At 44.0% G+C, this 68,431-nt stretch overlaps 3 protein-coding genes across 12 annotated transcripts; 2 read left to right on the top strand and 1 right to left on the bottom strand.

The window, feature by feature from the left end:
- Positions 1 to 16,878: 16,878 nt before the first annotated feature.
- Positions 16,879 to 29,950, top strand: LOC109867557 (BTB/POZ domain-containing protein kctd15-like). Its single transcript, XM_020456775.2, has 5 exons — positions 16,879 to 17,504; positions 19,075 to 19,250; positions 20,944 to 21,088; positions 24,311 to 24,613; positions 26,784 to 29,950. Exons 1-5 carry the CDS (start codon positions 17,478 to 17,480, stop codon positions 26,946 to 26,948), a joined length of 816 nt encoding a protein of 271 aa, XP_020312364.1. The 5' UTR covers positions 16,879 to 17,477; the 3' UTR covers positions 26,949 to 29,950.
- On the bottom strand, positions 27,954 to 49,417 carry LOC109867285 (transcription initiation factor TFIID subunit 4). 2 transcript variants are annotated; one of them, XM_020456362.2, is made up of 15 exons: positions 48,183 to 49,417; positions 47,780 to 47,949; positions 47,143 to 47,232; positions 46,673 to 46,855; positions 46,331 to 46,453; positions 46,009 to 46,098; positions 45,570 to 45,737; positions 45,204 to 45,279; positions 44,749 to 44,860; positions 43,416 to 43,585; positions 43,059 to 43,189; positions 38,884 to 39,009; positions 35,653 to 35,709; positions 33,951 to 34,073; positions 27,954 to 31,387 (listed from the first exon to the last, which is right to left on the bottom strand). In XM_020456362.2, the coding sequence occupies exons 1-15, from the start codon at positions 49,393 to 49,395 to the stop codon at positions 31,226 to 31,228; spliced, it is 2,994 nt and encodes a 997-aa protein (XP_020311951.1). In that variant the 5' UTR covers positions 49,396 to 49,417; the 3' UTR covers positions 27,954 to 31,225. The 2 variants fall into 2 exon arrangements, with proteins under 2 accessions (XP_020311951.1, XP_020311952.1); XM_020456363.2 differs by having other exon boundaries at positions 46,673 to 46,852.
- Positions 49,418 to 49,698: 281 nt separating this feature from the next.
- Positions 49,699 to 67,969, top strand: lsm14aa (LSM14A mRNA processing body assembly factor a). 9 transcript variants are annotated; one of them, XM_020455666.2, is made up of 11 exons: positions 49,699 to 50,006; positions 59,779 to 59,942; positions 60,143 to 60,302; positions 60,948 to 61,076; positions 62,179 to 62,532; positions 62,763 to 62,846; positions 63,462 to 63,641; positions 63,885 to 64,053; positions 64,212 to 64,253; positions 64,430 to 64,673; positions 65,099 to 67,969. In XM_020455666.2, exons 1-11 carry the CDS (start codon positions 49,886 to 49,888, stop codon positions 65,120 to 65,122), a joined length of 1,671 nt encoding a protein of 556 aa, XP_020311255.1. In that variant the 5' UTR covers positions 49,699 to 49,885; the 3' UTR covers positions 65,123 to 67,969. The 9 variants fall into 9 exon arrangements, with proteins under 9 accessions (XP_020311255.1, XP_020311257.1, XP_020311254.1 ...); XM_020455668.2 differs by having other exon boundaries at positions 60,143 to 60,335; positions 62,179 to 62,394; XM_020455665.2 differs by having other exon boundaries at positions 60,143 to 60,335; positions 65,102 to 67,969.
- The last annotated feature ends 462 nt before the right edge of the window (positions 67,970 to 68,431 follow it).

Raw genomic sequence — 68,431 nt, 5'->3', positions numbered from 1 at the left:
TGGTAAATGAGTGGGATTTAAGATGGTGGAAGTGGATTGCCGGGGGTTGAATCGAGCAGTGCATTGAGCAAAGTTGGTGAAGATGAATGGACAACAGTAGTGTCAGAGAATGGAACAGAAAGGAAACTATCTCAAATTGGCGTGGAGGAATTTGGAACTTCTTGGAATTTGTTTGTTGATTAAGGATGCATATCTGGGAGACGCGTTTGAGGTGTTGAAGGTGGTGAAGCAGGCGCTTCAAGGAGTAGAGTCTGTCGGTTCATTTTTTTTTTATAAAGATCTAACTACGCTGTGAAACTTGGTTATGTAAGATTCACTGGAAGAGCTTTAGTTCCCAAACCATTGCCGTGTAAAAATGGTAAAGTATTTGGCCATGTTTCAAGTGTGTGCAGACGGACGGAGTATACTGAAGAACGGTGTGAAGAAGGATGACTTACAATTGTGGTGGGGATCATGAGGTCTTAGAGTGCCCTGTAAGGGACAAGGAGATTGAGGTGGCAAAAGTTAGAGCGGTCGATCGAATCTCCTATGCGGAAGCGATTTAAATGGTTGAGAAAACAAGTAACGCCAGTGAACATATGGTAGTTGATGCTCCACAGCCTATAGTAAATGTTTGCTGCTAGTCAAAAGACACCCTGTGTGTTAACAAAGTTGATTTTGTGGGTGTTCATTGCCACAGTTATAAACTGTATGGCTGAAGTGCCAAAGAAGTCAAAGAAACTGGACATTATTGTGGCTGCGGCAGAAAAGGGTTTGGGACATCAGGAGTTTACATTGGAAGACTTGCAAGGGGTACTGGCGCCGGGAGATGGCCCACCTTCCCAGGCTCCTCTTGAGGCTGTGTCGGGATCAGATCTGTTGTTTTTAACAGAAAATTAGTTTGGTTTAGTTTATTTATTTATTTTGGTCATTTGCAGTGGTGGAAAAAGTACCCAATTGTCATACTTGAGTAAAAGTAAAGACACCTTATCAGAAAATGAAAGTGAAATTCGCCCAGTACAATCCTACTTGAGTAAAAGTTTTAAAGTATTTGGTTTTACATATACTTAGTATCAAAAGGAACTGTAATTACTAAAATATACTTAAGTATCAAAAGTAAAAGTATAAATTCAAATTCCTTATCTTAAGCAAACCATATGTATCCAGTGTAACCGGTGTGAAATGGCTAGCTAGTTAGCGGGGTGTGCGCTAGCTAGCGTATCAATTGGTGACATCACTCGCTCTGAGACCTTGAAGTAGTTGTTTCCCTTGCTTTACAAGGGCCATGGCTTTTGTGGAGCGATAAATCAAATCAAATCAAATCAAATGTTATTTGTCACATACACATGGTTAGCAGATGTTAATGCGAGTGTAGCGAAATGCTTGTGCTTCTAGTTCCGACAATGCAGTAATAATCCAACAAGTAATCTAACTAACAATTCAAAAAAAAAAATACTGTCATACACAGTGTAAGGGGATAAAGAATATGTACATAAAGATATATGAATGAGTGATGGTACAGAGCAGCTTAGGCAAGATACAGTAGATGGTATCGAGTACAGTATATACATATGAGATGAGTATGTAAACAAAGTGGCATAGTTAAAGTGGCTAGTGATACATGTATTACATAAGGATGCAGTAGATGATATAGAGTACAGTATATACGTATACATATGAGATGAATAATGTAGGGTATGTAAACATTATATTAGCTAGCATTGTTTAAAGTGGCTAGTGATATATTTTAAATCATTTCCCATCAATTCCCATTATTAAAGTGGCTGGAGTTGAGTCAGTGTGTTGGCAGCAGCCACTCAATGTTAGTGGTGGCTGTTTAACAGTCTGATGGCCTTGAGATAGAAGCTGTTTTTCAGTCTCTCGGTCCCAGCTTTGATGTACCTGCACTGACCTCGCCTTCTGGATGATAGCGGGGTGAACAGGCAGTGGCTCGGGTGGTTGTTGTCCTTGATGATCTTTATGGCCTTCCTGTAACATCGGGTGGTGTAGGTGTCCTGGAGGGCAGGTAGTTTGCCCCCGGTGATGCGTTGTGCAGACCTCACTACCCTCTGGAGAGCCTTACGGTTGTGTGCGGAGCAGTTGCCGTACCAGGCGGTGATACAGCACGCCAGGATGCTCTCGATTGTGCATCTGTAGAAGTTTGTGAGTGCTTTTGGTGACAAGCCGAATTTCTTCAGCCTCCTGAGGTTGAAGAGGCGTGAGTGGACCAATTCAGTTTGTCTGTGATGTGTATGCCGAGGAACTTAAAACTTACTACCCTCTCCACTACTGTTCCATCGATGTGGATAGGGGGGTGTTGATGTGTGTACAGAGGGTCCCTGGTTCAAACCCAGGTTGGGACGAGGAGAGGTTGGGACGTAAGCAATACTGTTACATTGGTGCTGTGACCTGGATCACTAGTTGCTGTGGAAGAGTGGGTCAAATTGTGTCGGTGAGTGTAACCTGTGTGAAATGGTTAGCGGGGTGCGCTAGTAGTGTATCATTCGGTGACGTCACTTGCTCTGAGACCTTGAAGTACTTGTTTTTCTTGCTCTGCAAGGGTTGTGGCTTTTGTGGAGCGATAGATAACGATGCTTCGAGGGTGTCAGTTGTTGATGTGTCCAGATGGTCCCTGGTTCGAGCCCAGGTTGGGGCGAGGAGAGAGGAGAGGGACGGAAGGTATACTGTTACACATACAGTACCATTTTATTTTTAATTTTTTATCTAAGGATAACCAGGGGCAAGCTCCAACACTAAGACAATATTTACAAACGAAGCATATGTTTAGTGAGTTCGCCATTCACACAATTATCAAGAGAACATCCCTGGTCCTCCCGACTGCCTCTGAAATTGAGAGGAATTTAGGCTTTCAAGGAAATGTATGGAGTAAAAAGCACATCATTTATTTTGGAATGTAGTGAAGTAAAAGTTTTTAAAAAGTAAAAATATAAATAGTAAAGTTTAGATACCCTCCCAAAAATACAGTTATTTGGAATCCAGTAGGTGGCGGCATGCACACCAAATTGTGCAAATGCAATATACCAAAGAAGAAAATGATCAGCGGGATTTTGGTCTGCATATGAAAAGGATAGGAGTGCGTGCACTCTCCCATGTGTTTTTGGTTAATAGAGCTAGAGTTGTACGGCGCTCTTCTATATGACGTAATAAATAAGGCTAAACCCGATCATGGGGTGTGGCAGTTGCCTACCCTATTGTGGTTTTCTGCATTCACAGTAATTAACATGAGTCTGAGTGTAGCCTACAGTTGTTTAGTCCATTATATACAGCTAATTCAGTACACCGTGGGTATGTATCCATTGTTGGTTTGCAGCTTGTGTTTTTAAATGTTCAGTGTTATGTCTGTGTGACATTTTGTCTGTAGTATTTGAAAATACAAATCAAAGTTTCAACGTGGGTTATGAGGGGCAGGCAGATTGGTGATTACAGACTGTAGTTTAAATTGGGCTGGGTTCTATTGTATATGGCTTTTATCTCATGTGGGTCTTTTAACCGTGTTTATTAAGCCCTTGTTTGCAGTGAATGTACTGCTACTTTGCAAGTACTTAGCACATTAGGTAACATTTACCCTAATCATTTAACCTAACCCTATCCCCATTGTTTCTGGAATAGAGAAGGTTCTACCTCAACAACAAACGTGTGTCTACCAATCATTTAAAACCCACCATAGCAGATAGGACTATTAAAGGTGTCTTCACACAATAAAGTTAGGACACTTGACTCGAGAGGATGTCAGTCCATTTCTGAAACCTCTCAAAAATAACTTGGGTGGCATTAGTAGTTGAGGAGGAGCAACTGAAATGGAAGATTCTGCCTCAGCATAGGACACCTTCTGTACAACTCCAACTTTGTTGGGTAAAGACTCCGCATCAAAACTCAGCAAGACAGGCAGTGTCTTCTCTGTTTCATCACGCTCTCAATTGGGTCTGCGTCGAACCAAACGGTGGGCATCACATACACCGGGAATCTTCCATTTCAGTTGCTCCTCTTCAACACTTAATACTAGTGATGCACCGATATGACATTTTTGGCCGATATCTGATATTTCCTTGCCCCCCCCCCAAAAAAAACGATACCAATATTGAACTTTTTAGTAGCCTTTTAAGCATTCTAGTACAGTTAAATAGTTAACACACACACACACATGGATGCAGCGGTCTAAGGCACTGCATCTCAGTGCAAGAGGCGTCACTACAGTCCTTGGTTCGAATCCTGGCTGTATCACATCCGGCCGTGGTTGGGAGTCCCATAGGGCGGAGCACAATTGGCCCAGCGTCATCTGGGTTTGGCCTGGGTAGGTTGTCATTGTAAATAATAATTTATTCTTAACTGACTTGCCTAGTTAAATAAAGGTTATACACACACACACACCACACTGACCAAAAAGTTATATTGTTGGTATTTACGTATGTCCCCATTACCAGTAAAACATAATCAAAACCTATTTCGTCGACTTACCTGCTGTGCTGTTTCGTTGTTCATTTGTTCAGACGTTTCATTCTCAACCAGGATTTCATCATACATGTCAAGCAGTGCAGTTTCAGCTCCGTCTGTCCATGGCCTTCCTTGGTGTGCACTGTCACTGTGTCCGTTTCCATCTTGTCCAGCTGTGTATGTAACATTTCATGTAAACCCTGTTTCTTGTCTTGTTTCAATGCCATGACAGAGGGTATCACGTCTGCTGCAGGCGCAGTTGATGAGCTTATTTCTCCAGTCAGTTGTTCGAATGGAGCTCGCTAGTGTGTTCATGTTTCCAAGTTTCAAACATGTTGAAATAGCAGCAGCAGTATGACAACCAGCACATTCATGAGCATGAAATACGACATTCTTCAGTACGAAATCCTCAAAGACCCACTGTGCTGTCAGACTCAGCCTGTATATGGAGCTGATATCGCTGGTCCAAATGTCAGTCGTGAATCTAATAGCAGTGACGCTAGTACTGTGTAACTCTGGTAGGGCAACCTCTGAAAAATAATGCACTTGGTAGTGTGTACTGGTGCTCGACCAGTCGGCAAAAGCCAACATCGCCAATGACAGAGAATGGTTGATTGTCAAGGGCAATGAATTCCTTTATCTTGGCGTTAATGGATTTCGCCTTTGAGTTGTCTCGCTGAAATGTTCTTACTCTTTCAATTGACTGCTCGACTTGTTGACTGCTCGATCCACACAGCAGACATTGTGGGCTAGGTTAGGAATGCTGTGTTGCACGTGTAAGCGCAACATTTTACATGGCATCATTACGTCATGTACCTTCGTTATATAGGTATGCACATCAGCTTTGACATCGGTTTTTCACATCAGCGTTTATCTAGACATAAGGCGATGTTGGCATTTTTAGCTAATATCGTCCGATTCTGATATCTTCATTGATTTATATCGTGCATCTCTACTTAATACCACCCGAGTTATCATTCCTTTCAATGGTGCCCTGCTCCAAAGAGCAAAGCAAGACTCAGTTCTTGTCCCTAGGCGTGTGGTTCGGAGTGCCTGTTCCCTCTGGACGGAAGAGTTCACTTCGAGTTACTTTCAACATTTCAACAGTCCCCAACCTCTTCTCCACCCAACCTGACACCACATATGGATACACCAGAAGCCAAGGATCTGTTCTCTGCAAAATCTCACATCAAGTGAGACAGAATAAACGTTATTATCATTGGGATAAGGCTCAACCTCTGCCAACTTCACCACACCTGCCACAGCAGGTAATTTATCCTTAATCTTGTCAGATACATTTTTGTCCGACCCTTTGAAACTTCGGCTGCCATCTTGTCTCCAGTACTGACCTCCCCAAATTGGCCATTTTAAACAAATTTAGCATTTGTACATTCAGTGTAAGTTTCATATGTGCTGAGAATGTTCCAAAACCAAGCAACCTGCACCATTCCCAGAAAGTTGTGGGAAGGTTGTATGCAAAATAACCATAGGACAACCACGTTCTCCCCAAACTCTAAGAAACATCTTAGAACATTTTGTGCTAGCTGGGTGTGCTCTATAAAAGAGTAGGCAAGGCTGGCATTGTTATGTGGAGCAATGGAACAGCCCTGCATTTATTTAGATTTGTTTTCTTGTATCTGTCTGTAGTGCTATCGAGCGATAACCCATAGAATATTGTATAACTATGACTGAAATGCACTATATATACAAAAGTATGTGGACAACCCTTCAAATTAGTGGATTCGGCTATTTCAGCCACACCCGTTGCTGACAGGTGTATAAAATGCAGCACACAGCGATGCAATCTCCACAGACAAACATTGTCAATAGAATGGCCTTACTGTCACAACTTCCACCGAAGTCGACTCCTCTCCTTGTTCGGGAGGCGTTCGGCGATCGACGTCACCGGCTTTCTAGCCACCGCCGTTCCATTTTTCATCTTTCCATTTGTTTTGTCTTGTTCCATACACACCTGGTTTTCATTCCCTAATCATACTGAATGTATTTAGTTTTCTGTTCCCCTACTTGTCTTTGTGTGCAATTGTTTATTGTTTGATGGTGTTTTGTCTGGCGCTATACTTTATTATTGTTTCCGTGTTATTTTGGCACGTTGATTTTTCATTATGTCATTTGTGGAACGGAATTAAAGTGCGCCTACTTATTTCACTCTGATCTCCTGCACCGGACTTCGCCTCCCTTATACACACCTAACACATACGGAAGAGCTCAGTGACTTTCAACGTGGCACCGACATAGGATGCCACCTTTCCAACAAGTCAGTTTGTCTTCTAGATCTGCCCCGGTCAACTGTAAGTGCTGTTATTGTAAAGTGGAAAGATCTAGGAGCAACAACGGCTCAGCCGCAAAGTGGTAGGCCACACAAGCTCACAGAACGGAAGCCTCGATTGCTGAAGCATGAGCGTAAAAATCATCTGTTCTCGGTTGCAACACTCACTACCGAGTTCCAAACTGCCTCTGGAAGCAGTGTCAGCACAATAACTAGTTGTCGGGATCTGCAAACAAGCCTAAGATCACCATGTGCAATGCCAAGCGTCGGCTGGAGTGGTGTAAAGCTTGCCGCCATTGGACTCTGGAGCAATGGAAACGCATTCTCTGGAGTGATGAATCATGCTTCACCATCTGTCAGTCCGATCAACAAATCATGGTTTGGCGGATGCCAGGAGAACGCTACCTGCCCCAATGCATAGTGCCAAGTGTAAAACTTTGGTGGAGGAGGAATAATGGTTTGGGCTAGACCCCTTAGTTTAAACATTATGGACACCTGCTCTTTCCATGACAGACTGACCAAGTGAATCCAGTTAAAAGTTATGATCCCATATTGATGTCACTTGCTAAATCCAGTTCAATCAGTGTAGATGAAGGGGAAGAGACAGGTTAAATAAGGATTTTTAAGCTTTGAGACAATTGAGACATGGATTGTTTGTGTGCCATTCATAGCGTGAGTGGCCAAGACACAAATTTAAGTGCCTTTTGAATGGTGTGTGGTAGTAGGTGCCAGGTGCCAGGTGCACCGGTTGGTGTCAAGAACTGCAACACGGTTTCCTGTGTGTATGAAGAATGGTCCACTGCCCAAAGGACATCTAGCCAACTTGACCCAACTGTGGGAAGCTTTGGAGTCAACATGAGCCAGCATCCATGTGGAATGCTTTCAATACCATGCCCCGACTAATTGAACCTGTTCTGAGGGCAAAAAGAGGGGACTCAATATTAGGAAGGTCTCCTTAATGTTTTGTACACTGTGTGTTTCTCACAAGCAATATTTTTAATATCCATGTAATGTCTTGAACATCTATTATGCTGACTAATGATGTTTTCCTCTCTCTCTTGGCTGTCTCTTCCGCAAAGAATGTATTAGTTATTCTATGACAGATTTATCATCACAATGTGAAAGACATTTCAAACTGTTCTGTGCATCCTATAACTGTTGTCAAACTGTGTAGTGACTCTTGTATTCCCCTGTAATGAATCTTGCTTTGTTTGAGGCTGATTTTCAGTTCTGCTCAAATAAATATGATTTGTTATGACAAAGGCACTTTTGACATCCCCACTCCTGTAATGATTTCTTTCCTATTATGCATTGTCACATTTCCCAGTCGGAAGAATATCACTTGGCAAGGCTGCATTGGAAAAAATATAATTTGTTCTTCGTAACTCAACAGTAGAACAGGACAGTAAGTGAAAGTGTTGATGAACCGTGATAGGTGGATGGTCATTTAAGTGTTGTTTAGGGGCGGTGTTGTGCTTTGTGGTTGACAGTAACCTCACTTCATCTTTCTGTTACTCTCACACTACTCTTGGTAACTATTTCAGCTCAGCTAGAGATTACCAGCAAAGGACTTTTGGTAATACGTAATGTAGGATTCTATCAAACTCTCTAACTCTTAACTTTTTTTCTCTCTGTCAAGGTGTGAAGTGCATGGTTCCTACAAGGTGGACAATTCAAAAGGTACGATTACTGGATCAGATCTGATGCCTGGTTACATTCAGCTCACTGAGTTTCTGATAGCACAGTTCACTGAAAATAATGTAATGACTCCATCTATTGGTTTCTTGAGGCACAACCACTATATCCACCCTCTGTAAAGATCAAATCCAAGTGTGTTGGTGGATTACAGTGAAATGCTTATTACTAGCTCCTAACAATGCAGTGAAATGCTTATTACTAGCTCCTAACAATGCAGTGAAATGCTTATTACTAGCTCCTAACAATGCAGTGAAATGCTTATTACTAGCTCCTAACAGCAGTGAAATGCTTATTACTAGCTCCTAACAGCAGTGAAATGCTTATTACTAGCTCCTAACAATGCAGTGAAATGCTTATTACTAGCTCCTAACAGCAGTGAAATGCTTATTACTAGCTCCTAACAGCAGTGAAATGCTTATTACTAGCTCCTAACAGCAGTGAAATGCTTATTACTAGCTCCTAACAGCAGTGAAATGCTTATTACTAGCTCCTAACAATGCAGTGAAATGCTTATTACTAGCTCCTAACAATGCAGTGAAATGCTTATTACTAGCTCCTAACAGCAGTGAAATGCTTATTACTAGCTCCTAACAGCAGTGAAATGCTTATTACTAGCTCCTAACAGCAGTGAAATGCTTATTACTAGCTCCTAACAGTAAAATGTTAATCAAGTATACAAATAATCAGAATGGAAAAAAAACAAGAAGAAATCAAGAAATGTCGGCACAAATGAAATGAGCCAACGCCCCAAATAGCACTATAACAGTATAATCCAAATGCAATCTTTGTATTTACACACAATATACTAAGAATATACAGCAGTAGATATATTAGACTGACAGAAGAATCCAGTATATCCATAAATATGTGGTGAGTATAAGCAGTGTAACTAAAATGCAATGTACAGTCATAGAAAAGTGCAGGCTACTCTACCAGGTGATAGTCGGAGAGGGACAGTGTCTAAGGTTCAGGTCAGGGTACTGGGCGGAGGCTGGCTATTGGTGAGTGTTTAACGGTCTGATGGCCTGGAGATGGAAGCTGTTTACAGTATCTCAGTCCCAGCTTTGATGCACCTGTTCTGAACTCACCTTTTTAGATGGTAGCAGGATGAACAAGCTGTGGCTCGGGTGGCTAAAGTCCTTGACTATCTTCTTGGCCTTCTTGTGATACCAGGTGCTGTAGATGTCCTGGAGGACAGGCAGTGTGCCCCTGATGATGCATTGGGTTAACCCCACTACCCTCTGGAGAGCCCTGCAATTGTCATGCGGAAATACAGCCCAACAGGATTCTCTCGATAGTGCATCAGTCTGTTATATCTGGAGTATTTCTCCTGTCTTATCCGGTGTACTGTGTGAATTGAAGAATGCTCTCTCTTCCTCTCTTTTTCGCTTTCTTTCTTTCGCTCTCTCTCTCTCGGAGGACCTGAGCCCTAGGACCATGCCTCAGGACTACCTGGCCTGATGACTCCTTGCTGTCCCCAGTCCACCTGGCCGTGCTGCTGCTCCATGGAACCCTGACCTGTTCACCGGACGTGCTACCTGCTATCTGGTTTTTCCTAGCCACTGTGCTTAAACACATGCATTGCTTGCTGTTTAGGGTTTTAGGCTGGGTTTCTGTACAGCACTTTGTGACATCAGCTGATGTAAGAAGGGCTTTATAAATACATTTGATTGATTGATTGGTTTGCGCTTTGATTGATTGATTGGTTTGCGGTTTTCAACAGGACAATGTCCCAACACACCTCCAGGCTGTGTAAAGGGCTGTTTGACCAAAAAGGAGAGTAATGGAGTGTTGCATCAGATGGCCTTGCCCCTCCAATCACCTGACCTAATTGAGATGATTTGGGATGAGTTGGACCGCAGAGTGAAGGAAAAGCATCCAACAAGTGCTCAGCATATGTGGGAACTCCTTCAAGACTGTTGGAGAAAAGGGGGGTTGCAAATCAATATTAGGAAGGTGTCCTTAATGTTATGTACACTTAGTGTACACGTCCATGTTCCCAGTCACCTTGCCGTGGTTAAATGTGGTGGTTCAAATTTTCAGTTTTGCTCGAATGCTGCCATCTATCCATGTTTTAATTTTTTTATTTTCTGGCATTATTACTTGCAGACAAATAACTTTGGGAAATTAGATTGGCGGTCACTTACCTGACTTGGATCTTTTGTTTGAACTTACCGAGAAAACCCCATTAATCCAGGGTGCTCTACCAAAACATTGGTGCCAGAGAAGAGGGAGGAGAAGTAGGGTTCTTGTCTTCAGAGGATATTACTCACTAACGTTCAGTCCCTGGACAATAAAGTAGACAAGCTCAGGATGAGGATCTCCTTCCAGGGAGACATAAGGGACTGTAACATACTCTCTTTTACGGAATCATGGCTTTCTAGGGATATAATGTCCCCGTCCATACAGCTAGCATGGTTCTTCGTTCATCGCACGGACAGGAAGAAGGAACTCTCTGGGAAACACAGAGGTGGAGGGGTATATCTCATGATTAACTACTCATGGTGTGATTTTGGTAACGTAAAGGAACTCAAGTTCAGTCTCCCGATCAGGAATACCTCATCAAATGTTGAGGGGAAGAGATGTACTCTAACCCCAGCTTCCTTATTCCTAGCCCCAGGCATCCCCCATTATTACAGTGGCCGCCCCACCCAGTCACTCCAACCTCCGGAGACCCAGCTGAGAGCCCCAGGTCACTGGTCACCAAACGCCACAGGAAGCTGCTGCTAAAGAGCGGTTCTCTAACCCCTAGTGGCGCCCCCACTGGTGAGGAGTACCATCGGTTACAGGGCATGGCCCAAACCCAGGTGTCGAGCCACCACCTGCTGAGGGAAGTCTGCTCCAAATACCAGCCTGGTGTCACAGAACACCCTGTGTCCTGCCTTCAGGTGTTCCGTGTCTTCGTGGAGGACAGGCATTGTAACTATAGTGGTTAATTTCATTTACAGTACATGTCACTACAGTACGTGATTTACACGTATAACTGTATTTCATTGCAATTCATGTTCAGGGCTGATCTAGAGGTCCCCCTGTCCATGTAATTTGATTCATTGTGATCTAAAAGGCAGAACACGTCTGAAGTCAGAACTCCTACTCTGAGGTGCTAGATGCATACAGCCCCAGATAACTATTAATATATATTTTTATTAATAATAGGTCAGGCCTGCAATACTGTGAGGTGCACCGCCCACAACGATGCCCACTTCGCCAACCAGCTCCGCCAACTGGACTCCTATGACCATGCGGGCGTGGCAGAGCGCCTCTGCTCCTACACCAAGGTCCTCTTCGTATGGGAGCCCTTAGAGGGGCTGGTTTCGGCCTTCCACGATAAGTTTGAGAGCTCCAACTGGTACTACCACTCAGCGTTCGGCCGGCCCATCATCTCCCGGTACCGGGTCAATGCCTCACTCTCCGCCCTGAGGACTGACGATGGAGTCACCTTCAGGGAGTTTGTCCAGTACCTGTTGGATGTGAGGCAACCCATGGACATCCACTGGACGCCGGTCAGCCAGCTCTGCAGCCCCTGCCTGCTGCACTACGACTTCATCGGGAAGTTTGAGAACATGACGGAGGAGGCCAACTTCCCGCTACTTAGCATTGGGTGCCTGCCAACGTCAAGGCAGAAAGGACTTCTTCCACCATTGCTCAGATGTACTTTGAACAGCATGGACAGACAGGGTCTATGACCTTTACTACATGGATTATCTGATGTTTAACTACCCCAAGCCCTTTCTGTACCGAGGTACTGGCTGGAGTGCCAGGTTGAGATGATTCATTGGAGATGTATTAATATGAACACTACGGAAGAGATTGTACTCTTGCGGGACTTGAATAAGCACTACAGACACTGATGTATTTCTTATTTATGTCTGGTTACAATTATGATTTGATGTGATTACTTTGAGCATAGGTTGTACAGATTTTTTTTTTCTCAAATTCATCATATCTAACTCGTAGTTAGTCTTGTCCCATTGCTGCAACTTCCCTACGGACTCAGGGGAGGCGAAGGTAGAGAGCCATGCGTCCTCCAAAACACGACCCTGCCAAGCCGCACTGCTCGCTTAACTCGGAAGCCAGCCGCACCAATGTGCCAGAGGAAACACCGTCAAGCTGGCGACCAATTGTGCGCCGCCTCATGGTTCCCTTGTCACGGCCGACTGTGACACAGCCTAGGATCGAACCTGTTTCTATAGTAACACCTCAAGCACTGCGATGCAGTGCCTTAGACCGCTGCGCCACTCATGAGGCCCCGTGGTTATACAGCTTTTAGTCGTAACGCTTTTTATAGTGTTAAAACTGATGTACTTTTTTGTCAAATGCACTTTTATTTACTGGCATACAGCCTACATACAACATCCTCTCAACAATCAACAAGATATCTCTTTCTACTTGTTTTGTATTTTGCATGCAATAGACTTGTTACAATATATTTCTAAAATACAGAAACACAGGGAAAATATATAGAGTTGAGTGGCATAACTGTATAATATCTCGGTTCATCACATATGGCCTTCTAGATGTATCTGACGGTTCATGATATTTGAATCTGTTGGTAATGTACATTGAAACATATGTTTGAGGTTTTCTGGGTAATTGTATGGGCCTCGTTACAGTACAGATGATGACACAAAGTGTAAAGAGTTAATGTACAATTGTTCTACATGTCTGTGCAGAAGTGTTGTATGACAAATTATTTAAATCCCCTAGCCTTAACACTGCCAATATACATGTATATTTTTGTTTGGGTTTTCAAGCACCATTACCTTGATTAACAAGCCACTTCAACAAAACATTTATTTGTTGTTTTTCCACATCTGGTTTAAGGAAGTGACAGAAATATGACAGTTTTAATTCATTTCAAAATGTTCCGTGTACAATAGAGCCGTGTCTCACTCCCTTAGTCCTGGGGGGCTGCAGGCCCCCTCCCCCCAGTGTCTGGAGGGGGGCACTCTGCTGCCTTGTATTGGCGCATAGGAAATGAGAAGATATATTTCATTTGAGCTATCAGCTCTTAGGACATAAAGACAACTGATCTGTTTCTTCTCTTTCCACATCCTTCTCACATCAGACATTCAGCATAAAATTCATAAATTAAGAAAATGAACTGCCAGTGCCTGGGGTGACTTTGCCAGCTATTTAAATCTGTAAATTCACAACATCTTTCTCATACGTCATCTAATTGAACTAACTGCAGGGTTTCTTTTAAGTAGTAAAAAGAGAATTGTATGTCCCAAATGACACCCTATTCCCTATCTAGTGCACTACATTTGATCAAAGCCCTATGGGATCTGGTCAGAAGTAGTGCATTATATAGAGAATAGGGTGGCATTTGGAACAGAGACAGAATCAAGACCTTCTGTTGGTTTGCACTAATACAGAGTAAGACACATGCACAGCATCACCCTGGGGCAAAAACAAATGGAATAGCAGGATTTAACACTGGAGTCTTGGTGTCGAACAGACGTTGTGTGTATGGATTGCTCTATTTCCTAGTTTGATTAAACCGATGAAGAGAACACATGACTTTCATGTTAAAAAAAAATACATTGGAAATTAATAAAGCAATGTATTTTATGTCCATTCCATCCTTCTCACCCATAGCTTCACAAGAGAGGAAATGCATTGGGCAATGCTTGAAATGGTTCAGTTAGGCTAGCCTATGATTATTTTTCAGGTTCATTTTTATGCCAGATATTATTTTGTTGTGTGCTCTCAAAATGTTTTGTCATGCATCCTTAGAATATTAATACAATTGAGAAGAACTAGTTGACAATAAATCTAAAAATATGGGAAATGTATATCTGTGCTGTATACAGTACCAGTCAAAAGTTTGGACACATCTACTCATTCAAGAGTTTTTCTTTATTTTTACAATTTTCTACATTGTAGAAAAATAGTGAAGACATCAACACTATGAAATAAGACATATGGAATCATGTTGTAACTAAAACACTTGTTAAACAAATCAAAATATATTTTATATTTGAGATTCTTCAAAGTAGCCACCCTTTGCCATTGTGACAGCTTTGCACACTCTTGGCATTCTCTCAACCAGCTTCATGAGGAATGCTTTTCAAACAGTCTTGAAGGAGTTCACACATATGTTGAGCACTTGTTGGCTGCTTTTCCTTCACTCTGCGGTCCAACTCATCCCAAACCATCTCAATTGGGTTGAGGTCGGGTGATTGTGGAGACCAGGTCATCTGATGCAGCACTCCATCACTTTTCTTCTTGATCAAATAGCCCCTTACACAGCCTGAAAGTGTGTTGGGTTATTGTCCTTTTGAAAAACAAATTATAGCCACACTAAGCGCAAACCAGATGGGATGACGTATCACTGCAGAATGCTGTGGTAGACATGCTGGTTAAGTGTGCCTTGAATTCTAAATAAATCACTGACAGTGTCACCAGCAAAGCACCATCACACCTCCTCATCCATGCTTTACGGTGGGAACCACACATGCGGAGATCATCTGTTCACTTGCTCTGCGTCTCACAAAGACACGGCGGTTGGAACCAAAAACATTTGGACTGTTTCTGTGTTTCTTGGCCCAAGCAAGTATTCTTCTAATTATTGGTGTCTTTTAGTCGTGGTTTCTTTGCAGCAATTCGACCATGAAGGGCTGATTCACGCAGTCTCCTCTGAACAGTGGATGTTGAGATGTGTCTGTTACTTGAACTCTGTGAAGCATTTATTTGGGCTGCAATTTCTGAGGCTGGTAACTCTAATGAACTTAGGGTCATCCTTTCCTGTGGAGGTCCTCATAAAGCCAGTTTCTTCATAGTGCTTGATGGTTTTTGTAACTGCACTTGAAGAAACTTTCAAAGTTCTGGAAATTTTCCAGATTGAGGGACCTTCATGTCTTAAAGTAATGGACTGTTGTTTATCTTTGCTTATTTGAGCTGTTCTTGCCATAATATGGACTTAGGGCTATCTTCTGTATACCACCCCTATATTGTCACAACAGAACTGATTGGCTTAAACACATTAAGAAAGAAAGAAATTACACAAATGAACTTTTAGCAAGGCACCCGTTAATTGAAATGCATTCCAGGTGACTACCTCATGAAGCTGGTTGAGAAATTGCCAAGAGTGTGAAAAGCTGTCATCAATGCAAAGGGTGACTACCCTTTTTGGTTACTACATGATTCCATATGTATTATTTCATAGTTCAGATGTCTTCACTATTATTCTACAATGTTGAAAATAATAGAAAAACCCTGGAATGAGTAGGGGTGTCCAAACTTTTTACTGGTACTGTTTAGCAATTTCCCATTCGTTTAGATATTTGTTCTCAATTGTATTAATATTCTAAGCATGCAAAAAGGGACATCACAGCTGTTCAAATCAAAATCAAATCAGTTTATTGGTTGTGTACACAGTTTAGCAGATGTTATAGTGGGTGCAGCGAAACGCTTATGTCATTAGCTCATAGCAATGCAGTGAAATGTCAAACAAGTACACAAATAATCAAACATTTGGAATTTCTCTGTGCAATGTTGTGTGCAATGGAACACAAAGTGGTGACCATATGGATCGATCATGCTGTGACCAATTTTGATGGATTACAACAGATTTGAAATTGGCCTATATTTTGTTACCAATAGCGTACCAAACTGAGCTTGTGTTTGAGGAGTAAAACGGATCTGCCTGCAAGTGCTGGGGGCAAACATCTCCATCTAACAGTGCACAATAATTGAAATAGTGCATTTGACCGGAGGCACCTGAAAGGGGGCCTTTTGCAATGGCATAATGCATGACGATAGATGTAATTTGGCTTCAATGCCAGGGGGATGTTTGATGTTAGAATATTAGCTATTGGGGACAGGGGCGTCATGCACTCAAAAAATCGAATGGGGCACAAAGTACGTGAGAATGACCGGGTGGTGGTTCATTTTTCAAACACCTGAAACAGCTTTTCCTGCAATCTAGAGCCATAATGAGTGTGGTTAATTCTAAGTTTAAAAAAATACATTTTTTCTGCCTATCTAAGCATACCTATTGAACTGTGAATCCTCCTCACTGGTGGTTCTTTTTAAGAAGAAAATAAATATGCTTCTCTGAGCAAATCTGATTGAAAGAAATCTTATTCAGTACATTTAGTTATTGCTTGCTTTTCTAAAGTCTACCATGTCAGCAGGCATGTCAGCTAAGATAGTTAGACAAGCTAGTTACTCTAATTTGATTGAGAGCCTGAAATGGCTTCTTGGTAAATAGTAATTAAGTTGGGAACCTATGTGGGCTAAAGCCAACTTCCTAAAATTGATAGGTGACTAGTAGTATTACAGAGAAACAAACACATCTTATATATTTATTTGTGTGTGTATATATATGTGTATATGTATATATGTGTTTTCATATGTATGTGTGTGTGTGTGTGTGTATATATATATATATTTTTTTAACAGTACAAATCTGAGGGGGCACGTGCCCCATTACCCCCTATGGGCATGACACCTCTGATTGGGGCCAGAGAAGAGAATACTACAGGACAGAGAAGATCTGCGCGACAGTTCTGAGCGGAACCTATCATTTTATAGTTTAATTGATATTGACCGTAGCCTCCTTTAGTAGACATTGTATCAACAAGTTACATTTATGTTTTTTTTAATACACACTGCCAGTTATTAACACTGGTAAATCCGTTGAGTGAATTATGACACTAATCTGATACGGAGCAAGATTGAACCGAACACCGTTACCCGTGCAGCAGACCAGACCGTTGGAAATAAACCACGATATATTTGGTAAAATCTTAAAATCAAATAGACTTGTGAAATAAGAAACGGGGGATCTCATTTTCATCTTGAAACGAGTTGAGGCGAGAGATAAAAAGCTGCTCTATTGTAAACTAATCCTTGCCCTTCGGGCGTTTGAATAGCCCAGGGCAAGAATTCTACTAGCCCTCCTTTTATTTAGAGACGGACTGGCTTTCTTCTCATGAAACTCGACGGATTCATCATATCAGAAAAAGCAAGGCTCGGACAAAGACAGATATAAAGCAAACGACGACACAACTGACATAAACAGAGATAAAATCGGAAGGGAGAAGAGATTCCTATGTCTTCTGTATCCGTGTCCTCCCAGGTAAGGACGCAATATGTTTCATTTGTAGTTTTATTTGGTGGAGAACATGTAGTCTGTCTGACACTACAGTAGAATCTTAAAGACACAGCTACTCTATAAAATCATTGCGTTGGTGAATATTTTCCGTGATTAAACCACAACGTTTTTAAACGTTTGGACTCCATTACACCAAGAAAAGTGAACCGGCGGTAGCCCTATTTGGATACCAGTGGATTGTGACATATTTGTTATATTTTACCGAAACGCAGGAGAACGCAAACTTCAGTGACTGATAGAATCCCCAATTACATCCTAAAATTGTTATTCCCAGTTTATTGCCGTGCTGTCAGAAGAGAGAGCGTTTGGGGGAATAGGCTAGAGTATATCAAGTCCAAACTTGCTTTTAAAACGTTATTATAGGCTATTCGTTTCTCTTTCTATTCAATACATGTGTTCTTGATTGAATTCATGTGTGAAATAAAATGGATACAGTAAGGAATATTACATCTCAGAATATGGGGAAAATATGGGTGAAATGTATGTAGTTTCCTTTTGGTTTTATAACATGAAATGTTTTTATTTTAAAATCGATTTCTTATAATACTGGTTTCTGGCTAAGCAGAGGAGATAACACCCTGGAAATGAGGACTCAGTATGTTCTGCTCAGCAGCCCCAGGCATCTTGCCCCTGGCAAAACACTGAATGAAGTTCACCTCCTGTTCACCTTTATGGTTCAAAGAACCTCTGTACAATGGAGAGACTTGGTGGGGGGATGGTTGTTTCAATTTGTCCAGAAGCTGCACTTTGCCCAGTGCCCTGGGGTCATGAATGTCCTCTGTTCCCTCAATGTGGGAAACTTCAACTACTGTCTGCAGCCCATGAATATTGTATTCATGTTAATTGGGGAACATTCATGCTTATTGTATCTCTGAAACAGTTTGATTGGCTGCTAGCCCTACTATAGTCTAAACTACTGTACAGTCTTGCACCTCATTTGCTACTACTTCTTGTCATTACTTCATCAGTCGCCTAACTTTAAAGGTCTAATGCAGCCGTTTTTATCTCAATATCAAAGCATTTCTAGGTAGCAATTAAGTACCTTACTGCGATTGTTTTAAATTAAAATGGTAAAGATAGAAACAAAAATAGCTTCTTAGCAAAGAGCAATTTCTCAAGCAAGAATTTTACAAGTACTGTCTGGGAGTGGGGAGGGGAAAACTGAAAACTAGCTGTTATTGGCAGAGAGGTTTGGAACGGTCTTTCTTATTGGTCTATTAACTAATTTACTCCATGGTGTTGTCACCAGCCTGGACAAAACTCCATCCCACTAAAACAGGCTGGAATTTTAAGCAGTATTTTCAAGCAGCTCTTACACTAAAAGGGCATTAGCATCATTTTCACAATTGAACAGTATTATTTCAACCTCATAAGGTGGAAATGTATATATAAAACACAGTCAATTCACGTTTTTGACTGCACTGGGCCTTTAATGAAAATTAGACATCTCACTATTTTTCACTTTACTACTCTCAGGGCAGATACAGTACACACTTCTAATACAAAGACTATCTGTTTCCATGTGTTGCTATAGGAGGGAAGGTGTATGTCCAGGATGTCTATGAGTCGTTCTCCAGTTTCTCCAATGAATGCCCAGGGCATCCCATCACCGGCCCAGCTGACTAAAGCCAATGCCCCAGTCCACATTGATGTGGGAGGACACATGTACACCAGCAGCCTGGGGACTCTCACTAAATACCCAGAGTCTAGGTAAGGCCATTACAGGATGCATCTGGCACCGCCAGGCTCTCACTAAATACCCAGAGTCTAGGTAAGGCCATTACAGGATGCATCTGGCACCGCCAGGCTCTCACTAAAAACCCAGAGTCTTGGTAAGGCCATTAAAGGATACATCTGACACCGCCAGGCTCTCACTAAATACCCAGAGTCTAGGTAAGGCCATTACAGGATGCATCTGGCACCGCCAGGCTCTCACTCAATACCCAGAGTCTAGGTAAGGCAATTAAACTGCCTTAATTTTGCTGGACCCCAGGAAGAGTAGCTGGCTAATGGGGATCCATAATAAATACAAATACAAATACGGGATGCATATGACACCATATTTTTTCATGAGAAATAACATATTATTGAACGATACAACAAGTTCATAGACAGCTTCATACTGACACTGCATTATGACTGATACATTACTAGAATACTTATAGAAATCCACACAACATCATGTTGAAACAATAACTTTGGTATCCATGATAATTTTTGAGAGATCTAGCAAAAAAAGAGAGAGAAAAGGCTGGAGAGAAAAGAAAGGGTAGATTTTAATTGCTTTTTGGAGGACAAAGAAAGAGTGGAGAAGGCAGAGAGAGAGAAGGCTGAGCAGCCTGGAGCTGTGAGGTGACACTCCTGCTGGAACAGTAGAGGACCACCTCAGGCAGAGAGGAGAAAAGTAGAAAGATGAGTAACTGGGCTTATAGAAATCAGTTGGCATGGATTTCTGGAGTGGGAGAGGGAGAGAGAGAGGGAGAGGGAGAGGGAGTGGGAGAGAGAGAGAGAGAGGGAGAGGGAGTGGGAGAGGGAGTGGGAGAGAGAGAGAGAGAGGGAGAGGGAGAGGGAGTGGGAGAGGGAGAGGGAGAGGGAGAGGGAGAGGGAGAGGGAGTGGGAGAGAGAGAGGGAGAGGGAGAGGGAGTGGGAGAGAGAGAGGGAGAGGGAGAGGGAGAGGGAGTGGGAGAGGGAGTGGGAGAGAGAGAGGGAGTGGGAGAGGGAGAGGGAGAGGGAGTGGGAGAGGGAGAGGGAGTGGGAGAGAGAGAGGGAGAGGGAGAGGGAGAGGGAGAGGGAGAGGGAGAGAGAGAGGGAGAGAGAGAGGGAGAGAGAGAGAGAGAGGGAGAGGGAGAGGGAGAGGGAGTGGGAGAGAGAGAGAGAGGGAGAGGGAGAGGGAGAGGGAGAGGGAGAGGGAGAGAGAGAGAGAGAGAGGGAGAGGGAGAGGGAGAGGGAGAGAGAGAGGGAGAGAGAGAGGGAGAGGGAGAGGGAGAGAGGGAGAGGGAGAGGGAGAGGGAGTGGGAGAGAGAGAGAGAGAGAGAGGGAGAGAGAGAGGGAGAGGGAGAGGGAGAGGGAGAGGGAGAGGGAGAGGGAGTGGGAGAGAGAGAGAGAGAGGGAGAGGGAGAGGGAGAGGGAGAGGGAGTGGGAGAGAGAGAGGGAGAGGGAGAGGGAGTGGGAGAGGAATGTAAATAACCTATTATGAGCATGTGATTCAGAAGGTGTAGTAAACCCTTAGTATTTTCTATACTAGAATAAACAACATGCAGTTGTAGACCACTTCCTGCCTACAGTGTAAGTAATGATCAAACACTAGAAACAAGTTTTACAGTTCTCTAAACATACTTCAAGTACTACTTGATTCAAAGTATGAATTTAGAGCTCTCAACCATTGACTTTTTCTGTTCTCCAGAATCAGTCGTCTGTTTAATGGAACAGAGCCGATTGTACTGGACAGTTTGAAGCAGCACTACTTCATCGACAGGGATGGAGACATATTCAGATACATTCTCAGCTTCCTCAGGACCTGCAAACTACTGCTCCCAGAGGACTTCAAGGTACAGTACACACTACAGGACAGCTCTCTTCCAGCTCAAATACATGACATTATGTACTGTATGACTAACAAAGGTGGTTTGGTTGAACTATGCTCGCGTAATAAGGTAACTTGCAATAGCCATGAAGACTTGTTATTTCTTTGAGCTAATGACTAGGCTGTTGTTCAGCGGGCTAACACAGTCTCTGAACCAGAGGCACCTCATTTCCACATATACAAACAATTACAATCATAGTATCCCTCACAGAGATTTCAGGATGGTCAGGCAAATGCAAACATGACTGTAAAGTCATACAATTATCCTGCTGTGCCCAGAAACACATCTTTATCTTCATTCTATCACTGTGTACCTCTATAAGCTCTCAGTGTGTGTAAACTCTGTAGCTTTCTGACACTTTAATCAGGTCTCCATTTCGCCCTGGGCTCCTACAGGGGTCGATTCTGCATGGCTGGAAGCAGGGACACTGTGTATTTTGCTAAATTGATGTGTGTGTGTGTGTGTGTGTGTGTGTGCGCGCGCAAGAGTGCTTACATATGTGTGTGTGGTTGTGTATCTGGCATCTCACTCATCTCTCTCTCTCTGTAGTTAGTGTAGCTGTGTTATTCTGTGCTTTGCCCAGGATGACTAAAGTGCCCTGCAGATAGAGCCTTCTTTTATAAAACACATCTATCCCTCGCTTCAAGCCTACGAACGGAGGGGAGCTAAGGAGGCAGGCTTTGATACAGAGAGGAGCCTGAGGGGGTAGCAGCTCTGTGTATGGCTGATGTCAGAAGCAGTTTGGAGCAAATGTAGAGGGAAAAATAAGCAGCTCTCTCTTTATCTCTCACGCAGTAGTTATGAACAGAAGTGTCTGCTGTGTGTGTGTGTTTGTGTGTGTGTGTGTCAAATCAAATGTGATGAGTCAAAAGAGATTAGTGCAAAAAGGGTCAATGCAGATAGTCCGGGTAGCTATTGGTTAACAATTTAACTAACTTTTAGCAGTCTTATGGCTGGCGGGGGTAGAAGCTGTTCAGGGTCCTGTTGGTTCCAGACTTGGTGCATCGGTACCACTTGCCGTGCGTGTGTGCTGCAATAGTATCATAATATTGAGCATGCAAGGGGAAAAGACAGGGGGGGTGAGATGTACAGATATGTTTTCTGTGTGGAGATAAACATTTGGTATAAATGAATCCATCACATACATTCAACAGAAGGAAATATATTTGTACTTTAAATCAAATCAAATTTTATTTGTCACATACACATGGTTAGCAGATGTTAATGCGAGTGTAGCGAAATGCTGGTGCTTCTAGTTCCGACCATGCAGTAATATCTAACAAGTAATCTTACCTAACAATTTCACAAAAACTACCTTATACACACAAGTGTAAAGGAATGAATAAGAATATGTACATAAAAATATATGAATGAGTGATGGCCGAACGGCATAGGTAAGATGCAGTAGATGGTATAGAGTACAGTATACACATATGAGATGAGTAATGTATGGTATGTAAACATTATATAAAGTGGCATTGTTTAAAGTGGCTAGAGTTGAGTCAGTATGTTGGCAGCAGCCACTCAATGTTAGTGGTGGCTGTTTAACAGTTTGATGGCCTTGAGATAGAAGCTGTTTTTAAGTCACTCGGTCCCTTCTTTGATGCACCTGTACTGACCTCGCCTTCTGGATGATAGTGGGGTGAACAGGCAGTGGCTCGGGTGGTTGTTGTCCTTGATGATCTTTTTGGCCTTCCTGTGACATCGGGTGGTGTAGGTGTCCTTTAGGGCAGGTAGTTTGCCCCGGTGATGCGTTGTGCAGACCTCACTACCCTCTGGAGAGCCTTACGGTTGTGGGTGGAGTTTGTGAGTGTTTTTGGTGACAAGCCGAATTTCTAAAGCCTCCTGAGGTTGAAGAGGCGTTGCTGCGCCGCCTTCACCATGCTGTCTGTGTGGGTGGACCATTTCAGTTTGTCTGTGATGTGTACGCCGAGGAACTTAAAACTTTCCACCCGCTCCACCACTGTCCCGTCGATGTGGATAGGGGGCTGCTCCCTCTGCTGTTTCCTGAAGTCCACGATCATCTCCTTTGTTTTGTTGACATTGAGTGTGAGGTTATTTTCCTGACACCACACTCCGATGGCCCTCACCTCCTCCCTGTAGGCCGTCTCGTCGTTGTTGGTAATCAAGCCTACCACTGTAGTGTCGTCTGCCAACTTGATGATTGAGTTGGAGGCGTGCATGGCCACGCAGTCGTGGGTGAACAGGGAGTACAGGAGAGGGCTGAGAACGCACCCTTGTGGGGCCCCAGTGTTGAGGATCAGCAGGTTGGGGATGTTGTTACCTACCCTCACCGCCTGGGGGCGGCCCGTCAGGAAGTCCAGGGTCCAGTTGCACAGGGCGGGTCTAGAACCAGGGTCTTGAGCTTAATGACGAGTTTGGAGGGTACTATGGTGTTAAATGCTGAGCTGTAATCGATGAACAGCATTCTTACATAGGTATTCCTCTTGTCCAGATGGGTTAGGGCAGTGTGCAGTGTGATTGCGATTGCGTCGTCTGTGGACCGATTGGGCAAATTGGAGTGGGTCTGGGGTATCAGGTAGGGTGGAGGTGATTGACTAGTCTCTCAAAGCACTTCATGATGATGGAAGTGAGTGCTACGGGGCGGTAGTCATTTAGCTTTCTTGGGAACAGGAACAATGGTGGCTTTCTTGAAGCATGTGGGAACAGCAGACTGGGATAAGGATGGATTGAATATGTCCGTAAACACACCAGCCAGCAGGTCTGCGCATGCTCTGAGGACGCGGCTGGGGATGCCGTCTGTGTGAGTTGAAATTGTGTTTTGCCGTCTTTAGGTTCTCTTCAAGTAAAGTGTTACTGATATGTTTAATACTTTGAATGCACTATATATTACAATAGTGCCCAACACCTCTGGGTATCCTGAAATTCAAACCCTGTGTGTGTATTATCGTTAAATTAGCTTTGATTCCAGGCAGTCTATTAGTTAAATCCTTTGTTCTTATCAAGTTAAACACGTTTATCTATCCGGACTATGACAAAGCAGTTGGCTGACAAATAACCACATCTAGCAGACATCCAGGCTGTGCCCATACCAGTTTGTTTATGAATATTAGTGTGTGTGTTTGTCGGTGCATCTATGCTTTCTTGCGTTTGTGTGCACGTGTGTGTTGTGTGTACAGTATGTATCCTTGCTTCAACATTATGTGTTTGTTTCTACTATGGCAGGACTTCCCCCAGCTATACGAGGAGGCTCGCTACTACCAGCTGACACCCATGGTCCGCGAGCTGGAGCGCTGGCTGACAGAGCGGGAGGGCCAGAAGAGCCGGCCCTGCGAGTGCCTGGTGGTCCGAGTGACCCCTGACCTGGGTGAGAGAATTGCCCTCAGCGGGGAGAAGGTGCTCATTGAGGAGATCTTCCCCGAGACCGGAGACGTCATGTGTAACTCGGTGAACGCCGGCTGGAACCAGGACCCCACACATGTTATCCGTTTTCCGCTCAACGGCTACTGCAGGCTCAACTCAGTTCAGGTATGGACGGTAATGTAGTTCCATAGGTCAGCGCTGTTATGTGGTTCCTTCCAGGTGAACTCGGTTATGTGGTTCCTTCCAGGTCAACTCTGTTATGATGTGGTTACTTCCAGGTCAACTCTGTTATGTGGTTCCTTCCAGGTCAACTCTGTTATGTGGTGTCTTCCAGGTCAACTCTGTTATGATGTGGTTACTTCCAGGTCAACTCTGTTATGTGGTTCCTTCCAGGTCAACTCTGTTATGTGGTGTCTTTCAGGTCAACTCTGTTAGGATGTGGTTCCTTCCAGGTCAACTCTGTTATTTTTAAATCCCTGTTCAAGACACACTTTTATAAAGATACTTGTAATGTATGATTGCAATGATTTTAATTGTCCTTCCTCCTGTATTTGTTTCTTGGTTTGTACTTTTATTTTATGAAGTGAACCCTCTTGTTACCTGTATTGAAAGTGCTATACAAATACAGTGCCTTGCGAAAGTATTCGGCCCCCTTGAACTTTGCAACCTTTTGCCACATTTCAGGCTTCAAACATAAAGATATAAAACTGTATTTTTTTGTGAAGAATCAACAACAAGTGGGACACAATCATGAAGTGGAACGACATTTATTGGATATTTCAAACTTTTTTAACAAATCAAAAACTGAAAAATTGGGCGTGCAAAATTATTCAGCCCCCTTAAGTTAATACTTTGTAGCGCCACCTTTTGCTGCGATTACAGCTGTAAGTCGTTTGGGGTATGTCTCTATCAGTTTTGCACATCGAGAGACCGAATTTTTTTCCCATTCCTCCTTGCAAAACAGCTCGAGCTCAGTGAGGTTGGATGGAGAGCATTTGTGAACAGCAGTTTTCAGTTCTTTCCACAGATTCTCGATTGGATTCAGGTCTGGACTTTGACTTGGCCATTCTAACACCTGGATATGTTTATTTTTGAACCATTCCATTGTAGATTTTGCTTTATGTTTTGGATCATTGTCTTGTTGGAAGACAAATCTCCAGCCCAGTCTCAGGTCTTTTGCAGACTCCATCAGGTTTTCTTCCAGAATGGTCCTGTATTTGGCTCCATCCATCTTCCCATCAATTTTAACCTTCTTCCCTGTCCCTGCTGAAGAAAAGCAGGCCCAAACCATGATGCTGCCACCACCATGTTTGACAGTGGGGATGGTGTGTTCAGGGTGATGAGCTGTGTTGCTTTTACGCCAAACATAACGTTTTGCATTGTTGCCAAAAAGTTCAATTTTGGTTTCATCTGACCAGAGCACCTTCTTCCACATGTTTGGTGTGTCTCCCAGGTGGCTTGTGGCAAACTTTAAACAACACTTTTTTATGGATATCTTTAAGAAATGGCTTTCTTCTTACCACTCTTCCATAAATGCCAGATTTGTGCAATATACGACTGATTGTTGTCCTATGGACAGAGTCTCCCACCTCAGCTGTAGATCTCTGCAGTTCATCCAGAGTGATCATGGGCCTCTTGGCTGCATCTCTGATCAGTCTTCTCCTTGTATGAGCTGAAAGTTTAGAGGGACGGCCAGGTCTTGGTAGATTTGCAGTGAGTGGTCTGATACTCCTTCCATTTCAATATTATCGCTTGCACAGTGCTCCTTGGGATGTTTCAAGCTTGGGAAATCTTTTTGTATCCAAGTCCGGCTTTAAACTTCTTCACAACAGTATCTCAGACCTGCCTGGTGTGTTCCTTGTTCTTCATGATGCTCTCTGCGCTTTTAACGGACCTCTGAGACTATCACAGTGCAGGTGCATTTATACGGAGACTTGATTACACACAGGTGGATTGTATTTATCATCATTAGTCATTTAGGTCAACATTCAGAGATCCTCACTGAACTTCTGGAGAGAGTTTGCTGCACTGAAAGTAAAGGGGCTGAATAATTTTACACGCCCAATTTTTCAGTTTTTGATTTGTTAAAAAAGTTTGAAATATCCAATAAATGTCGTTCCACTTCATGATTGTGTCCCACTTGTTGTTGATTCTTCACAAAAAAATACAGTTTTATATCTTTATGTTTGAAGCCTGAAATGTGGCAAAAGGTCGCAAAGTTCAAGGGGGCCGAATACTTTCGCAAGGCACTGTAGTTTCGATTAACTAATATCTAAAGCTCCTGTCTGTCTGTCTGTCTGTCTCTCTCTGTCTGTCTGTCCTGTGCTCCCTGTAGGTTCTGGAGAGGTTGTTCCAGAAGGGCTTCAGCATGAGGGCATCGTGTGGTGGCGGAGTTGACTCCTCCCAGTTCAGCGAGTACGTCTTGTGTCGCGAGCTCCACAGGGGTCAGTCCATCGGCACCACCACCACTATCCGGATCAAACAGGAGCCTCTGGACTAAGTCAGGAGGAACAGAGGGACCCCTGAGATAAGATGTTCAACAACCCCAGTGCTCATCTCCAGGTCCTATCTACACAAAACACTGAAGGAGGACTCTTTATGCTTGGGAATATCATGTGCCAATGGCAATGTTTATTGGGCAAGCGAGATGTGACAAGGTTGTGATTCTATTGAGACTCAAATAGTCTATGGAACTCTTTCTGCTGCCGTTTCCAAGGGAAACGGTCAGTCACCTCTGGACTATTGACAACTAGCAGGAACAAGGAAATAGCTCCAGTAATATGGTGCTCAGGTCCAGCTTAGGTTTCAATGGGGACTCCTATTCAAGCCTAAGGATGGGTCTACTGGTATGCCAGATGACCTCCAGTTCAGAGACATTGTCTGCGTTTATACTGGCAGCCCAATTCTGATATTTGCCCAATTATTGAAAAAGATTCGATCTGATTGGTCAAAAGACCAATAAATGTCAAAAGATCAGAATTGAGCTGCCTGTGTAAGCACAGCCAAAAATGGCCATGTCCTGCTCTGCCACAGGAAGAACATGGCTCTGTGTGTTTGCTGCATTTCTTGACAACTTCCTACACTGTTCAATCTGAATAGGTCATATACTGTATGTGTAGGTATTTGTACAATTAAATGTTAAATGGACAATATGGGGTCTTTTTAAAAATATATATAACTTTCATGATAAATATATGAGTGAAAAATGTAGATTTTGTATGTGACAATATAGCAATGAACTGCACATAATTAAGATTTTTTTATAACTGCAATTTCAATTAATATTTAGGATGTGTTTGCTTACGGTAAGTCAACATTTTCCAGTTGTAACGTCGTATTGACAAAAAGACAACGGTCTCTGACTGCTGTTCGTTTTGTATAAGACCGTAATCTCTAGTGGACAGACAAATAGCTGGGACATTTTGGTTCTCTGTTGCGGGATCAATAAAACCACAATAAGCCAAACTCAACCTGGCACACACCATCAAAGAAATTAGGATATTTGTGCTTTTCAATCACTTTCTTTATTATAGTTTTTTTTGCAAAGGTACAAACAATACTAAAATTGCATCACCTGAAATGCGTCAGGTTTGAATGCACAGACAGTAGGAAATATAAATAGTCACAAAAATGTGTCCTTCAACACATAATACAGTAGCTGGGTTCTTAAGACCCAGACTCTAAACTTGAATATACATACACCACAGCTTTATTTCATTTATCAATTAGAACTATGCACTATATAAACAAATGCATGTTACAGTAAAAAATACAGTTAAAGCATTAAAAACCTTTAATGGACAGTCATTTCAAAGTCAAACTGAAAAAGGGCTTTTGACCCCCCCAAAAATAAGGAAGCAGTAGTATCCCATTAGCATTATAAAAAATACTTGACAGATCGCCGCGACAGATTGACATTTTGATGTTGATCATCAGCATTAAAAGTCAATCACTCAATAGATATTGTTAAGCAGTGCTGAAACTTCTGCAAGTGATGGACTTTTCAGTTGATTAAAAAGTCCCGGATGGAATTTCAGGTCTTGAGAAAACTATATAGGAATGGTGCTCAATATTATGACCGCATTGTTAATTGTCATCTTCATTAAAATGGTTGATTAGCCTGAGTGAGTGTATAAGAGAGCCAGCTCCCTGTGTTCTGTGATGAGGTTGAATCTGAATAATGATACTTATATCTTTAATTGGATCCTGGTAATTAATCTAGATTCACGTCTACAATAGGAGAGATTAGTTTATGTTATGAACCATTGAATAGAATATTAGAATTGGCTCACAATTTTTTTTTAACACACAAAAAAACAAAAATCTTACGATGTTTCACTCTTCTGCCAATAGTAATAGGAACCCTAAAGTACCATTATACCAGCCAAACCTGGGTCAAATACTTGCAAGTAATTAAGGTGGGCTTGATTTAGCTTGGCGTTTGCATTTAAAAATGGTACTATTCCATAGGTTCTGTTGTACCAGGCAATCTAAATCGAGCTCATATTTCATATTCGAAAGTATTGGATCCAGGTCTGGAACTAGTATGTATACTCGTTGTGTTTTAATAGCAGGCATCACAGTACTTCCTGGTACATTTATCTGACCACTATCAAAACAATAGGATTCTCTACAACATTCATCTTATGGTTTGGTAAATTAAAAAGGTAGACTCAGAGAAATGATCTTGCCACGAGCAGCAGATATTGAGATGAGCAAGATGCAGTCATACAGTATCTGCGCATGTGCACGGGTTCGCTTCACGCTGTTCAAAGCATGGTAGCCGAGGGACCAAAACAGTGGAGAAGTTGAGCCTCACGCGTCAACGCTCTTAGTTGTTGAGGAAATTGACCCACTGCGGTTCACTTTCTGCATCTATGTCATATTGCTGAGTCTACCTTTAAAACATGTTACAATATGAGTTGTTTTTTCCCCCCAAACTCAGTACATGCCCAGAACATAATATGCAAACATTATCTTTCATTTTGAAATGGTTCCTTCCTCTTCAATATGTTGGGGAAAACATACATAACACAGATCAGTGTTTGTAGGCTTTGACCTGGGGCCTCATTTATCAAAAGGTGTGTGCGCACAGAAAAATTACTAAACCTTGTGTGGGCCAGTTTTCCCGCAAAGGTTGGTATTTATCAATTTTGAATTTGAAGTGCATCTCCACGTAAATCTCAGACCATGCGTAGGTACAACTTCTAATGGTCGATCAACTGTATTGCAAGCAAAGATTGTTATTTTGGGGGAAATTGAGGTGTTTGATGCACAGGAATTATAATAATGGCTACCATTTATTCATTGCTCATTCAATAGCCAACCATGCTCAAAAGCAAATAGGCTGGTAACCTATGACAGTATGGGTAGTCTACAGTATTGCTGTGCGATAGGAGTGTGATGTCATAGCCTATTGAATCTCAGAAACACAATGTATTGATAAACAACATATTGAACAACAATTCATGTGGGCTGTAGGCAACATTTACTTTTAAATTGTTCAATAGACAATCAATCTTGCAGAATGCACGACCAGTGTTTGGTACTCGCAATAGGCAGAATGCATTTTTATTTTCAAAAGACTCTGCAAAAGATTAAAACATTCTGCCCACACCTCTACAAAAATGTAATCAAATTTGCTATTCATATTTCTTTTAGAAAAGGACATGGCCCAGTTCCAACATTTCCAAATCATACAGCTAATGAGGGCATTTTGTTAAAAATATATAATGTAATTTCGTTCTGATTTATCACTGAAAACATGCGTATGTGTTGCATGGGACAGTTTGTAGGATTTATCAATCTCCAAGTATGCCAGAAATCCTACAATCTCCAGGTATGCCAGAATTGAGTAAGAAATGTACGCACAGTTGATAAATAAGGCCCCTGGAGAGCACAGATCCTGACCACGGTGACCAAACAATCCTGTTGGTCCAAGTCTAAATATGATGTGATGTAACATCCTTAGTGGCAAATCATTAGGCTTAAATAGCAAGGACCCCGACATAAATATTACTACTGTAGGTTGTTTGAGAACGACGCAACAAATTGGGACAGAGACTCAAGGCATCTCGAGGTACATAGGAGTCATGCTTGAAAAAAAATGCTGTTGTGTGCCCACCTGCCAGCTTCTAGGCTCTCAGCGTTATAAAGCACACAGCTAGTGAATGAGACTAGACGTGATGTAAAAACAAGGATGTGGCCAAGTGAAAGAGTAGCCAGTGTACCTGTCCTAAGGGGCAGTATGATCTGGGAGCAATGTTAGGGTGGTGTGGGGTTGCTTAGCTTCAGATGCAAGGGGTGATATAGGATAGTGTGGTATGGGAATGAGGGTGTGTGTAGAGATTGGGGGGCTATTTGATAATGCAGAATGGGAATGAAGGCATGTGTAGAGATGGGGGCAAAGGGGAAACTTTACTTATCACAAATGTGTTATGGGCATAGTACAAAGCCCCTACGTTAGGAGAGCCTTATCGAGTAGTAAGGATTTGCATCAGGTCGAGTACAGAACCATTGTGGACGCCCTACTTCAGGAGAGTTGTGTAGAACAGTAAAGATTTGTATTGGGTCGACTAGAGAACCCTTATGGATTTGTAACGGGCCGGCTGAGTACTAAACTCTGTAGGACGTCATACTTCAGGAGAGCTGTGAAGAACCGTAAGGATTTGTAATGGGCTGAGTACTGAACCTTGTGGTACCCCCACTACTTCAGGAGAGCTCTGTAGAACAGTAAGAATGTGTAATTAACTGAGTACTGAACCCTGCGGGACTTCACTACTTCAGGAGAGCTTTATAAAGCAATAAGGACCTGGATGTGGCCCTCTCCTGCTCCAGGCAGAAGATAAAGTCCCTGAGGTTGACTCGCGTGATCCGCTGACGGAGCTGTTGGCGGGAGGAGGCAGCTGTGGAAGAGCCATCCCCTGAACCCGAAGCAACCTGAGGACAAAGGGACAACATTAAAAAAGTTACATCTACTAGTAAGTGATTTAGGGTTGTTTTAATTGACTTAAAATATCTGTGTTGGCAATGTGTATCAAAACAAGTAGGCTCAAGCAATAGTAATGCAGGCACGGAACAAGCAATGCAGTTTTACTAACTAGAGACATTTTAATTCAGCCCAGGCTTGTGTATGCATCACCACAGTTTCATACAAGGTGTGGACACAGCCTAAGGGAAACGGTCACACCCTTAGCCTACGGCTCCAAATCGCCGAAAAAGCTTTCTCAAGATTCTACACCACCTAAAAACAACACTTCAAAACAGCCAGTATCAAATAGTGTGGCTTGACTTGATGCATTGTTTTGCATACTCCTGAAATGTCCTAAAGATTGTTTGAATGGGTGAGGAAATTGTACATGTCTTAGTGAACTCAGTGCCTAACCCAATAACCCTGTGGTGGTGTATGCTGAACTAAAGGGTTAGGACTATTTGGAATTAGGTTTGCAAAGGGTTGGAAACTTCCCAGGAAATTTTACATGGGAAGTTAAGGCTGGAAATGTCCCTTAAATTCATCAAAAAAGTTAGCTTATAACAGTGAATCTTTTTTGTGGGATACACATAAGGCAATTCTAGGTTTTGTGGCATATTTTAGTTAAACTATCCCTAATTCAATGAAATTGCAACCCTTTTTCATAAAAGAATAATGGGCAAATACTGTATAATCCAGGTGTGCAAAGCTCTTAGAGACTTATCCAAAGACACTCAGCTGTAATCGGTGCCAAAGGTGCTTCTACAAAGTATTGACTCAGGGAATACTCATGTAAATTAGATATTTTTTGTAATTACATTTTCAATGCATTTGCAAAAATTTCTAAAAACATTTTTATTGCGTGTAAAATCTATTTCATCCTTTTACAATTCAGGCTGTAACATAACAAAATGTGGAATAAGTCAAGGGCTATGAATACTTTCTGAAGGCACTGTATGTAATGGTTGTTTTGTGAGCCAATGGTGGCTCCGATTATATAAATTGAGTGTATATTCTACTTCTCTGTGCTGAGAGCCTGAGGGGAGAGCTGACACTAGAGGATAGGAATGAGGCTCCAGGTCCATACAGGAACACAATCAGAGCATTATACAGCTTAACAGCCTGCAGGCGTGGTTACCTCCTGCACACAAAACACGCACACACCCTATGCCCAAGGGTGTGTACTCCATACTGGCACAATGAACGCCCCCAACGTTACACACCCAGTGGAGTCTCCAACGAGACGCTACAATCACCCACTCCAATCAAGCATGATGGATAGCACGAGATCCCTGCTCTTCTGACTAAAATCGGTCAAAGATCCTCTTGTGATATAACTGTGACTGATTCCCTTTCACACAGGAAGTTGGAGCACATTGAAGTAAATAGGAAATTCAGCAAGTCTTGGAGGGCAGTGGAAGTTGATAAAACCAATGCGGTTTGGCTCTTCGCTTTCATCAGGGTTTTTTGAAAAACATGACAAATAATTGTTCATCTTGTTGTCTTCTGTTCGCTGAGCTGCCTTCTTTGTAACTACTCTGCCCTGAGGTTGGAGCCCCATGCAGCCCCAGCAGGCCCCTTAGCTCCCATCTGCAGGCGTGATCAGGGTTGAGATATAGACACATCAGCCTGGCACTAGCCCTTCAGGCCGTTTGGGTATGTATGAGGAACGGCGAATAAAGGAGTCAGGAAACCTTTCTGCATTTCGAACTCATTAGCTACAGTAGAAAAATAAACAGCCCATAAGGGACTACCTTGTAGACTTGCTAACTATCAACTAACTGACTGACTGACTGTAGTCCAACATACCCATATTACAAACTAGCTAGCAACAAAAGCAGCTCACTGATTTGAAAGACTAGCCAACTTCCTGACTAGCTCACCGACTGGCTAACCTATCAACTGGTTGACTGACTAGCTTGCTAGACGTTCATTTGGCTTAGTAATTCCCCATTCTTTTCACGCTGAGGCATCTGTCAAAGTTCATGATTACACCCTCCCCTTCCCTACAATGTTCCCTCGCTTGCATTCCCTCCCTCTCCTAATCGTGGCTCTCACCCCGCACAGAGCCCCCTTTGTCTGGGATCGCTGTGGGGATACCTCTGGGCTGGATGTGGGTGGGGGTGGAAGGTGGCGTGACTGAGGCACCCATACTGCAGCCGCCCCGGGCTGTGTTCCCCCCCAGGCTTATTTCTGCAGAGCTGAAATCTATGGCTCCCCTGAGGGGGTGAGAGGAGGGGGGGCTTGGAGGGGGTAGAGCGGTGCAGACACCCACAACAAGCCTAGAGGCCCACACTGACCCCCTTCACTCAACTCTGGTCACATTCACACTGCTGGATAGAAGGGGGGAGGGGGGGGGGTGTATTGATGACAGAGTAGAGTGAACGAAGCTATCCCCACTTAAAAATGTTTTCTTAAAATGTGATGGAAAGTCAGGTGGTGAAAGTCATTGGGGAATGAGGATATCTGTCAACTTTGAATATATCCTATTTGTGTGTTCCTTTTCTTACTGCCACATTTTAGCACCCTTACCTCTGTGCCCGATGTGGAGCCCCCTGGCGAGTCCATCTTGCGTTTCTTGCGGGGCCCGATGGCAGCCAGGGCAGTGAGGTTGGCTTCACGCTGCCGGATCTGGGCCTGCTCCGCCTGCTGCATCTGAAAGGGGAAAGGGAGAGAGAGCCACAGACATGTTTACTCTCCTGGCTGATTTACACCCTGAACAGGATCTATCATTGGCAGCATAAAAGCTGGAATGGAGAAAGTTACAGCGCCAAGAAGGTGCCATATAATGAGTCCTGAAAAGACCGACAGTTCAACAATCTAATAGGCCTACATATAGAGCTGCATTTATCAGACTATTATTATCTGCTATGAACACAAATCCTTCTGAAGCAGTCCTACAAACTGCTAGGCTAAAACAGCAGCCCGCGCCAAAGGAGGAGACTGGGGGGAGAGAGAAGAGGAGGGGGAAAGAAGTGTTGAGGAGACAAATCAATAGGAGACGAACCAATAGGAGACTAATCAATAGGAGACTAACCAATACGAGACTAACCAATTGAAGACTAACCAATAGGAGACATAATTCAAGGCAACGATGATGTCCTCATTAAGACACTGTAATGCTAATTGAAAGAGGTGCTGCACATGGTACGCACACACACACCCTGGTGACGAAGTACAGTGACCTGTGACCTGACCCTGGACGTCAAGATGAAGCAGAGGCCAACAGCCTGAAACAGGCTAGCGTGTGTGTGAAAGGAGCACTGTATCTTCAGCATTATGAGGTCACAAGGCAGAGAGTGGGGCTCTGTCGGTCTAGCCAAGGTTGCTTCAGGTCAGGTCCTTGCCTGCCTGTCTGCCTGCTTGATGAAGTGATAAAGGCACTTCATCACACTTTCTGAAACTAGTCTATCACACAGGCCATAGGCCTGGAGGGCCCAAGGACTGATGGTTCTTTCTACCTGTTAGTAGTAATGATTTATTCATGTCACATTTTTTTTATTTTTTTTCCACCTTTATTTAACCAGGTAGTTCTCATTTACAACTGCGACCTGGCCAAGATAAAGCAAAGCAGTGCGACACAAACAACAACACAGAGTTTACACATGATTTGATTTGAAATAAACAAGCATACAGTCAATACGATTGATTGGACAGGGAGTCCATTCACCTGATGTCCAAGGTCTGAATTAGTCCCCAATTAGAAAGAGATAATAAAAACCAGAGGTGTTTTGGTTTTTGGCCCACTAGGCGTTAAACCAGGGGTGGCCAACCCTCCTCCTGGGGAGCGACTGGGCTTGTATATCTTTGTTCCAGCCCAGCACAAACACAAATGATTCAGCAAAACAAAATATTGATTAGGCAACTTTTACAATGCACTTTTACAATGCACTATAATGTTCAGAATGATTGAACATGTCCTGACCTGGGCTCCCCTGTCCAGATCTTTATGGATAATGCTCTCTGACCTCAGTACCCACTCTGGCTGGTAGTGGCGAGGCACTGTCCAGACAGACAGTGTAGCCCAAGGCAGAGCTATAATACGGGGAGAGCTAGCTTCAAATAGTGGCATGGTTGGGAAGGTAGCAGGACTATATGGACTATATGGAGAATGTATTTTGGTGGGAAGTTCTGCATAGTCAGTCTGTAGCTGATAATGGACTGCATCGTTATTTTATATTTTACATGGACATTAATAACATGTCAATAGCTTTAAAAAAATTGAAGCAATTACCTCCTTAGCTTTCGCCTTCAACCGAGCTTGTTCTGGGTCCTCCTGTCTGGCGCGACTCTATAGAGTAGAGAGAGAGACCGGTTAGAGAGACAAAGGTGTGTATACTCAGTTACGAGAGAGAGATATCGGGGTAATAGCTTAAGACAATGCTATAGTCTGAAACCAGTGCTTATTATAGTATTTACAGTGCATTTCAGAAAGTATTCATAGCCCTCGACTTTTTCCACATTTTGTTATGTTACAGTTATGTTTTTCTGAAATTGATGAAATAATTTTTTCCCTAAAGAAATCTACACACACAACCCCATAATGACAAAGCAAAAATCTTTTAAAAATACAATTTTTTAAATTGCAAATGTATTAAAAATGAAACATTGAAATTTACATAAGTATTCAGACCCTTTACTCAGAACTTTGTTGAAGCACCTTTTGGCAGCGATTACAGCCTTGAGTCTTCTTGGGTATGATGCCACAAGCTTGGCACACCTGTATTTGGGGAGTTTCTCTCATTCTTCTCTGCAGATTCTCTCAAGCTCTGCCAGGTTGGATAGGGAGCGTCGCTGCACAGCTATTTTCAGGTCTCTCCAGAGAAGTTCGATTGGGTTCAAGTTCGGGCTCTGGCTTGGCCACTCAAGGACATTCAGAGACATGTCTCAAAGCCACTCCTGCGTTGTCTTAGCTGTGTGCTTAGGGTCATTGTCCTGTTGTCAGGCGAACCTTCGTTTCAGTCTGAAGTCCTCAGTGCTCTGGAGCAGGTTTTCATCAAGGATCTCTGTATTTTGCTCTGCTCATCTTTCCCTCGATTCTGACTAGTCTCCCATTCCCTGCCACTGAAATACATCCCCACGGCATGATGCTGCCACCACTATGCTTCGCCGTAGGGATGGTGACAGGTTTCCTCCAGACTTGACGCTTGACATTCAGGCCAAAGAGTTTAATCTTGGTTTCATCAGACCAGAGAATCTTGTTTCTCATGGTCTGAGAGTCTTTAGGTGCCTTTTACTGAGGAGTGGCTTCCGTCTGGCCACTCTACCATAAAGGCCTGATTGGTAGAGTGCTGCAGAGATGGTTGTCCTTCTGAAAGGTTCTCCCATCTCCAGAGGAGCTCTGTCAGTGACCATCTGGTTCTTGGTCACCTCCCTGATCCTATCCCTTCTCCTCCGATTGATCAGTTTGGCCGGGCAGCCAGCTCTAGGAAGAGTCTTGGTGGTTCCAAACTTCTTCCATTTAAGAATGATGGAGGCCACGGTTCTTGGAGACCTTCAATACTGCAGAAATGTTTTGTGCCTCGACACAATCCTGTCTCGGAGCACTACGGACAATTCCTTCTACCCGATGGCCTGGTTTTTCCTTATATAGACAGGTGTGTTCTCTTCCAAATCATATCCAATCAATTGAATTTACCACAGGGGGACTCCAATCAAGTTGTAGAAACATCTTAAGGATGATCAATGGAAACAGGATGTACCGGAGCTCAATTTCAAATCTCATAGCAAAGGGTCTGTATACTTACGTAAATAAGGTATTTAGGTACCGGTATTTACATTCACAAAACTGCCTGAAAACCTGTTTTCGCTTTGTCATTATGGGGTGTTGTGTGTAAATTCATGAGGATTAAATATATATATATTTTTTATACATTTTAGAATATGGCTGTAAAGTAAGAAAATTTGAAAAAAAAGTGAAGAGGTCTGAATACTTTCCGAATATAATGTGTTTAAAAGGCATAGTACATCCAAATTACAAAATGACAAATTGGTTTCCTTACACTGTAAGCAGTCTATGGATAAGGCATGAGACAAATTCATGCTTTGGTTTAGTTTCCAGGGCACCGTTTCCACATGCTAACGTTTTAGCATGTGTCACAAATCCCATTCAAGTCATGGGACCAATATAATTTTTTGCGCATCATGTCCAGAATCATATATAAGTGACCTTGTTGAGCTTCACAATTGATTTTAGATACTTCGGGATGATTTGGACATGCTTGAAAATTGGTCCCATGACTTGAATGGGATTTGTGCTACAAATGCTAAAATGTTATCATGTGGAAACAGTTCCAGGGAAAATAAAGTTTCCCGTGGAAACTAAACCATAGCATTGATTGCTGTCATACCGTGTGCATAGACTGATTACAGTGTAAGGAAACCAATATGTAATATTGTAATTTGGGTGAACTATCCCTTTAACCACAAGATACATCCAGCCTAAATGAATAACAACAACTCATACTAGAACTATAATATAACCATAGAGATCCTATTCAATTACTAAATGTCATAAACCCTCAAAGTTCCAGAATCATAATATCAGCCAATTGTCAGGGAGACATCCAAACCAGCCTAATTGGAATGATCAGCAGCAGAGGTGTAGATCATGCATTTCCTGTTTTTACTTATGGAGGTAAATAAAAGTCAGGCATGTGATATATCAGAAAGTGTAATAGAATTATTTACAACATAAAACATTGTCAAAATATACAGTTCATGCAGGTTTTATACCAATTTTCTATATAAATATCCTCTCAAATATATGTAAACAGTCCATCAATGTCTACATTGTTTTGTTTTCTTGGGAAGCTGCGAGTGTTATTATCAGTACTCGTTACATTTACAACTTGTCTTATCATTAACTGATTTCAGCCAGTGTATGGATGTGGCTGTTATATGGAACGTTGGCATATTGGCAGTTAAATTGAAACATTATTGGAATCATTCCACTAAAACTGGCTGGCTACCCTCTTATAAAAAAGGGTTCTTCGGCTGTTCCCATAGCAGAATCCTTTGTGGTTCCAGTCAGCATCCTTTTGTGTTCCATGTAGAATCCTATGTAGAAAGGGTTCTACCTGGAACCCAAAAGGGTTCTTCAAAATGTTATCCTATGGGGACAGCCTTTAAGGTTCTAGATAGCTAATTACTCTTAGGAAAAATATTGCTAACAAACATACTGTGCAGATAATCTTCAGATTTGAGTGTGAGTACGCCCCAGTGAAGGTGGGCTCTGTTCAAACTCCACTAATTACCTGTTTTCAGGTGTCACATCCTTCCCAAGATCAAGTGTACACACACACAACTGTGTTGCTCAACTCAAAATAGTGCAGCTATTAACAGGCACTTTGAGTTCAACTTGTGATTTGGGGTAATGCAGTAAAGTGGTAATGACCTAGAGCCAGTGAGCATGTAGTCAGGTGGTGGTCTGTCTCTACTGAACGCTACTCTGTTCTGTAGGTACCTTGGCAGCCTTGAGTAGGACCTCTCTCTCCTGTTCGTCCTTCCTCTGTTTCTCCATCCTTTCCAGCTGCTCAAAAAAGCGGAGCTGGGCCCTGACGTCTGTCGATGGCTCATACCATTCCTCATCCTGCAGAGAGAAGGAAGGGACAGGAGAGGGGAGAGAGGGAGAGAAAGCGAGAGAGGGAGAGAAAGCGAGATAAGAGAGAGTGAAAGAGAGGGGAGAGAGGGAGAGCGAAAGAGAGGGGAGAGAGGGAGAGTGAAAGATAGGGGAGAGTGAAAGAGAGGGGAGAGAGGGAGAGTGAAAGAGAGGGAGAGTGAAAGAGAGGGGAGAGGGAGAGTGAAAGAGAGGGGAGAGTGAAAGAGAGGGGAGAGAGGGAGAGTGAAAGAGAGGGGAGAGTGAAAGAGAGGGGAGAGGGAGAGTGAAAGAGGGAGAGTGAAAGAGAGGGGAGAGAGGGAGAGTGAAAGAGGGAGAGTGAAAGAGAGGGGAGAGAGGGAGAGTGAAAGAGAGGGAGAGTGAAAGAGAGGGGAGAGAGGGAGAGTGAAAGAGAGGGGAAAGAGGGAGAGTGAAAGAGAGGGGAAAGAGGGAGAGTGAAAGAGGGGAAAGAGGGAGAGTGAAAGAGAGGGGAGAGAGGGAGAGTGAAAGAGAGGGAGAGTGAAAGAGAGTGAAAGAGAGGGGAGAGAGGGAGAGTGAAAGAGAGGGGAGAGTGAAAGAGGGAGAGAGGGAGAGTGAAAGAGAGGGGAGAGTGAAAGGGAGAGTGAAAGAGAGGGGAGAGTGAAAGGGAGAGTGAAAGAGAGGGGAGAGTGAAAGGGAGAGTGAAAGAGAGGGGAGAGTGAAAGGGAGAGTGAAAGAGAGGGGAGAGTGAAAGGGAGAGTGAAAGAGAGGGGAGAGTGAAAGAGAGGGGAAAAGAGGGAGAGTGAAAGAGAGGGGAAAGAGGGAGAGTGAAAGAGAGGGGAAAGAGGGAGAGTGAAAGAGAGGGGAGAGAGGGAGAGTGAAAGAGAGGGGAGAGAGGGAGAGTGAAAGAGAGGGAGAGTGAAAGAGAGTGAAAGAGGGGGAGAGTGAAAGAGAGAGGAGAGAGGGAGAGTGAAAGAGAGAGGAGAGAGGGAGAGTGAAAGAGAGGGGAGAGTGAAAGAGAGGGAGAGAGGGAGAGTGAAAGAGAGGGGAGAGTGAAAGGGAGAGTGAAAGAGAGGGGAGAGAGGGAGAGTGAAAGAGAGGGGAGAGTGAAAGGGAGAGTGAAAGAGAGGGGAGAGTGAAAGAGAAGGAGAGTGAAAGGGAGAGTGAAAGAGAGGGGAGAGAAGGAGAGTGAAAGAGAGTGAAAGGGAGAGTGAAAGAGAGGGGAGAGAAGGAGAGTGAAAGAGAGGGGAGAGAAGGAGAGTGAAAGAGAGGGGAGAGAGGGAGGGAGAGAAAGAGAGGGGAGAGAGGGAGAGTGAAAGAGAGGGGGAGAGAGGGAGAGTGAAAGAGAGGGGAGAGAGGGAGAGTGAAAGAGAGGGGAGAGTGAAAGGGAGAGAGAAAGAGAGGGAGAGTGAAAGGGAGAGTGAAAGAGAGGGGAGAGTGAAAGAGAGGGGAGAGAGGGAGAGTGAAAGAGAAGGAGAGTGAAAGGGAGAGTGAAAGAGAGGGGAGAGAAGGAGAGTGAAAGAGGGGGAGAGAGGGACGGAGAGTGAAAGAGAGGGAGGGAGAGAAAGAGAGGGGAGAGAGGGAGAGTGAAAGAGAGGGGAGAGAGGAGAGTGAAAGAGAGTGAAAGGGAGAGTGAAAGAGAGGGGAGAGAAGGAGAGTGAAAGAGAGGGGAGAGAAGGAGAGTGAAAGAGAGGGGAGAGGGAGGGAGAGAAAGAGAGGGGAGAGAGGGAGAGTGAAAGAGAGGGGAGAGAGGGAGAGTGAAAGAGAGGGGAGAGAGGGAGAGTGAAAGAGAGGGGAGAGAGGGAGAGTGAAAGAGAGGGGAGAGTGAAAGGGAGAGAGAAAGAGAGGGGAGAGTGAAAGGGAGAGAGAAAGAGAGGGGAGAGTGAAAGGGAGAGTGAAAGAGAGGGGAGAGTGAAAGAGAGGGGAGAGAGGGAGAGTGAAAGAGAAGGAGAGTGAAAGGGAGAGTGAAAGAGAGGGGAGAGAAGGAGAGTGAAAGAGGGGAGAGAGGGACGGAGAGTGAAAGAGAGGGAGGGAGAGAAAGAGAGGGGAGAGAGGGAGGGAGAGAAAGAGAGGGGAGAGAGGGAGAGTGAAAGAGAGGGGAGAGGGAGAGTGAAAGAGAGGGAGAGAAGGAGAGTGAAAGAGAGGGCGAGTGAAAGAGAGGGGAGAGAGGGAGAGTGAAAGAGAGGGGAGAGAGGGAGAGTGAAATAGATGGGAGAGAGGGAGTGAAAGAGATGGGAGAGAGGAGAGGGGAGAGAGGGAGGGAGAGTGAAAGAGAGGGGAGAGAGGAGGGAGGGAGAGTGAAAGAGAGGGGAAGAGAGGGAGAGTAAAAGAGAGGGGAGAGAGGGAGAGTGAAATAGATGGGAGAGAGGGAGTGAAAGAGATGGGAGAGTGAAAGGGAGAGAGAAAGAGAGGGGAGAGTGAAAGGGAGAGTGAAAGAGAGGGGAGAGTGAAAGAGAGGGGAGAGAGGGAGAGTGAAAGAGAAGGAGAGTGAAAGAGAAGGAGAGTGAAAGAGAGGGGAGAGAAGGAGAGTGAAAGAGGGGAGAGAGAGGGACGGAGAGTGAAAGAGAGGGAGGGAGAGAAAGAGAGGGGAGAGAGGGAGAGTGAAAGAGAGGGGAGAGAAGGAGAGTGAAAGAGAGTGAAAGGGAGAGTGAAAGAGAGGGGAGAGAAGGAGAGTGAGAGAGGGGAGAGAAGGAGAGTGAAGAGAGGGGAGAGAGGGAGGGAGAGAAAGAGAGGGGAGAGAGGGAGAGTGAAAGAGAGGGGAGAGAGGGAGAGTGAAAGAGAGGGGAGAGAGGGAGAGTGAAAGAGAGGGGAGAGTGAAAGGGAGAGAGAAAGAGAGGGGAGAGTGAAAGGGAGAGAGAAAGAGAGGGGAGAGTGAAAGGGAGAGAGAAAGAGAGGGGAGAGTGAAAGGGAGAGTGAAAGAGAGGGGAGAGTGAAAGGGAGAGTGAAAGAGAGGGGAGAGTGAAAGAGAGGGGAGAGAGGGGAGAGTGAAAGAGAAGGAGAGTGAAAGGGAGAGTGAAAGAGAGGGGAGAGAAGGAGAGTGAAAGAGGGGAGAGAGGGACGGAGAGTGAAAGAGAGGGAGGGAGAGAAAGAGAGGGGAGAGAGGGAGAGTGAAAGAGAGGGGGAGAGAGGGAGGGAGAGAAAGAGAGGGGAGAGAGGGAGAGTGAAAGAGAGGGGAGAGGGAGAGTGAAAGAGAGGGGAGAGAAGGAGAGTGAAAGAGAGGGCGAGTGAAAGAGAGGGGAGAGAGGGAGAGTGAAAGAGAGGGGAGAGAGGGAGAGTGAAATAGATGGGAGAGAGGGAGTGAAAGAGATGGGAGAGAGGAGAGGGGAGAGAGGGAGGGAGAGTGAAAGAGAGGGGAGAGAGGGAGGGAGAGTGAAAGAGAGGGGAGAGAGGGAGAGTAAAGAGAGGGGAGAGAGGGAGAGTGAAATAGATGGGAGAGAGGGAGTGAAAGAGATGGGAGAGGAGAGAGGGAGAGTGAAAGAGAGGGAGAGTGAAATAGATGGGCGAGAAGGAGAGTGAAAGAGAGGGGAGAGAGGGAGAGTGAAATAGATGGGAGAGAAGGAGAGTGAAAGAGATGGGAGAGAAGGAGAGTGAAAGAGAGGGGAGAGAAGGAGAGTGAAAGAGAGGGGAGAGGAGAGTGAAAGAGAGGGGAGAGAAGGAGAGTGAAAGAGATGGGAGAGAGGGAGAGAGAGAGGAGAGGAGAGGGAGAGAGAGAGGAGAGAGGGAGAGTGAGAGGGGAGAGAGAGAGAGAGTGAGAGGGGAGAGAGGGAGAGTGAGAGAGGGAGAGAGGGAGAGTAAAAGAGGGGAGAGAGGGAGAGTGAAATAGATGGGAGAGAGGGAGTGAAAGAGATGGGAGAGAGGGAGTGAAAGAGATGGGAGAGAGGAGAGAGGGAGAGTGAAAGAGAGGGAGAGTGAAAGAGAGGGGAGAGAGGGAGAGTGAAATAGATGGGAGAGAAGGAGAGTGAAAGAGAGGGGAGAGGGAGAGTTGTTCATACGTTATGTGTGTTATTCATATTCACGGTTTATGTACTTCTGTTCATGACAACCCCTACTCTCCCTGCGCTTACCTTGCCCCCGTCGGTGCGGTGCTGGGCGATAGTGGACACTTTCTCCAGCATGGATCTCAGCCTGGCCTGGGTAGCATGGGAGATGTAGTTCACTGTCTCAGCTGGGACCTCGGTCACCCCAAATCTCTTGGCTGAGAGAAAAGACATCAGCTGTGGTTAAAGGCACACTATATTGGGACAGCCAATCAGTGCCATTATCTGGGGTGGGATGGCAAGGTGTGGCCAGTCATTTATTGATGATCGACAGACATCAGGGCCGAGCTCCACTACTTTCAGCAGCTTGTGTCTTACACCAGTCATTTCCTTTCAAATCCATGAAGATAAGTGATCAAGTGCCTCTCATCTGGTATGACCTACCAGCCTCCATGATGCGTCTGTGCAGCAGGCCTGGTGGGAGGAAGGCCTCGTCCTTACAGGAGCGGATCTTGGTGCCCACCAGCTCAGAGTTAGTGGCCATGATGCGGGCGTTTTCCTCGTTCAGGTTTACCCCCGCCATGGACGCCACGTCATTGATGTCATCGTCATCTCTAAAGACATACAGTACACACAGATCAGGGTGTGCCCTAGAAGATCATAGAATTGGCCAGATAACGTTGATAATATCTTGGTTCATTACACCATGTAGATTTCAAGTCAATTTCTCAGAGGATATGAAGTTATTTACACTGATCAGGGACGGGAGTTTATTTAGCTTTAGTATGTTTCTACTCTACCGTTGGGTCAAAATCTGTGAAATACTGCCATCCTGTGGTTGATCGGTTTATATACACCATGATGGAAAAGTTTTAAAGTATCTTAGGGGGATTTCACACCCCAAATTAGTTTGGAGTGGTTTTGTCTAACTCTGGTGTGTTAACCCCCTTAGTTTGGTTCGTTGGGAGCATTCAACAACACACAGTGGTTCTCTAAAAAAGGATGGCCTCAGTCCGATTCAATTCATACTGTGGTGCGGTACGCTGCAGTTGAGAACAGTCTGGGCCAAACACAGGAAAATAACCAGTCATGCACTATTATTGGTTGTGTGACTGAGAACATTTGGTAAATACATGCAGCATCATAACTTGATATCTCTGAAACATTCTGTGAGTAGCAGCGCATTTATAATCGCATCCGATTCAGATTAGGTGAGACGGGGTCTATACCGGGGATATAGTCTACTGAATATAGTCTATTCCCATCTCAGTTAGAGCAGCTATTGCGCTGTTTCCTCAAGCATGTTGTTGAAAGTCCAACGCAAAAGAATTATGAACATTGGGACACACAAGTGATGCTTCATGAAAATCAGAAATAGATTTTTGTTTGTTTGACATTTGGCGATGTAAAACCAACCTGACCAAATGAAAAAAATACAATGCAACAAATAATTGAACTCTGATTTGAACTATAACTCAAAACTGTGTGTGTAAACATCGTTAGCCCAACAATGCCAAGAGCCTTGAATAGGTTTACATGGGGTCAGATACCCACAGTGAGCCTATAGTTTTCCTCTGCCAACCAGGATATTACATTGACATGTTAGTCATTTAGCAAACGCTCCTATCCAGAACAAGTTACAGGAGCACATATGGTTAAGTGCCTTGCTCAAGGACACATCGACAGATTGTTCATCTAGTCTGTTCAGGGATTCGAACCAGGGACCATTAGGTTACTGGCTCTTAATTGCTAGGCTACCTGCCACCCTATTACGTACCTGAACGTCCCACCTCCAGGCTCATTCAGCTTCTTCTGATTGGCAGAGGCCTGGGCACCAATGCCCACAGGACTTCTGCCCGGGATAATAGAGGGTCCTCTTGTAACTACGCCTGACAAATTAACAAGACATATCATTACAAGCTGTTCAATAGCATGGTGAGTAAATAGGCCTCTGTGCAGTGTTCTTAACCAGGGGTTAACTCCGGTCCTGGGGCATCCCCTGCTGGTACATTTTGTTAGAGCCCAACCCTATCACACCTGAGACACCTAGTAACAATGCAGGCCTTGAGAAGTTGAATCATGTGGGAAAAACGAGTGCCCACTGGGGGAAAACTCCTGCCATTCACCAATAACAAAAACATAAATGGAGAGCACTGGGATGTCAAATTGAGCTTGTATGGACAGGATATGTCTGCATAAGGGAAGAGAGAGGGTGCTATGCAGTACTAGTACCTTGCGGTCGTATAGTCTGAGTGATGACCATGGGCATGCGGGTCTGGACCCCCTGGACCCCTGGTCTTCTCACACCCTGGAAGAGAGAAGGGGAAGAGAGGAGCTATAAGAACATGAAGACAGAAAATGGAACTCACAGTAGTTGAGCGAAGTGGCACATAACAGACAGAATACAACACAATGAATATAAAAGACAACATAGAATGGCTTCAAGTGTGTGTGTGTGTGTGTGTGTGTGTGTTTCTATGCCTATTATAGAGACATAACCTAGTACGGCCTTGAATCAATTATACTAGGCCCATCATAGAGAGAACCATTAGAAACTGCAGAGCTTCTCTCCAGTGTCTAAGTCCCAGAGGGTCATACCAGGGCAGTGGTAGGTGACCTGACGATGCCTGTGGCGGGGCTGATGGTGGTGGGGAGCCGGGGCCTGATGGTGGAGGTGGAGGGGACGGCCAGGGCAGAAGCGGAGGTGGAGGCCAGAAGAGACTGCTGGTTGTTGAGAAGGGACAGCCGCAGGGCAGGGAGGCTTTTCTGTACAGAGGGAAACGCATCCGGGTTACATGGATAATGTCGTCAACAATTGACCGTCTATATTTTGTATAATTCTGCAACAGGTCTGCTATGAAATTTTGTGTAACACTTTACATTAAGTTTCTCTTATACCTGTGCAGTAACACTAATTATACTAGTAACCTTGTCGTAATAACTTGTTCCATTGTACTTTAGTAATTGCATTTCAATTGCATAGCAATAAGCTAAAAAAAAGGGCAGGAATGCTGGGGGCTGAGGGTTACAAACAAACCTTGAGGAAGGGGATGAGGTACGGCTGTGGAGAGGATTTCAGCTCAGCCTGCAGACTCGTGGTGAATTCCTCAGGCTCGATTTTAGCATCCTAATCAAAGACAGGGGACCGTTAAAAAATCATTTTATAATGAAATGTCATGGACCTTTTCACTCTGCTGACAATAGAACTACAAAACAAAGTACAAAAACACTTTCTAATAACTTTCATTTATAAACATCCATAAGTCATTCATAAGGCATGTGTTAATGATACAAAGACTAGGTCATCTAGTCATTAGAATTTCCAACTATAGTTGTCCTCTATAGGAGTCTTGACTCACCAGTAGATCCTGCACCAGGGTCTTGACGTTCTTAGATGTGTCAGGGGAGGGGGAGTTGTGGGACGCCAGTTTGATCAGGGTGGACAGGAAGTTCTTGCACTTCTTCACATTCTCCTGCATTTCCTGTAAGAGAGGAAAATGGGTCATTTGGTATGATTACTTTCCATTCAAATGTACTTCTGATGTCACCACCACCTCTGGTATTATAACATTTTATTAAATCAAACTTTATTTTTAAGAAGATTTAAAATCACAACACACACAACAAAAAAGGTGGTAAACCCTGAAGTGTCAGAAGCAAAGTACCCCTGTTGACAAAAACAAGTAACACAATTGACAAACCTGGGAGACTGTTGCAATAGGGCTTCCAGAGGCACTGGCTGCTGCAGTGTTCAGGGTGATAGTGGGCCGTACAGCACCAGGCTTGACCAAGGCCTGGCCCCCTGTGATCACAGACTGGGTCTTCTGAGGGGTGGTCATTTTCACTGACACAGACGCACCCGCAGGTGCCACAGTTATGGCCTTCTGGAGAGAATGACAACAGGCATAAATGACTACAACTTTATACAGTAGTGGAAACAACACAACTGTTAACACAACACAGCTCAGTTGAGAGACTAAACAACCACTATTACAACATGACATAAATGAAACAACTAAAATAACAACCAAATAAAAACAGGGCTGAAAAATGTCAAATATATTTCAAACAAATAAATGAACAATCTACTAAGAGGATGTAGTTAGTAGCTACTATAATTAGCTGTGTGTTCTCTGACAGAAGGCATTGATTGGAGACATGAAGTGCACACCTGTATAGCAGGGCTAGAGGGAGAGGGGGACTGGGCCATTCTTGCCTGGAAAGGGGACGCCAGACGGACAGCCTGGGGCGTACCAGGGGCCTGCAGAGAACAGGGGGAGCATGGGGTCAGAGGGACATTGGATGGAAAAAAACAGTCATTACAGATTAGTACCGGGATATATGGTCAACTTGTTGTGACTTCCTAAAAGTGAAATCACACTGGCGCAACACTAGAGGGGAATAGGGTGAAGAGGAAGAAACAGTGGGACACCCCTACAACATCTGGGTAGACCTTCAGTTGAGACAGGGGGCAGTTAAATGCCTCTCACGAATGGGACTCTACAGCCGCAGCAGACGCTGCACCAAGACCCGACTACTAACCACAGGCACAATAATCTATGGTCTCATGACAAGCTCTTCTACAATCATGTACAACATCATCTCCCAGAATATTCCTGACCTGAGCAGCATCGATCTTATGCCAAACCCACAAACAAACAGCATGACTGTACTTGGTCCAATCAAGAGGATTGTGGATGTGGACACTACATGGCAGACACACATCATTCAGATAGACAAAGACGTTTAATATATAATCCATTCCAGCCCACTCCAGACAACTTTAGCCTGATTCCCCCATACGGTACCTGGCTGGGAGTGCTAACTCTGATGTTGGCCCCAGCGGTGGGGATTCCAGGCTGGGGGGAGATGTTGGAGACAGCAGCCTGGCCTTGTTGGGTCTTAGCCTGGGCCTGGGCTAGAACCTGCTGAGTCACCATCACTAGCTGTCCCGTGTCCGTACGCACCAGCACCATACCTGAGGGAGAAAGACAGTCAGGTCACACATCTTTCTCAATATGACATTTTAAATGGTCTACTTTTTTGTTGCTCTTTTGCGGCGGTTTTGGCCTAAGCAAAAGTGAATAGCACACTATGCTATAGGCTACATACTATATGAATATGATTAATTGAATGACTAAAAGGTCTAAACATTCCAGGGTGTCAGATCCTAGTTTCTAAAGGTTCTACAACATCAGTAGGGTTCCTTACCGGGTGGTATGGTAAATCCAGGGGGTAACTGAATGGTGGTCTTTTGTGGTGGTCTGACGGCCAGCTGTGGTGCAGCAGTCCTCGTGGTACTTGCTAACAGCCCAGGTCTCTGCTGCTGTACGGGGGTAGCCATCACAGGAGCACCGGGGGGCCTCACGATGGTCACTGTGGGCTGACCAACTCCATTAACAGTTGGTTTCACCCCAGCTGTGAGAGTGGGACTCGCCACACTCTGTGGCTGGCTTATTGGTGAGTTAACAACAACAGGAGGGGGAGACCCTCCGAGAATTATTGATTGGCCAGCAGAGACTGGCTGGTTGGGTGCCACCATTTTAGTGTGCATGAGAGTGTTGCTGTGGTTCATGACCTGAGAGGTGGTGGCCCCTAGGGAACCTGCACCCTGTGTGACCACTGCAGAAACCTTGGGGTCTATTACTCCATTCTGTGAGGCAATGGCCATGGGGCTGGGCTGTCTTTGCAATGCAATAGTGGGAGTAGTAGCCACTGCAGACTGTTGAGGTCCAGTAAAGTTTGGCAGAGAAGGAGGTTGTGAAGTCATGGACACAATGATATTGGAATTGCCCGCACTGACAGTACTTACAACAGTGCTGCTGCCTGACCCGACTTGGGAAGCTGCTGGCGAGTTGACCAACTTCAGAGCTCCAGTGTTACCGTTAAAACTCTGTAAACCAGGTGAAGCAGTCCTGATAGTTGTTGTTGTTGTTGTGATGTTTGGATTGGGAACAGTCACCGCTGATGTGCCAGCAGGACCCAAAATAGTCCCTCTGTTGAAGCTAGTCGACTGAGCAGGCAAAGTTACCGATCCTGGTGGTGCGGTGGAAATGGTTTGAGATGCGGCTCCATATGTTTGTAGATTAGTACCAGCGTTTAAAACACCCCCAGTAGTGATGGAAGAAGTGGAAGCGCTGATAATCTTATTGGACATCGCCTGATTCGCGATGGGTTCCGCGTTTAACGCCGCTTTTGGGTGTCCTTGTTGTGGCGGCTCCAGAGACCCCGCTTGATCACGCAGTTTCCCTGAGAACTGGCTAACAGCGCCCGTAGATCCTTCTCGCTTGATATTAGAATATGTGGCGGGCGAAGTCTTTTGGCTGACAAGTTGCGATTCCAAAGAGCCCACTAAGTCGCTTACAGCTTTTTCGTCTACCTCATTGAAGAGCATGTCCTCCAGTGGGTCGGAGGCTCCCGCCATCTTTGATGATAGACCGTTGTGCAAATCGTAATTTAGAATGTACGCATGCGCGTGGGTTTCATATGTAGAAATAGAATTTCAAGAAAGGACCACCATACTACGTTTATGAAGATTTGAGCTGCATATTGCACCTCAACGTTTTTCATTCCACATGACACCGTACAAGTAGTGTTTCCAAACATGTATCATATAGATATAGAAGGAATTAAATAGGCATACTAATCTGCAAATCAAAGCTTTATAATTATTGTTTATATTTAGCAGACATGTTCCAGACTTTGGTGAAAAAGCGCGAGATTTTGATTTCCCGTTAGCCCCCGTGTTTAGAAAGACGGTGGAAAATGAGGTAGCCATATTGTAGTGGAGGACCAAAAATATAGCAAGTCAGAGAAGCACAAAACAGAGCTAGCCAAAGTTTAATTATTCAAAGAAACGTTCAGTTGGGTGGGAGATCGTTGGCAATTTAGCCATCTAAGACCGGGAAGACACCATGAGTGGAGGAACCCCTTATATCGGGAGCAAAATCAGCCTAATCTCGAAGGCCGAAATTCGTTACGAAGGGATCCTCTACACTATTGATACTGAGAATTCGACTGTCGCACTTGCAAAAGGTAAATAACTCGTGCAAATAATAATGTATCAGCACTGTTGTGCACCAACTAAATACATAAAGATGCCTCTAAACAAACGCAATTTCTTCACACCTTGTGGATTGTTATTGTTTCCTTGCTGTTCTGAAAAAGTTGTAGTTAGCTAACAAGCTAGCTAGCAAATTGACTATCCTGCTAGTTAGCTAGCTAAAGTGATGCTTTAAAGGATTTGTATAATTTCTGCCGGCAGCAGTAGCTTTGAATGTAGCGCTCACGAGCCAAAACAGGTCCCCGAAAATTGTGCACCACGTCATCCATTTAAAAAACATTTTTTTTAAATTGAACCTTTATTTAACTAGGCAAGTCAATGAAGAACAAAATTGTATTTACAATGACGGGTTGGGCCAATTGTGCGCCGCCCTATGGGACTCTCAATCAAGGCCTGTTGTGGTACAACCAGGAATCGAACCAGGGTCTGTAGTGACTCCTTTATCACTGAAATGCAGTGCCTAGACCGCTGCGCCACTCTGGGAGCCCCTAATATCATTTCATAGGAGTTAAACAAATTCCAATTCTTACAAAATGTTAAGAATTTGTAAATGCTTAAAGGGATGCTCCAGCGCTTTTGTATAATTTAGGAGTGGTCTATCTGTGGACCGCACCCACTACGCATTACTACAAACATTAAGCTAGCTAGCAACTTCCTTCACCGTAACGTTTATAGAATTGCACAGCAAGAGGTACCAATTCACCAAGTCTGGAACCAACAAACATTGAATAACGATGTAAGCTCTATGTAACATTTTTGAGTACGAACCCATTACACCTCATTGTTTACTAACAGGACCCTAAAAAGCCCCCCCCCCCTCCCCCCCACACTGCTATAAATGGCTACCCGGGCTACTTGCATGGACTCTTTTTTTTGCACTGACTCTTTGCACACACTGGACTCTACCCACACACTTGCATTGACACACCAACACACGACATACGCCCACACACAAACATGCATACTGACGCCTTACACACACTTTCACACTCGCACATATGCTGCTGCTACTTTCTTATCTATCCGGTTGTCTAGTCACTTTAACCCTACCTATGGCTACCTCAATTACCTCGTACCCCTGCACATCGATTCGGTACTGATACTTTCTGTATGTAGTCATGTTATTTCCTACTCCCTATATATAGCCATATATTACTCATTTTATTTGTTATTTACTGTATTTATTCCTTCCACTATTTATATATTTTTATAGAAATAAAGCTTATTAAACTGCGTTGTTGGAAATGGCCACGCAAGTAACCATTTCACTTTTAGTCTACACCTGTTGTCTATGAAGCATGTGACAAATAACAATAATTTTAAAAAAATGCCGGTTTGCATCCAACATTATTGGTGCATTACCGCCACCTGCTGTGCTGGAGTGTGGGCCAGAGACGGCGCTAGCTGCCACAATGCAATGGCAGTAGGCGCGGTATGTAGTGTGCGCGGCATGTAGTAACTGCAGTCCGCAGATAGACATGAATGATAATTTCAGCCAGTAGTTTTGTCACGAGACAAAACGGGTCCCAGAAAACTGTACTACTATGTCATCCATTTTGTATTGTATATGTTATGTCCTGCAATGATCTTTTTGCAATTCGTATTATATTTTAGGAATTCTAATTCATACAATATGTTATGAATTTATAAGTGCTTAGGCTCCTGGACTGCATTAGCTACCTGGTGATGTAACTTGTTTTCTAGTTGGCAAGCTAACCATGTTTATTTTAAGTACATGCTGAGAGTATCATGTAACCTTACCATATGATGAACTAACGGTGCCGTAGCGTGACAACTGCATTGCTAACATTCACAAGCAACTCAACATCAGCTTGTTGAGGAGTGATTGTGCTGGATTTTAGCAATTTGCCAGCCTCTAATTTGGCGCTGTTCTGAATAATGTGACTGGGAAAACTGGTGCCAGCAAGTTAGTAGCTAAGCTGAGATCAAAATCAGACTAGCTATGTATTTCAGTCTGTGTTTCCAGGTTGAGGGTTAAAGTGATTGATTGTCATTGAACATTCACCTGGCGGAAAAACAAAAACTGCACCACTAATTTTAAGTAACTCAACAATCTTCCTGATCCTAGTAGAAACCTGTGTACTGTATGTAAGCGAACCACAGGATGTCCAACTTTTGTTTACGAACAAGTGTGACTCGTTTCAGGAAACTAGGCATATGACACAGGTCACCACTTCACAGGAGAGCCATTTGAACTTGAACTTTTTTTTTTTGCCAGAAATGTCTTCTAGAATATGAACTTTCATGGAGGACCGACTTTTGAAATAAGTGGAACTCGAGTGGAATTTGAGTATGATAAACTAAGGGCAACCATAGCATCCGTGACCGGGAGAAGCATCCATCCATGATAGTCCAGCAAGCTACATTTTTAGATTTTACACGTTTCTCATTTTGACAGTCGTTTCCATTGTTAGTTAGTGTACTGCTAGTTAGCTAAAGTTAGCTGTCTCGCTAGCTAACATTGTGTATCATCTGTGTAGTAATATTATTTGTATCTCAGAGCCATTTGCCTTTCTAGTTATAGCCTAATGTTAGCTAGCTAACATTTGAACCTGGTTGGTTAGCTACCTGCAGTTTCATGCAGGGTAGTAACGTCATGAGTTGGGATTATGGTTCATTGTTAAGCTAGCTACATGTCTTAACAAGACTCCACTATGCAAGTATCCATTTCAATAGGGTGTGTAAAATGGTCCATGAGCTTTTTTCTCATTTCTGTTTGAAGTAGCTAGCCAACGTTAGCCAGTAAGCTTGGGTGCTTGACTGCTGCTGTTAGGACAAAACACTCGAATCAACCCTTTTAAATAAATGGTTTGGGCTAATGCTTAATAGGGTGTGAACTAGAGGTCGACCGATTAGTTGGAATGGCCGATTAATTAGGGCCGATTTCAAGTTTTCATAACAATCGGATATTTGTGTTTTTGGACACCGATTTGGCAGATTTTTTAAATTGTTATATATACACTGCTCAAAACAAAATAAAGGGAACACTGTAACAACACAATGTAACTCCAAGTCAATCACACTTCTGTGAAATCAAACTGTCCACTTAGGAAGCAACACTGATTGACAATACATTTCACATGCTGTTGTGCAAATGGAATAGACAACAGGTGGAAATTATAGGCAATTAGCAAGACACCCCCAATAAAGGAGTGGTTCTGCAGGTGGGGACCACAGACCCCTTCTCAGTTCCTATGCTTCCTGGCAGATGTTTTGGTCACTTTTGAATGCTGGCGGTGCTTTCACTCTACTGGTAGCATCAGGCGGAGTCTACAACCCACACAAGTGGCTCAGGTAGTGCAGCTCATCCAGGATGGCACATCAATGCGAGATGTGGGAAGAAGGTTTGCTGTTTCTGTCAGCATAGTGTCCAGAGCTTGGAGGCGCTACCAGGAGACAGGCCAGTACATCAGGAGACGTGGAGGAGGCCGTAGGATGGCAACAACCCAGCAGCAGGACCGCTACCTCCGCCTTTGTGCAAGGAGGAGCACTGCCAGAGCCCTGTAAAATGACCTCCAGCAGGCCACAAATGTGCATGTGTCTGCTCAAACGGTCAGAAACAGACTCCATGAGGGTGGTATGAGGGCCCGACGTCCACAGGTGGGGGTTGTGCTTACAGCTTTACACCGTGCAGGACGTTTGGCATTTTCCAGAGAACACCAAGATTGGCAAATTCGCCACTGGCGCCCTGTGCTCTTCACAGATGAAAGCAGGTTCACACTGAGCACGTGACAGTCTGGAGACGCCGTGGAGAACGTTCTGCTGCCTGCAACATCCTCCAGCATGACCGGTTTGGCGGTGGGTCAGTCATGGTGTGGGGTGGCATTTCTTTGGGGGGCCGCACAGCCCTCCATGTGCTTGCCAGAGGTAGCCTGACTGCCATTAGGTACCGAGATGAGATCCTCAGACCCCTTGTGAGACCATATGCTGGTGCGGTTGGCCCTGGGTTCCTCCTAATGCAAGACAATACTAGACCTCAGGTGGCTGGAGTGTGTCAGCAGTTCCTGCAAGAGGAAGGCATTGATGCTATGAACTGGCACATCAATGCGCACATCAATCCGTTCCCCAGACCTGAATCCAATTGAGCACATCTGGGACATCATGTCTCGCTCCCCCCCCCCCCATCCACCAACGCCACGTTGCACCACAGACTGTCCAGGAGTTGGCGGATGCTTTAGTCCAGGTCGGGGAGGAGATCCCTCAGGAGACCATCCGCCACCTCATCAGGAGCATGCCCAGGCGTTGTAGGGAGGCCATACAGGCACTTGGAGGCCACACACACTACTGAGCCTCTTTTGACTTGTTTTAAGGACATTACATCAAAGTTGGATTGGTTTACCACTTTAATTTTGAGTGTGACTCAAAATCCAGACCTCCATGGGTTGATCAATTTAATTTCCATTGATCATTTTTGTGTGATTTTTGTTGTCAGCACATCAACTATGTAAAGAAAAAAGTATTTAATAAGAATATTTAATTCATTCATTGTTATTTTAGTGATCCCTTTATTTTTTTGTGATATATTAGTTTTTTTTAACCTTTTATTTAACTCTGCAAGTCAGTTAACACTTTAAAAAAAAAAAGTGTTTTTACCCCCTTTTCTCCCCAATTTCGTGGTATCCAATTGTTTTTAGTAGCTACTATCTTGTCTCATCGCTACGAGACGAAGGTTGAAAGTCATGCATCCTCCGATACACAACCCAACCAAGCCGCACTGCTTCTTAACACAGAGCGCATCCAACCCGGAAGCCAATGTGTCGGAGGAAACACCGTGCACCTGGTTAGCGCACACTGCGCCCGGCCCGCCACAGGAGTCGCTGGTGCGCGATGAGACAAGGACACCCCTACCGACCAAGCCCTCCCTAACCCGGACGACGCTAGTCCAATTGTGCGTCGCCCCACGGATCTCCCAGTCGCGGCCGGTTACGACAGAGCCTGGGCGCGAACCCCGAGACTGTCCTGCGGCGCCAGCTGTGCAATCAGAGTTGATTGCACAGCTGGCGCCGCAGGACAGTGCCCTTAACCACTGCTCCACCCGGGAGGCCTAACACATTCTTATTTTCAATGACTGCCTAGGAACGGTGGGTTAACTGCCTTGTTTTGGGGCAGAAGGACAGATTCAACCAGGATTCAATCTTGCAACCTTACAGTTAACTAGTCCAACGCTCTAACCACCTGCCTCTCATTGCACTCCACGAGGAGCCTACCTGTACTGCGAATGCAGTAAGAAGCCAAGCTAAGTTGCTAGCTAGCATTGAACTTATCTTATAAAAATCAATCAATCATAATCACTAGTTAACTACACATGGTTGATATTTCTAGTTTATCTGCATGTAATCGATGCGGTGCGCATTCGCGAATAAAGGACCGTTGTTACTCCAACCTGTACCTAACCATAAACATCAATGCCTTTCTTAAAATCAATACACATGTATATATTTTTAAACCTGTATATTTAGTTAATATTGCCTGCTAACATGAATTTCTTTTAACTAGGTAAATTGTCACTTCTCTTGCAACAGTCAGGGTATATGCAGCAGTTTGGGCCGCCTGGCTCGTTGTGAACTGTGTGAAGACTATTTCTTCCCGAACAAAGACAGCCAACTTCGCATGACGGGGGATGATTTAACAAAAGCGCATTTGCGAATAAAGCACAACCGTTGCACGAATGTACCGAACCATAAACATCAATGCCTTTCTTAAAATCAATACACAGAAGTATATTTTTAAACCTGCATATTTAGCTAAAATAAATCCAGGTTAGCAGGCAATATTAACCAAGTGAAATGGTCACTTCTCTTGCGTTCATTGCACGTAGAGTCAGGGTATATGCAACAGTTTGGGCCGCCTGACTCGTTGCGAACAAATTTTCCAGAATTTTACGTAATTATGACATAACATTGAAGGTTGTACAATGTAACAGCAATATTTAGACTTAGGGATGCCACCCGTTAGATAAAATACGGAACGGTTCCGTATTTCACTGAAATAATAAACGTTTTGTTTTCAAAATGATCGTTTCTGGATTCAACCATATTAATGACCTAAGACTTGTATTTCTGTGTGTTATGTTATAATTACGTCTGATTTGATAGAGCAGTCTGACAGCGATGGTAGGCAGCAGCAGGCTCATAAGCATTCATTCAAAAAGCACTTTTGAAGGTAACTAAATGATTATCGCCCCATAGCATTCAGTTCCGTCATCATGAAGTCGAGAGGCTAGTTAAGGGCCATATCACCTCCACATTAACCGACACCCACTACAATTCTCATACCGCCCCAACAGTTCGGACGGCACAATCGCCACTGCACATTGCCCTATCCCAACTGGACAAGAGAAATGCCTATAAGAATGTTGTTCATCGACCAGAGCTCAAGTGTTTAACACCATACTGCCATCCAAGCTCATCACTAAGCTGAGAACCCTCCCTCTGCAACGGGGTCCTGGACTTCCTGATGGGCCGACCCCAAGTGGTGAAGGTAGGCAACAACCCCTCCCCCACACTGATCCTCAACAAGGGCCCCACAGGGGTGTGTGCTCAGCCCCCTCCTGTACTCCCTGTTTTCTGAACACACAACGTCATGGCCTGATTATCAACAACGACGAGTTAACCTACAGGGGGGAGGTGAGAGCCCTGGTGGAGTGGTGCCAGGAAAATAGCCTCTCCCTTAACGTCAACAAAACGAAAAAGCTGATTGTGTACTTCAGGTGACGGCAGAGCGAGCACACTCATCCACGTCTAAGGGGCCGCAGTGGAGAGGGTGAAAAGTTTCAAGTTCCTCGGCGTGCACATCACCTGCAATGGTCCATTCACACAGACAGTGTGGTGAAGGCGTACACATGTTTTTTATTCCTATTCTGACTATACTTCACACACGACGCAATCTCCGTCATACTACACACTGCCCTATCCCACCTCAACAAGAGGAAAACCTAAAGTAAGAATGCTTTTCATCAACTACAGCTCAGCCTTCAACACCATAGTGCCCTCAAAGCTCATTACTAAGCTAAGGACCCTGGGACTAAACACCTCCCTCTTCGGCTTGGCCCGAAGCCCTCCATTCCCTTTCACAGATGCACCATTGAGAGCATCCTGTCGGGCTGTATCAATTGCACCATCTGCAATCGCTGGGCTCTCCAGAGGGTGGTGCGGTCAGCCTAACGCATCAACGGGGGCACACTGCCTGCCCTCCAAGACATCAACAGCACCCTGTGTCACAGGAAGGCCAAGAAGATCATCAAGGACCTCAGCCACCCGAGCCATGGCCTGTTTACCCCGCCACCATCTAGGTGGAGACTGTACAGGTGCATCAACTTAAATAGTCACCACTAACCAGCCTCCGCCCAGTACCCTGCCATGAACGTTAGTCACTGTTACTAGCCAGTCACCAACCTGTACTCTACCCTGCACCTTAGACTGCTGCCCTATTTACAGTGCCTTTGTTGTGTTAAAGCCTGAATTTAAAATGGATTAAATGTTTTTGTTACTGGCCTACACACTAACCCATAATGTCAAAGTATAATTTTTTTGTTGTTGACATTTTTACAAATGAATACAAAATGTAATGCTGACGTCTTGAGTCAATAAGCATTCAAGCCTTAAGTTCAGGAGTAAAACTTTTCTTAACAAGTCACAAGTTGCATGGACTCCTTCTGTGCAATAATAGTGTTTAACATGGTTTTTGAGTATCTAACTCATCTCTGTACCCCACACACAATTATTTGTGAGGTCTCTCAGTCGAGCAGTGAATTTCAAACACAGATTCAACCACAAAGACCAGGGAGGTTTTCCAATGCCTCGCAAAGGAGGAAACCTATTGCTATGAGACTCAATTGAGCTCCGGTGTATCCTGTTTCCATTGATCATCCTTGAGATATTTCTACTTGATTGGAGTCCACCTGTGGTAAATTCAATTGATTGGACATGATTTGGAAAGGTACATACCTATCTAGGGTCCCAAAGTTGACAGTGCATGTCAGAGCAAAAATCAAGCCATGAGGTCGAAGGAATTGTCCATGGGGCTCCAAGACAGGATCGTGTCAAGGCACCGATTTGGGGAAGTGTACCAAAAAAATTCTGCATCCTTGAAGGTTCAAGAACACCGTAGCTTCCATCATTCTTAAATGGTAATGGAGTTCCAAACTAAGACTCTTCTTTAGAGCTGGTTGCCTGGCCAAACTGAGCAGTCAGGGAGGTGACTAAAGACCTGATGGTCACTCTAACAGAGCTCCAGAGTTCCTCTGTGGAGATGGCAGAACCTTCCAGAAGAACAACCATCTCTGAAGCACTCCACCAATCAGGCCTTTATGGTAGTGTTGCCAGACGGAAGCCACTCTTCAGTTGAAGTCTCATGACAGCCCGCTTGGAGTTTTCCAAAAGGCACCTAAAAAGGACTCTTAGACCGTGAGGAACAAGATTCTGGTCTGAGGAAATGCCAAGCGTCACGTCTGGAGGAAACCTGGAACTATCCCTACGGTGAAGCGTGGTGGCAGCATCATGCTGTGGGGATATTTTTCAGGGATTGGGAGACTGGTCAAAAATCTGGGGAAATATGAGTGGAGTGAAGTACAGAGATCCTTGATGAAAACCTGCTCAGGACCTCAGACTGGGTTGAAGTTTCACCGTCCAACAGGACAAAGACCCTAAGCACACAGCGAAGACAACGCAGGAGTGGCTTCGGGACATGTCCTTGAATGTGCCTGGACTTGTTCCCGATCGAATATCTCTGGAGAGACTTGAAATGGCTGTGCAGCGACGCTCCCCATCCAACCTGACAAAGCTTGAGATGATCTGTGGAGGAGAATGTGAGAAACGGCTTGTAGCGTGTGACGACCCTCCCACTCTGTCTGCTGTATTCTCTCTTTGTTGTTTCCTTATTAGGATGTCGGTGGGCGGAGTTGGGAGGGTCGTCAGCTACATGGGAAACACCTGGGCCCGGTGTCTCCCAGGATAAATACACCACTTCCCCATTCATGGAGGAGACTCTCTCCATGCAGACACCTTTATGGATTTTGTTGTGTTTCTTGGTGGTTTTTGAGTTGTTTGCTTTAGCATCTTTTCAACACCCTGCATTATCACATTCATGCATGCAAAACACTCACACTACTGATTACACACACCATTGTATATTTTCCTTAGTTGCTTTAGTTAATAAATATATATTTTGTTACACCTTATCTCCACGTTGTCTCCCTTTTTGTTACGGGCTTTGAGCCAGTTCGTGACAAGCGTCATACCCAAGAAGACTCTAGGCTGTAATCGCTGCCAAAGGTGCTTCAACAAATTACTGGTCTGAATACATGATATTTCAGTTACTGTATTTTTTTATATATACATTTGCTAAAATTTCTAAACCTGTTTTTGGTAGGCTCTGTGGTGTTTGTGAATCGAATCTAATACATTTTAGAATAAGGCTTTAACGTAGCTAATTGTGGAAATGTCAAGGGGTCTGAATACTTTCTGGCTGCTGTGTGTGTGTGTCGATAGAGCCAAAATATGAAGGTGTTCTTGTGTACACAGTGTATATATTTCGGACTCTGACATTGGTCGTTTGGATTTTTCTTAATACATTTTTTTTATTTTGAGGATTTGTGTGTTGTATTACTGCACTGTTGGTGCTAGAAACACTCATTTCCCTTCACCTGCAATCTGTGTACATGACCAATAAACTTACATTTGATGTCACTGCCTATGCTAACTATGTTTTGTCTTTCCTCCGTAGTTCGCTCTTTTGGCACAGAGGATCGGCCCACCGATAGGCCCATCCCGCCCCGAGATGAGATCTTTGAGTACATCATCTTTCGAGGTAGTGACATTAAGGACCTGACTGTATGTGAGCCGCCCAAGCCAACATGCTCTCTCCCTCAGGACCCGGCCATCGTCCAGGTATGGGCAGCTTCTCCCAACCCCAAAGAAATTAAATTTCCCAAGTACACCCATGTGAAACAAAGACACATTCAATAAAAGTCAAGAATCAGCCAAGTGTCAATTTGCATTGCCATTCCACTATACAAAAGCAATATAGTTGTCTTTCCATTGCGCTGTGTACTAATATTTGGCTTGATCACCCTTTTTCTCCTCTCCAGTCGTCCATGGGCTCGGCCCCTCTGCCTGCCCCTGCTGCCGCATCAGCATCGTTTCAGTCGGTGGGCTCCTACGGCCTATTCAACCGAGCCCCGGTGCCCCCGTACAACCAGTTCAGCACCAGCCCCTTGGTGTCCCCGCAGTTTGGCGCCGTTGGTGTCGGTAAGAGCCACAGCAGCACGAGGCCTGGATATGGTGAGGAAGTGATCGCTAGCTAAGTTAATGTCACATGTGTTCAAGGTCTATCAGTTGTACTTTACTAATGTCAAGTGTGTTCTAAGGCTGAAATTAGTCCTGTTAAGTGTTTCAGTCACATTTTGCAAATGTGTGCTAATGCTATGCATTGAGTCAACTACCTGTGAAATGCGGGTAAATATTAGTCTATGTTTTAAGCCAACTGTCAGGAAAGAACATAGTCCTGCGTGCTTTCCAAGGGTTAAGGGTCTTCATGTGGTCCATGGATCAGGTTGGGCATTCCACAGGAGCAGAGGAAGGTTGGACTGTAGGCTCTACTATTGTCAGTCACTTTCCTTGTCTCAACTACACTTATTAAACATTCAAAAAGGGACAGAGTACACACTTTATAGACTCTCACAATAAATAGACTCTCACTATGTCGTTTCTCAATTAGACAGTACCACTCACCATGTCTGCTCTATTACACTGATGCTAATCAATCAGGATCACGGGTCAGGAACTCGCCAAATCATGAAATGAGGCCATTTGGAACGTATACTATCCAGAGAGGACTCTCTACCTTGTGCCGTTGCCCTAAATACTCTACACCTGCTGTTCCTCTCCATACAGGAAGATCAGTCCCCTCCTTTGGGAGTGACACAAGCTCAGCTGCACCCCAGTCTCAGAGCAGTGCTATTGGTGCTGCTCTCCCCACTGATTCACGCTCTCTGGGTACCACTACTACCCTTGTATCTAAAGGTAAAAGAAGGAAACCACTGTGGCACTTATGTATGTTAGGCCTGTGTGTAGTCTTGTGAAGAGCACAATGAGGTCAACCTATACTGCTTTGGAAAATTAGAATGTCTTCTCAAATAACATCATGCTTTTCACAACACGTAACCTGTATGTCTTCAACACACTGTATTATGTAGGTTTGTTGTCAACTACACTACCATTCAAGATTTTGGTGTTACTTACAGATGTCCTTGTTTTTGAAATAAATGCACTTGGAAACGGACGATTTTTAATGGAATATCTACATAATGTACAGAGGCCCGTTATCAGCAACCATCACTCCTGTGTTCTAATGGCACGATGTGTTGGCTAATCCAAGTTTTTATCATTTTAAAAGGCAAAATGATCATTAGAAAATGCTTTTGCAATTATGTTAGCACAGCTGAAAACTGAGGTGATGATTTTAAAGAAGCAATAAAACTGGCCTTCTTTAGACTAGTTGAGTATCTGGAGCATCAGCATTTGTGGGTTCGTTTACAAGCTCAAAATGGCCTGGAACGTAGAACTTTCTTCTGAAACTCGTCAGTCTATTCTTGTTCTGAGAAATGAAGGCTATTCCATGTGAGAAATTGCAGAGAAACTGAAGATCTCGTACAGTGCAAACTGGCTCTAACCAGAATAGAAAGAGGAGTGGGAGGCCCCGGTGCACAACTGAGCAAGAGGACAAGTACATTAGTGTCTAATTTGAGAAACTGATGCCCCACAAGTCCTCAACTGACAGCTTCATTAAATAGTACCTGCAAAACACCAGTCTCAACGTCAACAGTGAAGAGGTGACTCTGGAATGCTGGCCTTCTAGGCAGAGTTGCAAAGAAAAAGCAACATCTTAGACTGGCCAATAAAAATAAAAGATTAAGATGGGCAAAAGAACACACACTGGACAGAGGAACTCTTCCTAGAAGGCCAGCATCCTGGAGTCGCCTCTTCAAAAACCAGGACATTTCTAAGTGACCCTTAACTTTTGAAAGGTAGTGTGAATCTGACTCTTGATGGGCCAGTGCTGAGTAATTGTTGTCTCAGCAGTGTTGAGTATCCCAGTGTAACCCCAACCCCTCTTTTCTACCAGTCCGCACTAGCCCCTCTCTGGACCCTCTAAGGAAGAGCCCCACCCTAGAGCAGGTTGTCCAGGCCACCCCATCGGGCCCCCCAGCCCCTGGCTTGGGCCGCAGGAGTCCCGCTCCTGGCCGCACGGCCCCCTCGGCTGCAGCTGCCGGCCCCGTCCACCAGAAGGCCCAGCAGCACCACCACCATATCCAGGACGGAGGTGAACCCAGGAGGACCGGTGAGACTGTCAGTGGAGCCCGCAGTAACCAGGCCTGGCCTGCGCTCCGCAATGCACCGATCTCTCATCAACACCACACCACTGCTGTAGATAGGGCTTCCACTGCAGGGCTTATGCACTCTGTCTTTAGCGCCTCAGGTGAGACCTATCGGACGCTTTACCTGTGTGTTTTATATTTTGGGGACTGCAACCCCTAAGTTAGCATTTGTAAAAACCAAAAATGGCCCGTGATTGTAAAGTTCTGTTCCAGAGGTTCTGCATTTGAACCAATTGTGCCTTTTTCTAAGGTAGGAGTCTATAGTGTTGGGCTAAATCTCTTTATTAAAGTTGATCCGAGCTCTCTAAACTGAAGGACCGTACCATTCCAGGCACAGAGGGCCAGAAAGCACCCAGACCAGAGTCTGAGCAGCAGGCGCCAGGTGAAGGCAGGGATGCCAGTCAACGGCCAGCAGGTTAACTGACCCCCTCTGCTCTAACCGTCCTCCGAGCTCAGCTCCACGCCTATTCAGACTCTGCATGCCCTAGTTACTTCTACTCAAACCGTCGCGCCCATGTTAATGTACACATCCTGTGTGCTGTAGTAGGTTACATAGCTGGTTACATTACATGGTCCGTTGCTTGCGACTGTCTGCATTGCTGTGCACAGATTGACATGCTCTTCATGTCAATAGAAGTAATGAGATGGCTGCTCTGTTTAGTCGAAGTTGTGTTCTAGTTATTCTATTTTCCAAATTGTTGGCGATATGTTGTGTGGGTTTGGGGTGTGTTTTGATGGTAACGCTGTTCACGCTTCATGGTTATGTGCTGCTGGAATTTGTCACATCTGTCAGGGTTATAATATTTTGAAGTCTGATGGAAGGCAGGCCATTTGTGCTTTTCTTTCGAGTGTATATGGTTATACCTGGGGTAGTTTCCTGTGCTCTCATCAACTAGCCTAGGATGCAGTGGAAATGTCTGCATACTTTTATTATTAATATTCTACTCATTTTGTGTTATTTAATTGTATTGTTTGGTGATTGCTACGTGTTTTATATGCTAATATTGTCTCTTCTGTCTCTGTTTCCCAGCTGGCTGCCCCCAACCTCAGAGGCGTGGTCGTGGTGGCGGACACCGCGGCAGGGGCCACTTCAACGTGCGCCGAGACGGGCCAATGAAGTTCGAGAAGGACTTTGACTTTGAGAGTGCCAATGCCCAGTTCAACAAGGAGGAGATTGACAGAGAGTTCCACAGCAAGCTCAAACTGAAAGGTACCGGAGAACAGTCGAAAAATCGGGGGCCCTGTCACGTGACTCAACACCAACACTTGGTGAAAGAGACTGATTTTAGTATAGTATCCAGTTATGTGGATGTGTGCCTGCCAAAATGTAATGGGCCCATATTGAAGAAAGGTGTCTGACTTGTGATTTACCCTTTATATTATTGAGAGTCAATTATAGTGTGCAACTTCCTTTATTTTTCATGAGTGTCTGACCTTCAATGTTATCCTACAGATGAGAAGCCGGAGAAGGCAGCGGTGAACGGGGAGGATAAGGGCGATTCCGGGGTGGAGACCCTGAACAGCGAGGGCAACGCTGATGAAGGGGGAGAGGCCCTAACGCCTAACGTATACTATGACAAGTCAAAGTCTTTCTTCGACAACATCTCCTGTGATGACAGCAGGTAGGCTACAGCTGCCCATATCCATCCCAAAGCTTTTATAGCAGTTACCTCTTTGTCCCTTTATCATGTACTTGATTAAGAACGAACAATACAATATATTTTTCTCCCTTGGGCATGCCCAATATGTGATAATAACCATCTTCTATTCTGTTTTCCAGGAAAGCTGCAGAAAGATCTGGAGGAGGCTCTGGTTTCCCACGGTTTGTCTTTGTCTTCTCTCAGATCCATTCTATCCCATGCTAATGTTTTGATACTATACAATGTGGTGTTGATACACATACTCCATGTACTATACAAGTCCATTGTGGATTCAGCAAGGAACTGTCATCATCCTTGTCCAATCACAGCTGAGCATCTAACATTTTCTCATTGGCAGGGAGCGGAGGCAGACCTGGGCCGAGGAGAGGCGGATGAACTCGGAGACGTTCGGCATCCCTCTGCGTGGGGGTCGGGGCCGTGGGGGCTACCGTGGGCGGGGCGGCATAGGCTTCCGCGGGGGCAGGGGACGCTCGGCCAGCAGAGGGTCCTTCGGCCCCCCCCAAGGAGGCCACGGCTACAGGGGAGGATACAACAGAACAAGCCAGGGAGGACGGGAGTTCTCAGAGAACTTTGAGTACAGGGTAATGTATATGTTAACTATTAAGGTTGGGATTTGCCAGGGACCTCAAGATACGATATTGTCATGATACTTAGGTGCCGATACAATGTGTATTGCGATTTGATACTGAATTCATTGCGATTTGATGTTTCAGACATATTGCTCACGATATGTCTGCTGCAGAGAGCGCATGAGAATGAGTTTTAATCAGTCATGGAAATAAAAGTGCTGAAAACAAATTGGCTCCCTATTTAAAGATGGAGAACAAGCTATGAAGGAAAAATACTGGAGTTTTGGTGCAGGTATAGCCAACTAGCCAAAAAATTATATTGTGACATGTAACTATTTGATTTATTTTTCCCTCATCACTACCTTTTTAAGCACTTGTACATAACTTTAACAATAGTGAAGTCATCATAATTAAGGGTCACATTTTTTGCCTTCCAGAAGGATAACAAGGTGGCCGCGTAAAACAACTGGAGGACGGATCAACAGAGTTGCAACACCTCATGTTTAAAAATAGTTTAGGTTGCTACTTTTGACTGAAGGAATGAAGATGTTCTAGCTGTATATTTGTCACCAGCACTGGGTTAGACTGCTTGAATGCAACTTATTTTCCATATCTTTTAACAATGGAAATGATGCAATATGTCAAACACAAATGTCATGATCTCTTCAAAACTATTTCCAGGTGGCTTAATTGTGTATAAGTATCATATTTCAGAGGGATATCAGTTTTTTTTTTTTTTTTTTTTTTTTTTTTTTTTTGCAATTAGATTTTTTTCCCCTTTTTTCTCCTAAACTTGTATTTGATCATATTCTGTTAAGTGTAGAAGGCTGTATACAGGAGCCTTCCAACTGAGGAGCACTGACAGAGGTTTATTTGTTTGGATATATCCTGTTATAACTTCAGCGGAAAAATAGTCAGTGGGGTCCGTCAGTTACTTCCGTGTATACTACACATACCATACCTAGTCCGCTAGGCATCTATTTATCCCACTTCTCTAAATGGCAGAGCTTGTGGTTTTTTGCTAAATATTCTCAACTTTTTGTCAATATTCTGTTTTTCATTTACTTCCAGCTCTTACTTTAGATGTTTTTATTAGGGCTTTATCAGTCTTCTGTTAATTCTGGTTTAAACCAAGAAGGAATCATCTGTATTGTCTGTTACTCCCATTCTACACTGTAGTGTATGGAGGATAGAGATGGTGCTAGATGTTAACACTTAGCTTTATTCTTCTGGTTTTGTGATATAGTTTAACTCTGGATGCGTAACTAGGAGTAGGTAGGGAAGGATAGGTCAGTAATGGCGCATAAGTCAGAACTCATTTTCTTTATTTTAAAATGTTCTGTATATTGCCCTGTACTCAATGGCTCCTGGTATTGTGTGACTAGAGTTGTATAATGCTGCTGTTTGCTACAGTTCTTTTTCTAGTGTCATCTACAAGAGCTAGCTAAAGAAGGCCATCTAAGTATGCTTCTTCCTGACAAATGGCCCAGTTTATCATTGGTTACATTTTTGTTTGTAACCTTTCTATGGAACTTCCCAAAATCTTGGTTATTCACTTTTACCTCTTTTTTTTGCCAGGCAGTTGCTTCTGAATTGGTTAAAACCTCATCCTGAATTCCCCATTTCTTTCAAACAGGAATGCCAGAAATAATTTCACCCACCAACATTGCTTAGTACTTGAGATGTCTGACAGAAACCATGTCCTGACTAAGCTCTTGATTCGATGCCACTAACTCTGTCATCACACTGCATGGTGGTTGATAGCCTGCTGCAGCTACACAAGGGCAGAAGAATTACTGAGTTGAGTACGTAGACTATTAGAACGAGGTGCATAGCCATTTGGTTTTAGCGAAATAGGCATTAGTTACATAGCAACATTGAAGATATTTTTGGAGGATTTGAATGATTGGGCACAAATTGGGTAACGGTTGGTTAATGGGAGGTAATGAACTTTGAGTATTAGAAAGGTACACACAGTTGCACTTTTACTATTGAAGTCATTTTATAAACAGTTGTCTTTTTGTGTATACTGAGGATGTATTCCAGTTCTGCTAACTGGATGACAATATGTATGAGTCCCACATGTCACCCTAGTCCCTATATAGTGAACTACTTGGCTCTGGTCAAAAGTAGTGCACTTTATAGGGAATAGGGTGCTATTGGGGACACTTACAATAATGTTACCATGGTAACTGCACAGTGCTATTTGGTGAACTAGGCGCTCCTTCATTTGAAAATGTACTAGATTTATTCAGAAGTATGTAAATGTCAACATTGCAGAATTTGAACGTCTTGATAATTTCCATTGAAGGATACTTATTCCCTGGTAATTGAGGCACTGTAGTGGAAAGTGTTTTTGCTTCTGCCCCCATTTAACTTTTGAAAGCTTCAGGTAACTTAAAAAGTACCAAACATCTATGTACGACCCTCGTCTAATTTAGTTAGGTTGTGTTTTAAGTCCAGCACAGAATGGTCTTTTCTCTTCCTATTATTTTGGCAATGTTACTCATGCATGTCACCTGTTGTAATTTGTTCATATACTCTGTCCAAAAACTAATTTGGCACCTTATCGAGGCATGCAGAAAAGTCAACGTGTTAAATTGGATGGGGGATGCTCAAATTCTCACAAGTGTCTTAGAGGCGTCTTGTCTAGGACGTAGGGTGGTAATGTAGAATGGCTGGTGGGATAGGATGAATCTCAACTGTATTGCCTTGATTTCTCTTTCCTTGCATCTTTCTCAAAACACTTTGGGAGAAGATCCTATGCTTCAATGTGCTTTGAAGACAGAGGGAGGACATAAGGAATCAAGGAAATAGTTGAGATGCACCTATAGGATCGTGTGCCTAGTTCAGGGGAATGTCCTTTTGTCTCCATTTCATGTTGGGTTGTAACAAAACGAATGCACAGAACACTGCATGAGGGTCCTGCACATCAGAAGCTGCAAAATCATGACCCAAAGCAACGAAGATACAATAACTTACTGAGATGTCTGTGCTGTGGGTAGTTTGTTTGCACTTCAAGATCTTTAATATACAGACTTAAAGGTTATTGTTTATTTGGGTTACTTTTCCTAACAGTCTCTGGTGTCACAGCCACGTGTTTTGTCTCTAAACCCAGCATGATGATCTCTCCTGTGGGCCTCAGTGGACTGTTTTTATTTTTTATTCAGAGCATACAATAAAAGTTGTTCATTACATTGTATTTTTCCTCCTTATGGTTTGAGTGTGAGTACCTGCTGAGTATTCCATTGCTTGTCTTAATCATTTTCCTCCTTCGCAGCTTCCTCAAATAGAAATGGTCAATTCCACCTGTGTTACCTGTGCCTTTTCTTATTTCCCTCCCTCTGCTGTAACCGACAATGTTTGATATGTCTAGCTAAGCCAAATTAGATAGCGAGTGTAAACCAAACGACCCCATGGAGTTTTCATCGGAGAGGGTGGTGGTGGGAGGGGACTGATTGGGTGTTTATAGTAGAGTGACAATGCATGGGTCTGCCATTGGTGCATTGGAGTTATCTAACGATTTCCTACTACTGCACACAATTGGAGTGCAGCTAATTGATGACGTTTATCGCGCCCCTGAGAGTCTCAAGTGTGGATTCGGTTCAGTCAGTTGTCCTGATGAGCACTTCCCAGTTTGTTTGCTCGCTTGTAACAAACGCAACATGGCGCTAGATGCCCATCAAAATATTTTATTTTACAAGTTGAGGGAGAAATATGTAGTCTTGGTCACCGTAGTATGCCAATAAGCTAACATGACAAGCCTGTTC

The sequence above is a fragment of the Oncorhynchus kisutch genome, linkage group LG22, assembly GCF_002021735.2.
Source record: "Oncorhynchus kisutch isolate 150728-3 linkage group LG22, Okis_V2, whole genome shotgun sequence".
In the NCBI taxonomy this organism is placed as follows: Eukaryota; Metazoa; Chordata; class Actinopteri; order Salmoniformes; family Salmonidae; genus Oncorhynchus; species Oncorhynchus kisutch.
The sequence above is the reverse complement of the archived record's forward strand: the minus strand, read 5'-3'. Positions and strand labels throughout refer to the sequence as shown.

Bases quoted from the DNA above. Each gene is read 5' to 3' on its own strand.
- LOC109867557 (XM_020456775.2), top strand. From the start codon at position 17,478: ATGTCTTCTGTATCCGTGTCCTCCCAG. The intron at 17,505-19,074 runs GTAAGGACGCAA...GTGTTGCTATAG, and splicing joins CTGTATCCGTGTCCTCCCAG to GAGGGAAGGTGTATGTCCAG. The intron at 21,089-24,310 runs GTACAGTACACA...CTACTATGGCAG, and splicing joins TGCTCCCAGAGGACTTCAAG to GACTTCCCCCAGCTATACGA.
- lsm14aa (XM_020455664.2), top strand. From the start codon at position 49,886: ATGAGTGGAGGAACCCCTTATATCGGGAGCAAAATCAGCCTAATCTCG. The intron at 60,336-60,947 runs GTGAGGAAGTGA...CTCTCCATACAG, and splicing joins CAGCACGAGGCCTGGATATG to GAAGATCAGTCCCCTCCTTT. The intron at 63,642-63,884 runs GTACCGGAGAAC...GTTATCCTACAG, and splicing joins CAGCAAGCTCAAACTGAAAG to ATGAGAAGCCGGAGAAGGCA.
- LOC109867285 (XM_020456362.2), bottom strand. From the start codon at position 49,395: ATGGCGGGAGCCTCCGACCCACTGGAGGACATGCTCTTCAATGAGGTA. The intron at 47,233-47,779 runs GTACCGTATGGG...TGTTCTCTGCAG, and splicing joins GAGTTAGCACTCCCAGCCAG to GCCCCTGGTACGCCCCAGGC. The intron at 46,856-47,142 runs GTGTGCACTTCA...CATTCTCTCCAG, and splicing joins CCTCTAGCCCTGCTATACAG to AAGGCCATAACTGTGGCACC.